The sequence below is a fragment of the Arachis stenosperma genome, chromosome 2 (genome assembly GCF_014773155.1).
Source record: "Arachis stenosperma cultivar V10309 chromosome 2, arast.V10309.gnm1.PFL2, whole genome shotgun sequence".
NCBI lineage: Eukaryota > Viridiplantae > Streptophyta > Magnoliopsida > Fabales > Fabaceae > Arachis > Arachis stenosperma.
Window position 1 is genome coordinate 9,295,137 of NC_080378.1, and position 70,235 is coordinate 9,365,371.

Here is a 70,235-nt window from a genome sequence, read left to right on the forward strand (position 1 = left end):
TCGCTTTATATATGTAATAATTTATTTATCAATACACTCTTAAATGGAAGTCAAATTTACTCCATCTTCGGCCTGTCAAATTTTGAGATGATAAGCATCGTGTGGGACCATATTCGCTCTTAGTCTTCCTTTCGCTTCAAAAATTATTATGTGATGTTGTGGGTGGGTTTGGGAGAGAGATAGATGATCCACTTGTGGCCCTTTATGCTCTCTTACTCTAAATAATATATTATATATGTCACCATCTATTGCATAATGCACACCTTAACTAGTGAGTAATTAAATTCAGAGGCTACCACGACATATGCTCAATACATGCACCACCGTCCACCGCCATTATTTGTAAATTCAGAATCAGGACGCTGCACGCCCCCTCTGCTCCCAACTCACTACACAGACTCCTCAATATATAATATGAATTAGATATTCCGATACTAAATTCCTATTAGAATTACGACTATATTAATTTTATAGTATTAGCCATTATTCAAATTATCTTTTAATCGAATTATAGTTTTATTTTTTAAGTTTAGCTTACATTATATTATTAATGGATTTAATAGTTAAATTAGTTTCTAAAAGACCGTCTATTTATTAAATTTGTCTTTGAAAAATTTTATCAATTAAATTAATCTTTTAAAAATTATAAATTAATCTTTTTTATCTTTCAGTCACTCAATTAATAGTTTTTCGTCAACAATTGATGACATAAAAAATTAACTCTCATTATACATGATGTCTAGAATATTTAATTAGACACTAAATAAATATATTTAAAAAAATTTATCAATTTAGTGTCGTAAGATTATATTAGGTTTATGATTTATATATATAATTAATTACACTAAATTGATTTTCATAAACATATTTGTTCAATGTTTAATTAGACATGATAGGTGTCATGTATGATATTAGTTAACATTTTATATTATCAATCGTTGACGAAAACTATTAATTGAATGACAGAAGGACAAAAATAATTAATTTATAATATTTGAATGACTAATTTGATTGATAAAATTTTTCAGAGACGAATTTAGAGAATGGCTCATCTTACGGGGACTAATTTGATCATTAACCCTATTATTGATCAACAAAACTTGAGAGTTGTAATTTGTTACTCAAAATGAGCTATAACTCAATTTTTATTATACATGATAAGTCGTAATATAACAATAAGATTAAAATTATTCATCAATTCTATATCTATAAAAGACACCTTTTATATTTCAATAAAAGACCGATAAGATAAATTTTATGATTTTTATATGTCTTATAAACTATTTTATATTTATATTGATAGAGTTTTTTTATCTTTTAAATACTTACTAACTTGAATCTTAAAGTGTCTTTTTTAAATATGGTTATGAATTATTTACTCTCATTTTGTGTGGGAGTATCATTAACTACTGTATAAATATTTATAAAAAAACAGTTGGCTTTTTATTTTTGAAAAAATCAATAATTAGATATTGAGCCCTCAATTTATTTTTTTAGACATTTTTTCCTTTTTTTTATTTCAAATTCAAAGAAGAAACAAGAAAACCTAGTAGATCTTCTTTCAATCACCGTCATCGTTCTCTCTTTCTCTCTCTCTTCGGTCACTCGTTCTCCCCTGCACCGTGTTTGTTCTGCTAGAATTTTTTTTCTTCTTTTACTCACCGCTGCTTGTTCTATGTTCCTCTCTATCCGTGATCTCGCTCTTTCTCTGATCCTCGTCACCACAAAACGCTTCAGCCGCTGCTGCCACAATACTCGGGTCCATCATTTCATTGGTTTTTGTCATTTCTCTGTCCCTCTTCTTCACCAGTGACTTTGATCTTTGTCCTTCTTTCTCCACCTCTGCCTTTGCGACCTACTCCTTTAATGTTCTATTTTATTTTTATTTGATTTATTTTCTTTTCTATGAAAATTTTAAAAAAATTTAAAAGTTTTTACTCTAGTATTTTGTGAGAATCATGATAGTTTGCACTACATTTGGCCATACCCTTCCACATAGAATACGACAACTAAAAGAAAGTTATAAATTTGATTGGCATGTAACATGGTTAGATTAGATTTATCCATATATATAGAATGTGCACAACTTAATAATCTATATTTGTGTTCATTGGTCATCAATCTTAAATTTTGTGCATAAAATACAGTATAGAGTGAAATAAATACATGAGTGATTTCTTTGGTATGGGTGAGAGCATTGATTTATGCCTTTCTCACTACTTTCTAAGTCTTCCCTTCTCTTAATAGCTTCCTCATCTTTGTAGAATTGATAATCTTGATACTTAGAAAACCCTAGGAGTCACAATATTGAATCTATTAGCATAAAATTGTGACGTATATAGTTTAAATTTCTGAACGTTAACTTTCTAGTTTAATGCATTGATTATTTGATTTACTTGATTGCACTATTACAAGTTGTTTATAATTTTAACCATTTAAGTATTATCTGTTCTTGTTGTTTTAGCTAACTTTTATTATTTTCTTTCAAAGTTAAATTATTGAGTTATTTTTTATTAGTTTATACATTGATTTATCTTTTCTCTACATATTACAATTATATATTACTAATTTATCAATGACATTTGATATCACTACCACATATGCTATGTTTTCTAGGCGTATTACAGTCTTGTTATCTGAACACACAAGGCATTGGGTACCCCACAAATACCAATGGGGTTCTTAAAAGAAACTTTTAGAACTTAACATGATAGAATATAGAAAAATCAACTCCATAGTTGCTTATATAGAACAAACGTAAAAATAATTTGGCAAGTTGTACATCACTAAAGGAATTGGTCTTAATTTTGTTTTGCCAAGCAATTAATCTTGTTAATTTTTAAATGCAACACAAACAAAAAGTTACAATAGTATAGACAAGATTATGTGGCAGAACTAAAATTCTATGAAAAATAAAGAATTACAACAAAAATACAATATTCATATGAGTTCCAATTAGAAAAGGGAGGAGAGAGAAAATAAATATGTATTCAATATCACGTTTCTGAAATTTAAACATTCCTGAAGTTTAAACTGACAAGTTTCACAGAAGATATCATGGGATAAAATCAATCAAATCCCTTCAAGAGTGCATCTTCATCAAAACTACACAAGCCAACATAATTTTTCTTGATTGCTCCATTATTGTATACTAATACAGTGGGCAAATTTTGATTCGGATAATTGGGAATGCAGTGATTTTTTATATTATCTTGACAAATTTTGTTGCAGGATATCTTGTAGCCAATTCTTCAATGCACTGCATCAAAACCCCACATTTAGTAATGCTATCAAAAATAAAGTACAACGGACTTTCGCAATTAGCACAAGAAGCATAACAATAAAATTAAACAAATTTGGATCACCTAAGTAATTTATAGATATTGTATGGGAACGTGTGTATTCAGAAATATTTTCTAGAATTTGAACTTAGAAATGTCATGTAGCATATCCATCTTTGTAAAGGATGACAACCACCCAAACACCAGAGGGAGCCTATCAAACCTCTCGAACGAAACCATCCAAACCTCAAAACTTTAGCTGCTTCCTTCATCTCAGTCAATCTCTTCTTTCTATTAAAGCACAATGTCTAATAAGGTGGTTATTGATAATAATGAGCCCAAGATTCTTGTGATTATGGCAGGGGATGAAAATCCTTCCTACTTAGCTGAACCAATTGTTTATTTGAATCGTTGCACTTGTGATTGTGAAGCTAATCCAACAACACCTTCATCAAGTTTACTCAATGAAAAAATACTCACCAATTAATTAGAAATAGCTTCACAAAGATTTTTGTTATAGTGCTTCTTCTTTCCCTTTCATATTCGAGTAATTTTTAGGTTTCCTGAATATATCAAGCAATTAAGAGTATTTATGTAATAAGTACAATGATTTATATCATAAGATATAGAATAAAAACAAGACCTTATCTATTTACACCTAATTTAACATTCATTCCCATGCCAAACTCCTAATCCAAATCTTAAAGAACTAACCAACAAGATATTAATATAAATAGACTATTCCATATCTCCATCAAGGATATTGAACTCTCGAGTTTATGAATTTTCTAAATTGAGTCTGTGAGTTATATTTCACAATTCAATTTTATCTAAGCTTCATGACTTCAAATGAACTCTAAAGTTTGATATTCTTATACGAGATTATTTGTTATGAATCTTAAATTTATCGAACTAAAGCAAAAGAAACCATAATTCAAAAGAAAACAACTAGAAATGAATTTTTACTAATTATAAGAAACATTACTAACTAATATCCAATTAACTCAATGATATCTATAGTAGAAAACGGATAATAGTCAAAACAATTGTTAATTCAGTTCTCGAAATATGAAATACCCCAAAATTAATTCTCTATCATATCTATCAGAATCAATTTGAGGTCTTTGAGGAGCAAATTAAGTAATCTTTCTTGAACATTTTGACTATTAATCCAAAAAAGAAAAGAAAAATTTTAAAATGAAGTATTGATAATTGAACCTAGAGATAGGACCTGGTTGCCAAGCTGGCATGGCCAAGAAGGCATTAGCAGGGTTGATGGAAGTAGGGTTAGAGGTTGTAGCAACAAAAAGAGTCACCATTGCTGAGTGATGGTGGTGCTTCACTTGAATTGAATTTGATGATGATGATGATGAAGAAGAAGAAGAAGAAGAAGGAGAAGAAGGTGAAGGGAATAATAAAATGGAACCTTAAAAGAGTTGGTAGCAGAGGCAGAGGTGGAGAGAGAAGGATAGAGATTGGAGTCGCATGTGAAGAAAAGGAACAGAGAGACGACATGAAACAATAAAGTGGTGGATCTGAGTGTAGCGGCGGTGTTGCTGTGTCAAGGATAAGAGAACAAGCACGGTATGGGGAAGAATGAGTGATCGAGAAGGAAGAGGAAGAGAGAACGACAACTGTGATTGAAAGAGAGTCTGCTAGATTTTCCTCTCCCTTCTTTGAATCTAGAATCAAAAGAAAAAAAATGTCTAAAAAACATAAATTGATGGGTCAATATCTAATTAATGATTTTTCTTAAAAAAAAACAAAATTCTTTTTATAAATATTTATATGGTAGTTAATGATACTCTCGTATAAAAGTAGGAGTAAAAAATCCATAGCCTCCAAATATATTTTCATTTGGATTGACTCCCATCACAACCATTAAAAAGTTTTCAGAGAAAAACTCTTTAAACGGTGTTATAATTCGGAGTTATCATTTAACTTTGACTACATGCTCCATAAAAAATATATACTTCAGACGATGAACCATGACATCGATAAACTATACCTCGAAAAAATATGTTACCAACTCTGAAACTGACATATTTTGATTTATCTATGTAAACTTTATCATACTAATATTGTATAAGAAGGTGTTAATTAATCAAGTTTTACAGGTACAACTCATCATCATGAGTCATAAAAATACAAAAATAATTTTATGGAAAAAAATTGTTGGAAAAATGCTACCACTAGAAAGGGTAGAAGAAAAAAGAAATAATCTAAGTTACAACAAGAAAACTGTTCGAGACTTCGGGTCCCAGACGGGTCGGAGATACTTTGAGTGTGTGATGATGGGAACCAGCATGGATCTGGGTCATTGGCGCGTGAGGGCTGGGGCTTCACGACCTCCCGAGCTGGTGATTGGATGAGGGGGAGTCACCTACAAAAAGGACTCCGACGTCCAAGTCAAACCGTACCAGGTGGCAGTAAAAGTGAGAAAATCATGACGTACCTTGGGGGAGGGGTAGGGCTCTCTCCTTATATACTCTGTGTCTAGGACGGGTCCCACAAGACTGACCTGCCTTCCAGAAAATTTTTCCTCCCAGCTGTCATATGGCTGGCTGGGAGAGAGGAGGTGTCCAGATATTCCTCGCGGTTTGAGCGTCACGTGCTCGTTGAGTCGACCGCTCGGACCGGGACATTATGCCAGCTGGGCCGGGTCGGAACAAAAACATAGAAGTAAAAACTAAGTTCGTCCTATATATGAGCCTATGTAAATTGTAAGTGGATTCATAAGAATCATATGATTTACTAAAATATTTTGCTTCATGAAGCGGAAGGGTCATTAGTTAAACCGAAATGCTAGAAACATTTATAGGGTCAAAAAGAAAGAGTTGGCTAATGCTAATACAAATAGGGAGAATTAGCAGTAAGGACTACTAATAAATATTAATTAAAAAAGAAAGAGAAAATATGTTAAAATTTTTAATAAGGTACTACAATAAATTTTATTTAAGGAGAAGGATTATATTATTTTCATTAAGTGATAATTTTTTTATCTATATTTTACCCTTTCGAAATTAAAATTCTCAAATTTACAGTAGCACTGCTTATCATAGTTGGTAATAATGTCAAGATGAAAAAATTAAATTGTGGCTTAAAAATCGTCGAAGGTTATACGCTGCCAAGGAAAGAAACGTAAAACGTTAGGGTTGAGTATTATCCGACGCTGAGATAAAAAATGAGTGCAGAATCATAATTCTCACGCAATCGAAGACTGTTAGAGATAAATAAACGCTACTGAATATCACGGTTAGAAATTCTTAAGAAAATTGTAGGGATGCAGGTCAGTTTGGTTTAGGGTTGAGGGAAAATGATGATGGGATTATAATGATGATGGAGACTATGTATATAAGCTTTCCCCAATGAAAATAGAAAAGGAGATGATATCATTAAAGGATATTATTATCATTCGATAAATTTCTTTTGGTTCTTATTCTTGAATAAATTTTGTTAGGTTCTTTATAATAATTTTAGTTTAATTGGTCAATTTTATCCGTATAAGACAAAAATAAAGAAAAAGTGTTGGTCACTTATTTTTTTTAATTAAAAGCTATTAAACATGGTGTTCTAGACAAATAATGATATATGAAGTAACAATTAAACGAGAATCCGATGTTACAAGACAACGTACGAACATCATGACAGCTATACTATCAAGTCATGAAATCGGCAAATCATACCATTAAGAGCATGTCATAAAGTCAGTAAATACACAAAGAAACGGTAATCCCAAGATAAAGGGATAAAAGGAGAAGGAACTCGACACGTAAACTCGGAACCAAAAAAAACATTTGAATCACATTCCTAATTTAAGTATTAGAGTATCTTGCAGGTTGCCCCCGGCCTAATTCTACTTTTACCAAAGTTATGATCTTCGATCTTCTCAACTCACTAGTTCGTGATCTCTACACTTTGGATGAACATTTGGCACCGTTTATGGGAATTCTACTTTGCTGAGAATCATGGCTAAACACAAAATCTATTCAGTGATTACCCGGATACTCCTTTTAAGGAACAACATTAAGAAGATGGGCACGATATGGATGTCACCCATACTCATGAGGAACATCAGGTTCCTCCCGGATATGAGAATCGGGAGATACCCAACCCAGAGATTCATAATGCGGGAACCCATCACTTTGCAGGGTTAGGGGATGATTACCATCATGCTATGCAGGAAATGCGTCATTGGGTAGAAAAGTTGGAATGTCATCGCTTGGAATTGGAATGTCAGTTGGCAGAGCGATCACAATCACGACAATCCCCCTCCCGAAGTTGTACGATCAGGGGACATAATGATCATAGTTGTGAAAGGGAAATCCCAGAGCAACAGCAAGATAATAATCGACGGCATTCACGCTCATCACAACAACATAGGAGGTCGCCTCAACGCAATATCGAACCTCGTGAGCCTAATAGGTGGGCAAAGGATGAACCTCGATCCGCACAGTTTAAAAGCGACGGACTCTGTAAAAGAGTCTAAGTCCAAAAAGGCATAAGAAATCCCGGGAACATGTGATTATAGGTCATACCTCATTCGCTTCCCATGTCCTTCAAGTTCACTTGCCAAAGTATTTTGATAAGCTAACAGACTTGAAGTATGACGAGAAGTTAGACCCTCAAGAGCACATTGATGCTTTTAAAGCAAGGATGAATCTAGAAGGTGTAGGAGATGCGATTCGATGTAAAACTTTTCTGGTAACCTTGTCAGGCCCAGGTATGGCATGGTTTAACACACTCTCCTCCAGATCTATTTTTTCATTTGCTGACATCAAAACTAAGTTCTTAGCAGATTTTACCATAAGAAGAACCCAAACTAGACATCTGATTTCATTGCTTGGTGTTGAGCAAAGATCTAGAGAAAGCATCCGAGATTACTTGGACCGCTTTAATAAAGCTCTATTGGAAGTAAATACACGAACTCTTGAAGTCATGTGTTTGTGTTTGATTGTTGGATTGTTAGGAGGAGATTTCAGAAGGCACCTAACTCTATATGCAAGATGAGGATGTTTTGAAGGTGGTCTCAACAAACAGGAATAACCTAGCTCCATTGCCAAACAAGGTCAAAGGGTCGAGACAATCTTCGTCTCCAAAATCCTCTATTCCTTGAGTCGGGAAATTCTCCACATATACACCCCCTAATGGCATCCTTATCAGAAGTGTATCAACAAGTACCTCACAGGAGAATTCTCCCAAAAGCAAGACAAATATGGCCAAGGTCTTCATTGAATAAGTCACAATATTGTGACTATCATAAGTCCTATGGTCATAAAATAGAAGATTGTATTGATATGAAAGATGTACTAGAACAAGAAATCCAAGATGAAAAGCTTTCCGAGTTTGTTCACCATGTCAGGCTGCCTAGACGGCAAACTGATGATGAAGATCAGGAAATAAAGAACCCAAGGAATACAACGACTATAGAAGCCCCGAAGAAAACTACCCAAGTCATGGTAAATGGGTTGTGGGTAAAAATAGATTATCAAAATCCAAATCCAAGAATATAATGAAAAATGATTTTAAAATTTCAAGCTCAGAAGTTTTGAAGATAACCAGCATCCTAACTGTGCAATTCACGGCAGAAGATTTCCAGTATACCACATTTGAAGATGATGAGCCTTTGATGATCACTGTGAAGTTAGGAAATAGAATCGTGAAAAGAATTATGGTTGATATAGGAGCATATTCAAATTTGCTTTTCAGAAACACTTTTGACGCATTGGATTTAAAGGATCGGCACTTGAAACCACATCTTCCTGGAGTGGTGGGGTTAGGAGATCACTACATCAAGCTCGATGGTGCTAGTGATCTCCTGTTCACTATAGGAGAAGGTGCTGAGGTGCGAGCAGTACAAGATGAGTTTATTGTTTTGAAGGATTCAACAACTTATAATGTTATTCTCGAAAGAAAGACTTTGAACGACCTCTGTGCCTTCATATCAACTAAATTCTCTGTCATAAATTTCATAACCTCTGAATCTCGGGAAGCTACTATCCGAGGAGATTGGTTGTTAGCTTTGAAATGCAACAAGGCCAGTTTGACTCTGAGAGATAAGGCCAACTGTTCTACTAGAGTGTTTTTAGTTGACTTGGATTCTCCGATTCAAGAGAACTGAGACTAGAACCAAATGGAAACCTCAAAAATTTTCAAATTGGCGATATACCAGAAAAATACACCATGATCAACAAGGACTTGCCTTATCCCCTAAAGTCGAAACTTCAGAATTTTTTGAGGTAACGTGGATTTATTTACCTGGGAACCTTCTGACATGCCAAGAATTGGTCCCACATTCATATCCAATCAACTAGTCGTTGATCTTGCTTTTAAGCCAATTGTGCAGCGACGACGGAAGATGTCTCTCAATTGAGCTGCCGAGGTCAGAAGGCAAGTTCAAGGACTATTGGATGTTGGTTTCATCAAAGATTTGACGTATTTGACGTGGCTATCAAATGTTCTGATGGTGAAAAAATCTAATGGGAAATGGCATATGTGTGTAGATTACACGGATTTAAATAAAGCTTGCCCAAAGGATTGTTTTCCCTTACCCAACATCCATGATCGACTCGGCCTCAGGATATCGTATTTCGAGTTTCCTAGATGTCTATAGTGGATATAATCAAATCCCCATGCATAGTTCTGTTGAAGAGAAAAAAAACTTTTATTACCCCTAAAGGAATCTATTGTTACATTGTAATGCTTTTCGGTTTGAAAAATGCAAGAGCCACTTATCAAAGATTGATGACTACAGTCTTCAAGCAACAAATCGAAAGGAAGCTGGAAGTTTATATTGACGACATATTGATAAAGGCTAAACAAGATTCCGACTAGATTATTGATCTACAAGAGATTTTCAAATGCCTCCGACTTCATCAGATGAGGTTGAACCCGACGAAATGTGCATTCAAGGTTTCGGGAGATAAGTTCTTAGGCTTTATGGTTACTCAAAGAGGAGTAGAAGCTAATCCTGAGAAGTGTCAAGCTATCATAGACATGTCGAATCCTCAGAACATTAAAGAGGTACAAAGGCTCACAGGTCAGTTAGCCGCTTTGTTAAGATTTTTAGGAGCTTCCGCTGAAATGGCAAAGCTATTTTTTAATTTAATGAGAAAGGGTGTGAATTTTTCATGGAAAGAAGAGTGTGAGGTAGCTTTTCATCATTTTAAACATTTGCTATCATCCCCTCCTATCCTAGCAAAACCAAAACTCGAGAAACTTTTATATTTATATTTGTCTGTAACTAAAGAAACTTTGGCTTCAGTTTTAGTTTTGGAAAACGAAAGTAAGCACCAACGACCTATGTATTTTATCAATAAGGTACGCCAAGGTCCTAAACTAAGATATTCAAAATTAGAAATGTTGGTTTTTGCTCTAGTCACTTCAGCACATCGGTTATGTCAATATTTTCAAAGATATTCAATTGTAGTGTGAATCGACCAACCGATTAAAAAGATACTGTAAAAGCCCAACTTGGCAGGTCAGATAGTAAGCTGGTCTATAGATTGTCTCAATTTGATAAATATGAACCACATTCAGCTATTCAAGCTCAAGCAATAGTTGACTTTTTGGACGAGATGACCCATCTGGTTTATGATGTACCAAAGCGTGAAATTCATGTTGATAGGACTTCCAATATGAAAAATGGGGGTGCCGGCTTTATCTTGACTAAGGGTGATGACATGGTAATCGAAGCATCTATCAAATTTGATTTTTCCATTTCCAATCATCTGGCTGAGTATAAGCATTGCTTGCAGTGTTAACGCTAGCTCGAGATGTCGGTGTAACAGCAATTGCTATATTTAGTGATTCACAACTCGTAACGTCCCAATTTAATGGCGAGTACCAGACAAGAGATCCGTTGTTGCAACAGTACTTGAAGAAAGTGTAGCAGGAGGTACAGACCTTTGATTCCTTTCCTATTAAGCATGTGCCAAGGGAATAGAACACATGCGCTGATGTGTTATCAAAGTTAACAAGTACTAAACCTAGAGGCGAAAATCATAGCATAATACAAGAAGTTCTCATGGAGCCTTTTGTTAACAAATCTGATTTACGATTTCTCATTCCAGCGATGTTAGCACTTAGATGGACCCCATTTGTATGTATTTAGAACATGGTGTTCTACCCAATGATACTAAATAAGCAAAGAAGTTGTGATTCAAAGCAACTAAATACAAGGAAAACATTGAGTACCATTGGATTTAGCGGTGTACATTAGCATCAGCTTTACCGGCGGATTTATCGACGGTTTTGACGTGGAATTCATTTGATCAAATCGTTATCGGCAGATTTTTGTTTCCGATGGTAAATTCACTAGTAATACTTGGAGAAAAAACAGGGAAAATACGCGCCAAATTTATCGTCAGATTTACCATCGGAGCAATCTGCCAGTAAACCCATTTTAGTGAAATGTTGTGTTTTGGTGACCTGCGACGAGTTACCGTCATATTTATCCACTAGTAAATCCGACGGTAATGAGCCATAAAATTTAAAGCGCAAAATTCACTCTCTTTCTCTAACCTATCTTCTCCCTTTCCCTCTCTAGCCACCTCCTTTCCCTGTCGCGCTGTTAACCACACCGGCGCCTGCCCCTCCTGTCGCTGCCTTCCTCCTCTCCTTGCACTGACCTCGGTGATTTCTCCATTATAGCCACTGTTTCAAACCCTAGCCTCCATTACAGCCGTTGTTCTTCCCATCACCAACGTCTTGCTGTGCTTCGCGTCGCCAGCTTCGTCATCTGTCGCCAGGTCCAGCTTCATCATCTGCCGCTAGGTCCAGCTTCGTCGTCGTCCGCCAGGTCCAAGTTATTTAATTTTTTCATGCTTAATTTTTGTTTTGTTTTTAACCTGTTTTGCATAAAAAATGTGAGTTGGTTAACTTAGTTTGTCATGTGTTCAGAATGATTTAGCTAAAAATAATTAGTTAATTTTGTATGTGTTTGTGAGCTCTGATATCTTATGATGCTATGTATGTAATGTAATTGACTAATTGCATTGTTATCTATTTATGATGAGACTTGAATTTGTCAATTTGTTAAATAGGAAACTTAAATTTGTTGAATAGAAAGTTTGCTAATTATTGATTTAGTTATGCTGTTGATTGCTGATTACAGTGATGTCAATTAAACTGAATTAATTTTCTTATTGAAAAAGGTTGTGTCCTGTTCTTATTTCCACTCTTAAAAACTAACATTTCAAGCTACTTATGACTTTTATGTCTATTTTTATTCTTAGTTTTTCTTGAGAGATAACTAACAATTCAGATTGTTCATTTAAACAAGAAAAGCACATTCGATTGTTAAGGTGATTCTTATGGCTAAGAACTCGTCCTGAAAGCTGCAATTAATCTCTTGCGAAATGATCATAAAGGAATAACTTAGATTAAAGAATTTTAGCATATATAAAAGTCTAAGACTTTATTGTAGAAAATTATGTAAGGTAAATATGGCTTGTTATTCTGGCATGAAGTTAGTTTTCCATTATAGCTTTTTATGTGTGAAATCATATGTTGATATGATAGTGTTATTAACATGCTTGCTTACCATCTGATTATATTAGGAGATTGGACTTTGAAAACAAAGTTATTTTCATGTCAATAAAGATAATTTGGGAGAGTCTACCATGATAAAGTGATCAGAATTAAAAACTCTTTATGCTTTTAGAAAATGAATTGGTTATGAGATTTTCTTTAAAGTATTTTTCTTTATGATTTCTCTTAGTGCTATAAATTAATTATAAGGTGACACTCCATTATTATATTAAGAACTTGTTTTGTCATAAAAATTGCCAAATTGTTACAATTACATACGAAATGATGTTTTAACTCATAGAGACTTTGTTTTTTAAAGTTAAAAAGAGACAGAGAAAAAACATAAAATTCAGCACTTCAAGCAGCAACATGTCTAAGGCACATTCCCATTGCAGAAAGTAGAAAAATTAGGATGCCTTTTGGTTTTCGAAATATATTTTATGATTTTATGTTAGATGTCTCCATTGTTTAAGGTTGTTGTGTTGTTATCTAGAAAATAGGAATAGGTAGCTAAGTTTTGGGGACTTACATGTCACATCTTATGTGCTTGATTTTTTTAACTTGACTCTAGTTAAGAATAAATAGTTCAATATATTTCATACTTAAACTTTTGCATATTGCTTTTGCATTGGATTTTTGTATGTCACATCTTATTGTTTTGGATTTGAATCATGCAAGCTTCATGTTTAGTGCAATTTAAGTCTTATGAAATTAATTGAGTGTTGATTGATGCTGTGGATTGATATTGGTTAGATTTGTGGGAACCGTAAAGGTGGATATATGTCCAATTCTAGGGAAGGTTATGTCTAATTTCTCTAGGAAGTTTTGTTAAATGATTCCTGTAGTTAGTGTATGTAGATTAATGTTAATAACATATTCTCTTTTCAGACACGACGACAGGTAGCAGAGGTAGATCGAGTGGGTCTCGTGGTCGTGGTAAAGGGAGAGTTTCCACCGAATCCCTAGGGACTATTCAATCATCGCTCTCTACCTTGACTACCCTATCGACCCCTGTGAAGTCACAGATAGGTTCAGCAGACTAGCAGTTCATCATGATCCCAAATCCGAACCAATTGCCTCTTTCTGCTACGCCCCCTATAGATCCAATGATAGTGCCCGCGGTGGGTGATTCCTCTAGTGCCCCCCAGCAGGATGCCCCTCCACCACTGCACGTCATCTAGCTGAGGATTTGGCCCGATGGCATGTCATCGAGATATGGAATATAATCTCATGATCAGGAAGATCTACGACTACCGGATAGCTAAACGACTTCAGCAGATGATGAACGTGTGACCACCTAATGACCTGGATTCGTCCATCCATTAAGAAGGAATTGGAGGCCAATTTTAGAAATGATGAGGGATTCAAGCGTCATCATCTGACAAACGTCGGTAACAGGGCTTTGCCGAGGTCGTCGAAGTATACGGGTGGATCGATGACCTTCATGAAGAGGAAGGGCAGATTGGTAAGTAGTTTGGTAATGTTTAAGTTTTTAATGGTTACTTGAATTAGTTATTTTTTATTTATTTTATTGGTTGATATAAATATTTGTAGTCTAAGTCGTTGGATTATGAGGCGACGATAGCAAATACCTTCAAGTATACCCATTCCTTGAAGGCCAACAAGGAGAGATTTATTGAAGAGTGGTCTGCAGCCCATTATATGAGTTTAAATTAATTCTAAGTTTCAATTATTTTTTAAAGTCAATTAACTATTATCCTAATTACAACGTGTGTGACATAGGAGGATTACACGTAGAGGTTGGAGGTCGCGACCCAGCAATCTCAGCGGCCTAGTGGGAACCACGAAGCCAGCTCCAAGACCTCAATGGTAGATCCTGATAGGTTTTGGCGCGAGACTACCTTTGAACCCCACAAGAATCGCCATTTCGGATTGGGGTCATTCTTAGCCAGTGGCCTCCGCTCCTCCGCCTTGGTGGCTTCCTCTGTGACCAGCCCTGCCGATCCCCAGGAAATTATCAACTTGAGGGAAGAGGTACAGAAGCTGACATAGGAGCTTCACCAACAAGCAGAGCAGTCTAAGCAGAGATACAACGACATTCTTGCACGCGTGGGAGGAGTCATTGCCATCAGCTCAGACCCAACAAAAAAATTAGAGCAGCTAGATTATTTTCAAGAGCAGATGGAGGTGTACAACTAGTAGATGCGCACTGGAGCCAGCGACGACGTTGCTGGTTCCAGCGGCAACGCTGCTGGTGGGTCACCGACATCAGCACCTACTACACCGCCTTAGTAGGGGGACCCCGATGATGACAACGACAATCACCGGGATCTGTAGGGTTTAGAGATTTCTTTTTTGTCTACTTCATTGTATTCTACTTCTATGACATTTTATTATATTCAGACTATTTATTTTTAATAAAATAATTGGTTGATATCTGCTAAGTTTAGATTTCTGCTAACAATTTTGTTAACAAGAGTACTAATTAGGCTACTAATTGCGGCTTAACTATGCCAAAAAAATCCATAGGATTTACCGGCGGATAAACTTAGTGACTAAACACATGATATGGCGCCACAGTTACCATCGAATTAATCCCACAATAATCATCAACTTTGTCTTGACAAATTCATTGAAAAAACAGACAGAAAATTTGCTAGTAAACAATTTCCAGTGTCATTTATACCGTCAACTCTAGGACAACGGTAAATTTGACGATAAACTTATTATCAGCGGGTTTATTTGATGAATCTGACGTTAAATTCGGCGGTACTTAGCATTTTTTTGTAGTGACCATTATTGAAATGTTTAAGTCCTCAACAAACAAAGTATGTCTTATATAAAATTTATGAGGGTTATTGCGGACATCATGTATGGGGAAAGTTTTTAACCCAAAAGATCATCAGGGTAGGAAATTATTGGCCCACCATTATTGCAGATGCTATGGAGTATGTAAAGAAGTGTGCAAAGTGCCAACTCTATGGGAATGTTCTTCTCGCCCCACCCCATGAGCTTGTATCCGCCGTATCAACAAGACCATTCACAAAGTGGGGCATGGACTTGCTAGGATTATTCCCGCAAGGAGCTGGTCAGGTAAAATACTTAATAGTGGCCATAGACTACTTCACGAAATAGATTGAACTATGCCACTAGCAAATATTACTTTAGCGCATTGTCAGAAGTTCGTATAGAGAGAAGTCCTCACAAAGTTTGGGATCCCTGAGGTAATACTTATGGATAATGGAACAGAGTTTACAAATTCTAAGTTTCGAGAGTTTTTGAATGGTCTCGAAATCCGTCAAATCTTTGCCTCAGTTGAACACCCTCATGCAAATGGACAAGCAGAAGTCGCAAACAAAGTAATTCTACAAGGATTAAAAAAGCGCTTAGATGATTCACTGGGATCTTGGGCTGACAAATTATGGTTGATACTTTGGTCATACCAAACTATGACTCAATCCTCCACTAAAGAAATGCCATTTAGGCTAACTTATGGTGAACAAGCAGTAATCCCAGTAGAGGTTGCCAAACCTAGTCCAAGAATGCTCCTAGGAAGATCAGAAAATCATGAAAACATGGACCTAGTTGACGAGGTCAAGGTTGTAGCTAACTTAGCTGAACAAGCTTTAAAACAAACCGTGGCAAAGAGGTACAATAGAAAAGTCAAACCTAGAAGCTTCCAACCAGGGGACTTAATGTTGAAATAGGCTGATGTCGGAACCTCAGTATCACAAGGAAAGCTAGCTCTAGCATGGAAGGGACCTTTCATAATCATGGAAAACCTAGACAAGGGGGCATATAAGCTAGAGACCTTAGATGGTACCGAGATACCAAGAAGCTGAAATGCAGTCCACTTGAAAAGGTATTATTCTTAGGATTATCTCATATTAGAAATAAAGGCACTTTTTCCTAGATATGTAAGTTTTTAATGAGGCCTTACTCTCTTGAAAATTATAAATTTTATATTTCATTTCAATAATAAACATCTTTGTCTATTCATAACCAAAGCTTATATTGTCTTCTTAATATATACAGATGTTTATACTATCTCAACGACATAGCATATTCTTAAATTGAAATAAAGCGTGTACAATGAAGGGCAGTGAAAATTAAACATACCAATCGACAGTAACAGGGTTAAAGTGCAATTATCAAATCCAAACAGAAGCAATGAAATTAACTAAGATTAGTTTAAATAATTAAAAAGTTATATCCCGACTACTGGAAAAATACTTGTCCAAAACAGTATCACCAAAGTAAATAGTCAAAATGCAAGGTTAAAGGCACACTTAGAAAACGTTATAAGGGTACCATCGGATTAGAAAATATTGCAAAAATATTACAAGATAGAGGCAGCTTTTTCATCCACCACTTTCTTGAAAGCATCAACTTTGGAGACGTCCAAGTCGGGAGCTACCGGTTTGATCTGGTCAAGGATGTTACGTTCAGCATTGAAAACTCCATCCACATAGCACGTTCAGCTTTTTTGACTAAAAGTTCGAGTTTCTCAATCTTCACTATGAGCTCAGAAACCTCCTTCTTCAGATTCCCTGCCTTCAAGTCAGATGAAGCCTTTGCTTCCTTGAAACCTTTTACCTCATTCTCAAGAGTAGTTTACTTCTTTTGAAGGTTAGTGACTGAGTTGTTCAAGTTCTGAATCTAAGCATTAACGTCAACAATTTCCCTATACTTCAATATAAAATCTAAATGAAGATGTGAAATCTCGACCTCGGCATCCCGAACGTATGTGGCCGAATGGAGAAGCATTTTTTGAACTCGGGGTAAGGTGTCCTCCAAAGGCATATTAGCAAGACCCAGTTTTGTATACTCATTTAGAAAGTGTCGGTCTACAAAGTCAGGGGCTCGGAACCCCCTATCTAACACATCACCAAACGATGTTGAAGTTAAAATATCAGCATCATCTTTTCCTGTGTTCTTCAGTTTTTTCTTTCTTGGAGAGTTGATGGGAGAATCTTCTTCTAAGATATGAACCTTAGGACCTTGCCCTTCTCCACTTCCTTCGGTTCTCCGAGGTGGTGGCAGGTGGCTAATTGTAGCAGAAGAAGAAATCGGTCACTACTCACATTAATCGGCAAGATAGGTTAAGATTCTAACCTTTTCTTCAGAGCAGCGATGGCAATAAAACCTCCAGCCATATCAACTGAAATAAAGACATAAGGCTTTAATGAGAAAATGAAATCATACATATAAAAGGAAAAGAGAAAGAGGAAAACCTTACTAATAGCATTTCGAGTAGCCAGCTTATTTACTATAATGTCTCTCAAGGTGAGAGGACGTTCATTCCATATAGCATATTGATGCTTAGAAGCACTGACACCGCTAATACGGATTTTTGGAGATGACATGTTAAAATTCCAATACAAGTTGAACCTTTTTCCACCGTCCAAGGTCAAGAAAAAAGGGGTTGTACCTTCAACTCTTTTAATTTTAAAATTTTTTTCTTTGAATCCATGGTAAGACTCCTAAAAAAGATTAAAAATTCTTCTATTTGGAATACCTCGGAAGGAGATGAACCCACTGCCTTATGATCTAAAGGGCATCATCAAAGTGAAAAAGTATAAGAAGACTCTAGGGGAAGGTTCGATTTCTAAGAACGAGCACAAAAATTCAAAACAACGAACGATGACCCAACTATTCAGATGAAGTTAAGAGGGAGCGCATCCAATATGAGTTAAGATGTTCACTTAAAAATCGAAAAAAGGAAGTCAGACTCCAACTCAAAAAAATAGAGTCTCATACATCTATAACCAGTCAGGGGCATTGTCGGCGTGCTCATTGATATGGCACAAACGATCCGCTGGTCTGAGAACCAAAAAATATACAAGTTGCTCAAGTCGAAATTAAAGATAATTTTGGCCTCTCGCAAGTTATCAATCTCCTTTTGAGTGATGGTAAAAACGGTATCCTTCACCTCCTCAGAGACCCAAGAGTAAACATCCACTTCGAGCTCGCTGTTTATAAGAGGAACTGGGGTAGGTCAGGGCCTCGTGCAACTAACGGCGCCACCGCGTTCACGAGCTGCAATAACTTTTTTCCTCAGCATCTTGGAAAAAACCTATAGGGGTACCACCACTATATTACAAAGGGTTAGAGGAAATCAAAAATTCACCATAGTTTTGAAAAATCTAGAAAGGTGTTGGAAGACCCAAGAATGAGACAAAAAAAAATGAAAATCATTGCTATCAAGTTAGGGAAACCTAAGATTATGGTACCCCTATTATGTTAACCTAATCAAAGGTTGCAAACATAAAAACCAAAATTGCGAAAGAAATGCATGGAGCAGTAATTGTAATCGTAGAAGAAATTGCATGAGACAGTGAAGAAAAGCAAAGTGTGAAACACAAAAATAAGCGTATACTAACAAATTAGTTTGAAAAGAGGGAAGGAGGCAAAGAGGAAAAAAAACATTAGAACCTTATTGAAGTTTGCTGAAGTTGACAGAGTGTTTCACTTAGAAAACAGTTGCACAAAGCTAGCTTTTCTTCTTTGGAATGGTAGCAGAAGGAAGGAAGAGGAAAGAGAACGAAAGGGAGAAGGCTCCTTGGAGAGCGGAAGTGTTTTGGAAAGTAAAGTTAAAGTGAAGATTGTTTAATTAGAAATTAATGTAGCATTGATTGATAGAGAAAGAATTCATAAATAACCTGACAGTTCGTAAACCGAGGAAAGTTACAGCTGCGCAAAGAAGGCTGAAAGAAACTAAACAGTTTTCTTACGGTTTCTTTAGAATTTTGGCGCTTACAAATTAAAGGCATCACTTAAGTTCGACCTCATAAACTCGGGTACTCTTGACAAAATTATAAAGTCAAGAGACTCGAGTTGAAGCACTGTTCTAGACAAATGGTGATATATGAAATAACAATTAAATGAGAATCTAACGTTATAACATAACGTTAAGAACAACATAACAGCTACACTACCAAGTCATGAAAATACCAAATCATGGCATTAAGAGCATGTCATGAAGGTAGTAAATGCCCAAAGAAACAATACTCCCGAGATAAAGGAATAAAAAGAGAAGAAACTCAACAGATAAATTCATAACAAAAAAAATAACATTTAAAATACATTGCTAACTTAAATATTGTATTGTCTTATAGATTGTCTCCCAACTCTGCTTTTACTAAAATCGGGATCTCCAATCTTCTCAACTCACGAATTTGTGATCTCTACACTTAAGACGAACACATTATAATTGTAATGGGCTTAAGCAACTAACTTGCAATTGCATGCAATGTTTAATGCATTTGATCTACTAATAATTAGAGTACTCATTACTTACGTACTTCGGATATACTTGTTTTTTAGGTTGTTTACTTCCGTTATACTTAATACACAAAAAAGAGGTAATATTTCTATTTAGTCATCACAAGAAAGCAACAACTTAACAACAGTTTTAAACATCCGCCGATAACATCATCATTAAGTTAGTTGTAGCAATTTTGAGTGGTGGGGGTTTAACTGATAGAATAGAACAGTTTTTTGTTGATGCAGATTAGGACAACTTCATCATTGGCATCATCCGCTTGAAGTCCAAAGCCAAGCTATTTCTAATCCTTGGCAATTTTTCCTTAAACAAATTTAGATTAGTCCGATAAATTCACCATTCGCTTAAATAAGAGTTAGAAATTTAAATTTATTTTGTATTTATAGTAATCTTTTAGTCAAGAATAAATTTTTAACTAAAATTTTGATCTATAACAGATTAATTTTTAATTATCGAACTGAAAGATGCAATGACAAATAATAAAACCCCCCTCAATTTTGTCGTGTACACCATGCAGATTCCCAGGTTCTAAGCGAATCAATCAAACATGGTCGAGTGGACCATTAAAAGTTCATAACTAAGTTTATCCGATTAGTAAAAAATTATTTTAAGTTTTCAACCGAAGTCTCTATCATAAGAAATATTCCTCTATCAGTTTATTAAATATATAATGACATTAAATACTAATAATAGCCTCGTCTTCCACAAAAAAAAAATACCATAAGAAAAAAGAAAAAGAAAGTAGCGGAGCTATATCTAAACTAGGTACCAAACTACCCATGAATGTTGCTAAATACATGATTATTCGTTATTATTAAGAGATATCATTATTCGTTAAAGAAAGAAAAAGAAAAACCAGCAAATTTGTCTAAAGTAGAAGGAACAACCTTGTCCGGATCCGAACTAATAAGCATGGGTGGGGTGGGATGATGTCATCATCATCATAACAAAACACCGACCCTTTATTGGGAATTGAAGGTGGGGAGAGGGTGGCCTCACTTTCTTCTTGTGTTAGCTTGAAACACCTATGATACTACTATATAAAAGATTAGACACTAAATTAATTATTTATATATAATATATTTTAAAATATAAAATATATATTAAAAAAATATAAAATAAAACATATAAATATTTTTTTATTTTTTATTGTATCAGTTATCAAAATTAATTACTAATATAGAATATATATTAAAATATAAAATACATATTAAAAATAAATTAAATTATATGTTTTATATATAAATAAATAATTATTAATTTTAGTATCATAATAATATTTTTAATATTTTATTTAATAATTTATTATTGACTAATAGATTAATATATATAAAATAAGATTTAAATTTTTTATATTTACTTAAATAAATTAATAAACTAACTATCTCCGAGTTAGTTATAACAGATTATATAAATATGGACCCTGGAGCTAAACGAAATCCAGGGGAACCATAACTCAGAGAGAAATAAAAATCATTCATTCAGATATTTGAATGGGATCGGCCCACGAGAGGCCCCACGCACACATAATTATAACAATTCCTCTAAAATCGAAGACCTCCTGGGCCCCTGCACATCAAAAGGGGGATTTCATACCTTAAAGTGATGGGCCCACTATCACACTAATTTTCTTAAATGAAGTGACCCTTAATCATATTGGGCCTATACCATTGTTATGCATTGCAAATTGTTCACCGGGGGCCGGGGCTGGGCGCGTTCCATGTGAGAGTCAGATCCAGTGGCAGGGTTTTGGGCCCCACAAAGATATTTGGGTTTGTGGATGATGGGGCCTCATCAAGATATCTTAGTACATACGTACTTTGCTTCTAAATTCTAATCTAATCTAACAATACAATAATACCAAAAAAAACTTAATTAGGATGATTGAGTGACTAGTTTATTAGTATGTTTAAATAAATATTGAAATTTAAATTTTATTTTGTACACATAAAAAATTATTGACAAACGATAAATTTTTAAATAGGATTTTAATCTACGATTAGTGATGGACACAAAAATATTTAGTAATAAAGACAAAAATAATACCAACAAAAATTAAAAATAGATATTTAAAATTCAAAATATATTAATTAAGTTTTCAATAATTTAATTAGCATGCTAAAAATATGTTAATTTAAAAATATTTTAATATAGTTATTATTAATACTAGTGCCTTGTTAGATATTCTATGCCTATCAAATCATATTCTATTGATTTTATATAATACAAAAAAGAATTATAGTTCAATAATTAAAAAATATATATTAAAAAATATAATTGGATGGACCAATTTTAATTTTTCCTAAGTTTTATAATTGTGTGAGAAAGATTAACAAAAAAAATTGAAAAAAAAAATTCAAAATTAATAGGTACGTATAATTCTGTTTATATATATATAATGTCTCTTTATTTTTCTATTAAATAATTATTTAATAATTTTTTTCTATTTAATTGTAAAATTAAAACCCTATTATATTTATGGTAGATGTTTGTTTGACAAAAAAAATTATTATATATAAGGCCAAAACTAAATTAAATAAAATAATGAAAATAAATAAATAATATATAATATTATCTCAATTAACTTTCTTAAAAAATATTAAATACTAGTAATATTCTTTATATTTAAAAATTTAAGTTTGGTTTTACATAATTAACTAATTGAATTATTATTATTATTATTATTATTATTATTATTATTATTATTATTATTATTATTATTTTCTAATTTAAGTAAATTTAATTTTTCTAGTTTCAGTAAATTAAATTTATATATAATATTTTTCATTGTATTGATATCTAAGAACATAAATTTTTATTATACATAAATAAAAAATTTAAATATGGAACAAATATAATGATACAATAAACATTATATATTTCTATGTATACTTATTATTATTGTTTTTATAATTCAATGGGACAAATGCCCCCACAATTTTGTATGCGAGTCCGTTCCTATCTATAATGAATTAATTTTAATGTAACGAACTCCTCCCTGTCCATAATGAATTAATTTTTAATCTATTAAACTAGGTTACTAGGAGATACAATAAAAATAAAAAAAATACCAAAAAAGAAATCTAATCTAATAATCTAATAATAATATAGGAAGCGGTTCTGGTATGTCATTTGCTTTAGTGAAATATCATATTCCATTCTTTTAAAACCAATCAGATTTAATTTAAAATATATAAAGGGTTTAGATTGAAGAAAGAGCTTTGTTGTGAACATGAAACCAAGAAGTGCATGAAAGGCATGCAACCGATTCATTCCTTCTGCAGTGTATGAACATTAAACATGTCGGGTGTGTCCAACTTGGTGTCAAACTAGCCATTCTCTTTATGTGAATATGGCTTAAATGCCAAATGTTGAGCCGAGCTGAGCTGTTTTTGGATATTTTTTTTACAAATATTTTGTTTGTTCACTAAGAATTTCTCTCTCTCTCTCTCTCTCTCTCTCTCTCTCTCTCTCTCTCTCCAGCTCTATTACCCTCTTTCTCTAACTCTCTGTCTCTGCTTTAACGGAAATCGTCTCAATGTAGTTCTCTGCGCCCATGTCTCCGCCCTCCCTCAGCCTCCATACTGTCCCTTTCTCACTAGCAACCCCCACTGCCTACGAGTCTCCCTCTGCTCACCCTCTCCTGTCGGCTCCCTTGGCTTCTCTCCGTTGAGGGCTAGTCGTGCCTCACTCCGTCATGGGTTCATTGTGCATCCATGTCTCTCCATCGTCATACTCCTCCTCCCATCTCTACCTCCTTCAAGGTGCATCTGTTAATTTAACATATTTGATTTGTTTTGTGTAGAAAGCAGTTTTTTTATAATAATGTAATTTTAGATTGAGGATTTGTATTTTTTTTAACACTAATTTAGTGATTTGTGTATCTTTTACATTGATTTAGTGGGTTTATTAGAATATTGGATAAAGAATAATCATTGTAGAGCTGAAGGTGAGTTTTTTGCCTTACTAATATTTTTTAATCAATGAACAGAAAGCAAGTTATAATCAAATTATTTTAATCTACATTCATGATTGCTCAGGAAGCATGCAAAGCAGGATTTTGTCTTCTCTAGGCAATGATTTCATGGACAAGATGGAACATATAGTAAGATTAAGGTTATTGTGATCATGTGCTTATGCTCTCATTATACCCAAGAGTTAATTTATTTACCTTTGATGCAAGTTTTGAATTTTGATGTTATTATGTCTTTCCACTATAACTTATAATTGTTTCTTGAGCATGATTTTTTTGGGGCAGGAGATTATATTCGTTTTTCAATTCTTTTTATTTATATTCTATACGTTATTCTATTATCTATTGAATTTCCTTTATTCTTGCAGAATTTACCTTTTCTTAAATTAATTGACATTGTTGTGGCCTTAAAAATCTGTGGTTTGGTTGAATTCATTAATTTTTTTTTAATTCTGATGTATTCTTATTACGCATTTTTGGTTGAAATGAGTAAGCTATTAATTACAGATGAAAAAGAAAATCTAGAAATGTAAAGCTTGAAATATCTCCATTGAGTTTGGCTGAATAATCGTATGTTGTCTTTACATTTGCAGGGTACGATTGTAAGCATCCAAATGATTGAACATAGGAAGCAGCGCTTGCTGAGTTTATAGCCTTGGATATACATCTTAATTCTTAAGATCAAAGTTATGAAAATGAAAATGATTAAAAAAATATGCATTGAAGAGTCATGATTAGTAATATTTAGAGGTTTGATAAGATAGTTTATGAAGAATACTTGATTGACTATGTAAACTGTGAATTAGTCTTTTTCACTTTTCATTTTATCTGAGTTGGTTAATGTACATGACATTGCAGTAGTTATTTATATAAGAATAGTTTCAATGAATATATTTAACCAGTTTTTGCTTTAACCTCTTAGTTGGGAATGTTGTTGCAGTTTTTATTTCAGATTGTAGTTAAGAATCATATACAAATAAATATAGTTGCAAATGTTAAACATGAAGCCAAAATATGTTGGTATCTACAAGTATAGTGGAACTACTTGCCAGATTCATAAAAGGTTTAGTTTCACTTTTCATTGGGCATTCATTACTTGTGAAACTTGTTGAAAAAATTATATGCAATTTTTGCGGCATTGTGTCACTTGCGAATTATGTTGCGAATTTTATATATGCAAAAAATTCACAATATTTGTTCGTGTCTTGTTATTTGAAAAGATTCATATTAGACAAATTCTATACTAATATTTATAAACAAAAGATTAGATTCTGCAATGTTACATTAAATTAGGTAAAACCGGAATATAACGGATCATGACAAGCAAAATCAGGGAAAGTTCCATCTTCACCTCTAAGAAATTATAGTCAAGAAAACACAAGAAGAACAAAGTCAATTTCAATGATAAGTTTACTGGATCGGCACTTGGAAACGTCATGAGGGGCGGTCTCTGGTTGCAGGTCTGGTGCCTAGACCGTCCATCATGGGTTACTAGAACTGGCACCGTTGTCACAATGATGTCGGAGCTGGTCAAGGTCGAATATACGTTCGTGGAGTGCATCGTTGGTGTCAAGAACGTCATTAAGCCTCATCGGGAGAGTTAAACAACATCTCCATCACCTCCTCCGGCCGTACTAAACCACTGTCATGTACATCATTTCCCAGGTCACCACCATCATCTAAATATCCTGTTCCAGAGGCTGCCTCGTCCATGCCAATGTCCAGTGACGTTTCCTGCATGGACGGACGTACACTGATTATTTAGGGGACCATAATTCAAGTGACCAAACAATTTCTTATAATTGATGTTGTCCTCATCAAGAAATGCAAATTATATTATAATCTATGATCCTTATGAAATATAAAATTAATATTTCAATTCAAATTAAGATATTCAACATTTAGAATGATAATGCTAGCATTTTAGCATCAATAAAACAAAATCATAATTAAATATTTAAATAACAAAAAAATAACTTAACAAAACAACATATAATTACATACACACATAACAAATACTATTAAATTCACTAACTGATCAAACACAGAAAAAAAAATATATAAACACCATCAAGCCAGACTAACAGAAAATTAAATTTATTTTATTTAACTCAACAAAAAACTAAAAGTAACAGTTACTGTTGCTTCATTTGCAACAATAAAAGTGCCTCGTTCAGTACATCAATGCATCAGAAAATCAACAAAAATTCCCATAATCAGCAACAATTCCCATAAATTCTATTTCTGAATCAACATACACATCGGCAACAAAAATAAAATTGAATCCATATTTGGTAGCCACTCAACAACCACCACACAATTGATGCATCTTCCAACGAACAGATACTGTAACGGCTTCATAGATCCTTGAAGTCACTGGGCAAGGTCACCAAATTTGGCATACAAACAAAATCTACAGCCTTTATCTCAAATTGGAATATTGATAATTCTAGCTTGTCATAATTATCAACTACCTAAGTATCTAACAGAGGAAAATGTTCAATATCAAGTTGTAGGGACCTAAGACTATTATAACCAGAGAATCTTAAAAATTAATTACAAAACGAGATGAAAATGAAGAAGCATCAGCCTACCGGAGAGATGACGAGAGATGAACGGCGAACACATAGTGACCTCGCAGTGAGATTAAGCAAACAAAATGACTCCAAGTCACAACAAACAACATTCAAAATCCGGCTAACAAAAATCTTGAACAAAATTAAGCAATTAACCAAACCAAATGATTCCTAGTCACAAAATATAACATAGAATATAACATCACAAAGGTCATGAACATTGTAACGAAGACACCAATAGTTACTAGAATATGAAATCAGAAATTTCAGAACTAGTAATCCCGTAAATGAAAGTCGCAATACTCTTTCTAGAATACACAATTAAAAAAATTGCAAAATGGAGAAAACGACAAAACCTACCTCACGCCGGAGAGCGAAGCACGAACAGAGGAGACAGTGGCAGGGGGCACGGTGGCGGTGACAGACGCACGATGAACAAAGTGAGAGCACGCTTGAACAGAGGAGATGACCTCACGCTCTTGCGACGGCGCCGGACTTCCACACACGATGGGGCTGCAGGGTTGAGGTGGCTACGGTGGTGGACGTGACTAACGGCGGTAGGGCTGGGTCACCGGGTGGCTAGGGATTCAGTACTTCATTCCTTTCAATTTCAGATAGAAGAGGGATGGGAGTGTGAATGTCCATTACTCAACACAAGTCTCAAGGCCTAAGCCCTCTTTCACCATTCTATTTTAGTCACGGCCTATTAGCCATTTTAAACTGGATAATTATGACATTTCAAGTGCTTTGCCAGGGTTATTTTTGTCTATTCAGTGTTCACTACAAGACAAATTTTTCTTTGGCTACCTATTCGTACACGGCATACCGTATTCCTCTTTTTTTATTGCCATACATGATAACTTTCCAATAATATAATATGAAAGTAGTGCATTGCCTGGTGCGCTGATTCCATGTTGCTTGAAGTTGGGACGTAACGCCTTCATATTTTTTCTTATTTAATGAATTGTTTAACCGTTTGTTTCGATTTCTTTATTTTTTATTGGATAATAGATTAGTTTGGACGCCATTTTTCAACAAAAAAAAAGTTAAATAATATTTTTTAAAATATTTTTTTATAAAAATAAAAGTGATTTTATATTTAAATATTATGTAAAAAAAAAATTTATTTATCAATTATGTTAAAATAAAATAAGATAAAATATTTTTTATTAATTTATTATATAAAAAATATCTTTTAAAAAAAGATGCAAATTGTAACTTTTAAAAAAGATGTTTTTAATTTTTTTAATATTTTTATTTTTATTATTAAAAATTTATCAAATATACTAAAAAAATTTATTGAAAAAATATCTTTTTTAAAAATTTTTCTTAGATAATATATTCATGCCTTTCTCACTCATATAACATAATATCTAATGCTATAAGTCAGTTTCATCAATAAACTCAGTAGCATTAACATCTTTCACAATGCTTAAGTTAAATAAAGAGTAGAATGTCGTATATATCTAATAATAACAATGAAATCCTTGGTGAGCTTCAAAATATCATGAGAGAATGAGCTATTTAAGTCTTATTACATAACTTACCAATATAAAATAAGTTTAACCGAATATCTGGAACATGTTTCACACGATTTCAAAATCAATTTAATACTGTTGGAAATTTCTAGATAAATCCGTCCAACATTGCAGATTTTGCAATACCTTGATGAGCCATTTTTACATTACCAAAATCGTCAGGAGTATAAAATGTAAATAAATTCTTTCTATATGTAACATGAATAGAAGTACCACTGTCAATCATCTAACTAGTGCTATTATCAACAAAATTAACAGATTCAAATTCTTCAACTAGAAAAAATAATCATGAGTTATATTGACTTTGTCTTCATTGCTACTATTATCTTTATTTATGCTCTTGTCTTGACTTGCCTTGACTTTCTCCTTTTTTAACTGCCAACAAAATTTCTTCACATGTTCTTTTTGACCAAAATGATGAGACTCAATATTTTTATACATTTTTCAAAATTTATTTTTACTATAATGTCTACTTTTAGGATCTCCTTTTATTTCTCTCCTAGACTAAAAAACTAGAACATATGAATATTTAGATGATGCATCTTGTGACTTTCTTTTCATCTCTTCATTCAAAACACTACTCTTGACAATATCCATAAGGGTTATATCAATAGGAGCAAAATTAGACAATAAAATTCTAAAAATCTTCTATAAATCTGGTAAAAAGTCAAGAAAGTAACAATCTTTGAACCTCTTAATCAAACTTGATACTTATAAAAGATAACTGATTCATGATTTCTTAAAAGTTATTCAAGTAATCTGTCATTGATATCTCATCTATATGTTTCAAGGCCAATAATTATTAATAAAAAATATTTTGTTATTTCCAGTTTTCGAGCATACAATTGTTCAAGTTTAATCCAAAGGATTCGAACATGTATCTCTCTAATAATATGGTTCAATACATTATCGTCAATTCACTGCCTAATATATCCACAAACTTGTTTATACAGCAAAATCTGCTTATTATCAGATTTATTATTATACTTCCCGACATCAAAAACTGGTTGATAAAAAGTATTGACATAAAACAAATCTTCCATTTTTGAGTTTCACAAATCATAATTAGAACCATTAGGAGTGATCATCCTACTAATATTAGTATTAGCTTCCATTGTTCACAGAATCACATGCTCAAAAAATTATCAACAAGCCTGATGCTAGGAAAGAGCCAGTAATAAAGACAACACAAATAACCAATATAATAACAATATAAAAGCACTCGTAACATAATATGATAACAATTATGAGCAAGTAAATATATAAAATAAAGCAACAACAAGAATACGTCGAGATTTTAACATAGAAACCCTCCTCAGTGTAAGAGGTAAAGTTCACAAGTCGTCCAAACCAATGAAATAGCTCCACTATAATCAAATATGAGATACAAGAGAGTTTCAAATAAAGTACAAATCATATATACAACCAGGCAAAACACCAAACCACCAAAACTTACAAATAAGTAACAAGAAGGTGAAAAATACCCAAAATTAGAGCTGTAGTGCGAAGCCAATTTCTCTTACAATAGACTTCTAATCAACATCTTCAACATTTAGAATGAATAACAAGAGGAGGTGAACTTGCAGTCTAAATTTTAGAGTTTAAATTAATCCAATGATGAATAAATAAGAAAATACTATTCAAAGATTGCTGCTCTGCATAAAACTAAAAATTCTGTTTGTTCTCTTCTCTCTCACACTATGGCTGCACTCTCTTTTTCAATGGTTTTAGAATTTTAATTAGGTTAGTAACAAAAAGTATAAAAAAATATTCTAAAAGAAATTGAGTTTAGACGTTACGTAAGAGAAAAACAAACTCAACATAATAGAATGAAAGAAGGAGTTTGACGAAATTAGAATTTTTAAAATCAGAGATAAAAAATTAGAAGTAAAAGAATGAAAAATGAAAGTAATTAAAGAAAAAAAGTAATCTGATTATTAATTTGGTCATCTAATTTTATTTCTAATCATTTTAAAAAGTTTTGATTCATTATTTATTTTCGAAATTTTATATAAGAACAAGAATCAGACTCTTTGTAGTATTTTATATGTATTTTTCTTTTGAGATAGCTTATTTTATTTTTTGTATGTTATTCTTCAATTTGATAGATTAAAGATTAATTTGTCATGAATCTAAACTTCATTTAAAAATTTATTATTGGTTTATACGTTATTTCATATACAGAAGAAACTTTAGTCATATTTTATTTTTCGTATGTTATTCTTCAATTTGATAAATTAAAAATTAATGTATCATGAATCTAAATTTCATTTAAAAATTTATGGACCAGTACATAACTTCATATTAAGAACAAAATTTAAATTCTTAATACTTGTTGAGAGTCACTCACTACCACTACCAGTAACCTAGCCACTCCTGCTAGGATTTGAACCTAGGATGGCTTAATTTGAGGCAAACACTTTTGTCACTACATCACATGCCTTAGCCACACAACTCACTTTGGTTTGAAATAGATCAGATTTAATTTTTTTTAAAAAAATGGGGTCAGATTTAATTTTTTTTTTTGGTCTTGGTCAGATTTAATTTAAGTAAAAAAAAAGTATACAACAGCTAACTGGTAATTTACCCATGTTTTTAGTTGCCAGACAAATGAAGTGATAGGATGATGAATATGGCCCAATAATAGAAAGTGGCCCAAGCCTCATAATCCAAAAAATTGAAAGAAGGGAGGAGATGAAGTAAGAAAAGGTGAGAGTGAGAGAGAAGCTCAATACAAAACGACATACATAATCACTAATCAGAGTCTCTATTCTCTTAGCAACACAGCACAGCACAGCACAGCACTTTTCGTTCCCAACTTCTCATAGCCAGAAGCAAAAAACCTGACCTCACCCCAAATCCCTTCTTCACTCTCTTTTCTCCTTCTCTTCTCTCTCTCCCTCACACATTGTTGTTGCCTTCTCTGTTCACTCTTTGATTGATGACCGCCGTCGAATCCCAACCCTCCCTCACCGCCATGGCCCCCACCATCCTCTCCTCCGCAGCTCCCAACCAGATTCGCTTCTTGCTCACCTCCTTGAACGAAGTCAACTTTGACTCCGTTCTCCATCAACTCTCTCAGGTACTCACTCTTCCATTCCCGATTCAATTTCCCGCTTTCATCTCTCTTCCTTTTCGTGTTCGCACTTTATTTCTAGGTTTTGCTTTGTTCGTAAACTTAAATTCGAATTTTGCTTACTTCCTTTTCTTGGGTCTCTCTCTCTCTAAAGTTTCATGTTTAAATCTCTAGCTATGCTTCAACTTTTTGTGTTCATGATGCGTTGTTGTTTGTGAAGTTTCTTGCTTTTTGATGTGGGGTTGCCAAACAATTATGATTTCGTTTATGGGACTGGGTTAAAATATTGGGTCTATTGCAACTAAATATGCTCTATAAAATTTGTGATGCTGGATCATTTTGGGTTTCTGTTGGTCTGTTTTCTGCATAAATCTTTTTGACATGTTTGCAACATTATAAATGATCACTGTGTTTTTCCTCCATTGCTCGCGTTATTAGCATGCCTAGCTGAAATGCTATTTAACATATGCTATCTTCCTGTGGCACGGATCAGTCATCTAGGGTCTCTTTCACTACTGCCTTTAGTTTTGGTGATTTGGAGAATGAAATGGTTGATTGATGAGCTTACCTGGTAGAAGAGATGATAGGTGTAGCCTTGAGTTAGGTTGCAATGATGAAGTTCCATTGTTTCATGTTCCTTCTGATAGTTGAAACTTGTAAATGTGACATATTTCATGTGTTCTAGTGTGCGCCCTCAATCTTATCTAAAGATGTTCTGCTATTATTCTCTTCACTTTCTTGTGAAAATATTAAGGGAAAACTATGACCTCGGCTGGCCTGAGTAGATTTGTTTCAGGATGTTATATTTTATACTACTTTACATTTTACAATTTACAATTTACATTCATATTTGAGTTTTATCTGCATTGTTTATCAGACATATTGATTTGATTTTTGACGCTCACTTTCTTGCACTCACAGTTTGCTGAGTTTGGAACCATTGGATGCATTTTGCTGCTTCAGACATGCTTTGATCACTTTAATTATGTCAGGAGAGATTTGAAAGATGTGAAGTATGAGCCAATTCTTGGGGCAGTCATAAAGCACCTCCTGGACAAACCAAACTTTAGCACGGTGTTTTCGGAGTCAATGAAGAATATAGACATCAACGAAAACTTTCTAGCAAATTTTTGTAATGGACTACAGTTGTCTTTACTGGAAAAAATTACCATCAGTCTTGCATTATCTGATTCTGAAAATCCTGAAACCAGGTTATCTGGTAAGTAGCATGTTATTTTCTAACTTCGGTTATTGCTTAATGGTTTCCTACATGTATTTCACTTTTCAAATACTGTTGTCTTTTCAAGATGTTAGATTCATGGCCATTTTCTTGTGAACAAAATTTGCCTTGTTTTTTTTATTATTATTATCCTCCTCCTCCTCATCATCATCATTGTCATCATTTTAGGCAAGAAATTTTGCATGGCTCAGATTGAGGAATTGCATGCCAATCCTGGTGCTTTGAGTTGCCATGAACAAATTCACAATATTATCATGTTCCTCAAGCAATCAGAGGGTCTCTCCAAGCATGTAGATTCCTTTATGCAGATATTAGCATTGGTGCAGTTCAAGGACACCCCACCTTTTGTTCTGAATCCGCTGCTACCCGATGAGATGCACGAGGCTGATTTTTTGAGGTGATCACCTCATTAATAATTCTTATGTTATAGATGATTCTAGTCTCTAGAAGACAATTCGGGTGTATAGTCATGTTAATTACAGTAGCTGTCTGTATTCTATTTAATATACTTTGACTACCTGCCAATCATTTTCATCACTTATCAATATCAATGATAAGGCTGGGTTCGAAACTATTTGGAATATTATTTTATGTTCTGCATTATTTATTTAAGCATTTGATTCTGATGTTGCCAACTTGCCATATCTGCTATTGTCTTATAAGTTGCTTGTCTACTGACATCCATTTTCTTCTGCAGGAATATGGAGTTGTTCCATGATTCTGTAGAAAATGATTTTGATGCTATTTTGGCAGACATACAGAAGGAAATGAACATGGGAGATATTGTGAAGGAACTAGGCTATGGGTGCACAGTTGACGTCTCTCAGTGCAAGGAGATCTTGTCACTTTTCTTACCTTTAACTGACAGTGCCCTCTCTAAATTACTTGGTGCTATTGCTCGTACCCATGCAGGGCTGGAGGACAACCAGTGTACATTCTTAACTTTTGGTGCAGCCCTTGGATACAATAACTTGTCTGAGTTGCCACTGCCGAACTCTTGGAACATTGATGTGTTGATAGATACAATCAAGCAGCTTGTGAGTTCTCGTCAATTCACTTAAAAGTTCCATGATTTTCTGAATTTTTAATTCTGTTCTTCAAATTTGAATACACGATTACAGTCCTTACCTTCTCTCTGGTTTCTGATACAGGCACCTCAAACCAACTGGGTACGGGTTATTGAAAATCTTGATCATGAAGGATTTTTCCTTCCTAGTGAAGAAGCATTCTGTTTTCTGATGTCTGTGTATAGACATGCCTGTAAGGTATGGCATCAGAACTACACAGACTTCCCCCTGGTGTTTAATTGATTAACATGCAAATCTTCAGCTCAAAATTCTGACATTTTTGAAATTGAACCTAGCAGGAGCCGTTTCCTCTCCATGCCATCTGTGGATCTGTGTGGAAGAATACTGAGGGTCAGCTATCTTTCCTAAAATATGCTGCATCAGCACCACCGGAAGTGTTTACCTTCGCGCACTCTACAAGGCTGCTGGTCTGATTGCTCTGCCTACACGATTACTGTTTCTTGTTCACATCATCTCCATTTTTGAAATGTGAAATCATGTTGCAGGCATATAATGATGCGATTAATGGCCTCAAGCTTCAAAATGGACATGCTAATCATGCATGGCTGTGTCTTGACCTTCTGGATGTTCTCTGCCAGCTAGCTGAGAAGGGTCATGCCAGTTATGTTCGGTTGATACTTGATTATCCCCTGAAACACTGTCCTGAAGTCTTGCTTCTAGGGATGGCACACATTAATGTACAATTTTCCTGAATTCATAGTCATTTCTGCTGTTTATCCTTTTATTCTGTACCTCTTATTATGAAGTTTGCATATGTTGCTCTTGCAGACTGCTTACAACCTCTTCCAACATGAAGTATCTCTAGTTGTTTTCCCCATGATACTAAAGAGTGCTGGAGGTAGTGGAATGATTCAACATCTATGGCATGCTAATCCTAATCTGGTCTTACGAGGGGTTATTGATTCCCAAAACAATGACCTGGACAGTGTTACAAGAATTGTTGACATCTGCCAGGAGCTAAAGGTATTTCTCATGTGAAACGTGGGTTTTTTGGATTGCTATTCAGTCTTAACAAGATTGCTTTCATTTATGATGGATTTTCTTGTTTTTGTATAAAAAATTGTTTATAATAACCAATCCTTGCTTTTGTTGAGCATCTCTTAATTATATTTGCAGTTTGGCTTCAAACCACTAACCTTTGAAAAGCAAGCTGGAGCTTTTGTTGTTATTTGCCATTCTTAACAGTAGATTATAGTTTTATCTGTTTATTATATACAGATTCTATCATCGGTACTGGAAGTCATTCCCTCCTATTATAGTATAAGATTAGCAGCTGTTGCTTCAAGAAAAGAATTCCTTGACCTTGAGAAGTGGCTGAGTAACAACTTATCTATGTACAAGGATGTCTTCTTTGAGGTAATTTTCCTTCCCTCATTCGTTGTCTTTAATAACTAGTACAGTAAAATGTATGCATTCATTTGGTCTTGTTCTTTTTAATTTGAACTCCTGCTGAATTTATTCTAACAGAAAGGAAAGTAGTTAACACTTATCTTATTTCACAGGAGTGCCTCAAATTCGTAAAAGATATCCATTTTGGTAGATCACAGAGCTTATCTGGTAAATCTTTTCATCAGTCTGGTGCTGTTCTGAATCTTTATGCTGAGACTACTCCTACCTTCTTGAAGGTTCTGTACTTCAATCATTTGGTTTCTCTGCTTGTCCCTTCCTTTACCTGCTTTTATGGGATTTGTGTCTAATGATGTTTAATTACAGGTTCTGAAATCTCATACCGACTTTGTTAACTCTAGTCAACTTTCTGAGGAGCTGGAGAGGTTGCAGGTATCTATGATAGATTCAAACCCAAGACTGCAAAATGGTGCGCCTGCAGATTCATCTACCTCTGATGGATATTCGGATGACATTGAACATGAAGCAAACTCGTACTTCCATCAGATGTTTTCTGATCTGTTAACCATCAATGCAATGGTGCAAATGCTTGCCCGGTTCAAGGAATCTTCTGTGAAGAGGTGACATTTTTTAAAGTTTTTATATGCTTGTTATGAATCATGTATGAAGAATGAACAAATGACTATCCATTCTCTTAAATGCTGTTTATTACCCATTCATGCAAATATTATCTGGTCTATGATTAGCTTCTAATGTGCTGGCAATATTGATGTTAATTATCAGGGAGAAATCAATTTTTGATTGCATGATTGGAAACTTGTTTGAGGAGTATAAATTTTTTCCGAAATATCCTGAAAGGCAACTCAAAATTGCTGCAGTTCTCTTTGGTAAGTTTTTCTTTTAGCATTACGGATGTTGAATGTAACTCATTTCTATTGGCTAGTGCCAAAATGATTGTTACTATCTTGATGTGTTGTGTTCTGCTAGGAAACTTAAGACCTGGGTTAGTAAATTGCATTGCTTGGTAAATTATATGTCTTTTGATCAACTATGAAATAGTATTTGTTTTTTAAATATTTAATTGGATTTGTCACATATGTCTTGAGCACTTGAGCTTGAAAGCCTTGAACAATAATTAAATGAATTTGAGCTCCAGCCAAGGTTATTTATTTATTTACTTTTTAAACTTGCTTTCAAGCCTATTTGGATATTTCCCCATAATTCTAGCTAATCTAAGCTTCTCGATTTTGAGGTAGGGAAATGTTTAACTTGTCACCTTTTTTTTACCATTATTATTTTTTTTTTCAAAATAAAATAACGAAGAAATAAATTATGCTTTTATATTTATTCTGATACTTGTGATGAGAAATAGTATAATTCAATGAATTGTGCCAACTAGAGCTTGATAACAGATTTGGAATTGACCTAAGTGGGTCTTTTGCCAAGCTAAGAGGCTCACCTGTGTAATATAATTTGATTGCAGCAGCCATTTACACCACCATTTAGTTGTTTTTTGTTTTCTTCTGTTTTTTGTTTTGTTTTGTTTTGTTTTTGTTTTTTTTTTTAAAAAAATAGATACTATGCAACAATTTCATTCTGTGACTTAGGTTTGTCTAAAATTTATTAGTGGCAATGCCTGGCTTATACTTCCTCTAAGAATTTGTATTTCTATCTTGTTGGGCTATAATGTTTTGTTGTCTGTAGTACTTGACTCTACTCAGTTGTAAAATCTATTGCTATGTTAGAAATCTAAATGTGAAAAACAATTAAGAGGTTTTTTTTTCACCATATTGGTGTACATTGCTAAACTAGGTGTTTTGAGTATTTGATTGCTTCAGGTTTCACTTTGCTCAGTTGTTGAAATACATGTTATTTTTTGATTTTCTAGTTCTGTATTTATGTTACATTGTTTCTTAATACATGCCAGGTTCCATCATAAAGCATCATCTTGTGACTCATCTGTCTCTGGGGATTGCTCTTCGATATGTTCTTGATTCGTTACGCAAGCCTGCAGATTCAAAGGTTTGTGGTGTTTACTAGTGGATTTGCTCAAGTCTACGTATGATGTTTTATTTGATATTCCATCCATATATTGCAGATGTTTACGTTTGGAAGTCTGGCTTTGGAGCAGTTTGTGGACCGCCTTATTGAGTGGCCTCAGTATTGCAATCACATTCTGCAAATTTCCCATTTGCGCAGCACACATTCAGAAATTGTCACTTTCATTGAACAGGCTCTTGCCAGGATTTCTGCTGGTCATGCAGATGTGGACGGGGTGAACCATGCTTCACTTATTAGTAACCATAATTCTGCACAAACTATGTTAGGGCATGTGGAGGTAAAAGTAATCTAATTTCTTCCTTCTATGTTAGGGTATTGGACAATGAAGCTAAAATGGATTTGCATGCAAAGTTATGAGCACTGATGTCTTATTTCTGTGAATGTGTTTGTTTTCTTATTATACTTCCCTGTTGGTAGATTGACCTTTTTCTTTATTTTCTCACTATCATACTGAGGTGACGTGTCTTTCTTGTGTCCTTGCAGCAGCTCAATGGCTCTGGTGTCATCCAGCCTGGGCAGCAACATATATCACTGCAGCTTCAACAGAGGCGTGATATTCCCTTGGATGATCGTCACAAAGCCTCTGTTGGTTCATCCACTGATGTAAAACCGATCTTATCATCTGTAGGGCAATCTTCAGCAGTTACTCCTGCTGATACTTCTAGTAGTAATAAGGTACTATACTTGTCTCTTGTTTCAGAATTCCGGGCATGATGTGAATGTTACTGTTATGTATATGTGTGTGGTTGTTTGTTTTTCTTGGTATTTTTTCTTTGTTGTTACTGCTAGTTTATTTTGTATCTCACTGCAGCTACATAGCACTGGCAGCGCATCGTCGATGTTATCTTCTCCTGGTTTTGTTCGTCCTTCGCGAGGAGCTACTTCAACCAGTATATTTCTGTCCCTTCACTCCCTTGTGAATGATTCTGGTTGATTGGCAATAGATATTGTGCATCTTTCTTCTTTCATTTTCTGAAGATTCACTTTGCTTCTTGGAACTGTCCATTATGTAGGGTTTGGATCAGCCTTGAACATTGAAACTTTGGTTGCAGCTGCTGAGAAAAGAGAAACTCCCATCGAGGTGATCTAGCCATTTACAAGTTGATCACGTTGGTTGCTTTCATGAGATGTGGTCTTATGTGTTCAGCTGTTTAGATTCCTAGTCATTTTACTTATGTTCTACTCATATCCCATTCTAATGTATATAAATGTTAATTTTGTCTTTGTTTGGTTCAATGTAATCCTCTTTTTCTTAATGCATTTAACAGGCTCCAGGGTCAGAGGTTCAGGACAAGATATCATTTATAATTAATAATATATCTACTGCAAATATCGAAGCTAAAGCAAAAGAATTCACTGAAATCTTGAAAGAGCAGTACTATCCATGGTTTGCACAGTATATGGTTATGAAAAGGTTAGTATACTTCATAAAGCATATGATGGGATGCCTAAAAGAGTTGTATCTATTCTGATCAATGTGTATGGATATATTCCACAGAAATGAGTGTAATTGTTATTTTCAATATGATTAATTGCATTGCTGGAGTTTGAGTGGACAGTTGGGCACTGCGGTAATAAAATTGAAATATGGGTTTAAATGTATTTTAGAAGGTCAAAATTTGTTTTAGGTCAATTTTGAGTTCTCATTTTACCGGAGAGCTATCCAGAGTGCCACTAGGGAATAAAATTACCTTTGATATGTAACCGTGCAATATAAAATATTTTATTAATAATGTTGATTTCTTAGATATTTTGAGTCTACTCAATTTGAACCGAATTAAACTGAACTAATAGTGCACAATTGATCTGCCAATCCTGGAAACCACGAGTCTGAATTAAGATGAGTCCACTTCAAGATTTCCTTTTTCATCACTCTCCGGTTCTTAAGTTTTATGTAAGAACTGTAGGATAAATGATTTCATTCAGAGATGAATTTTCTAGTGGTGTTTTGGTAAAAATCTTCTTATTGTTCTTGTATGTGGCTACATGCCTAACAGTATGGATACAGTAGTCCTCTTGTATTTGTACTTTTGTTCACTTGATCTTATGCCAAACTATCAATTGATACTTTGAATACTGACAGAGCGAGCATTGAGCCAAATTTCCATGACTTGTACCTGAAATTCCTAGATAAAGTCAATTCAAAGGCTTTGAACAAAGAGATTGTGCAGGCAACCTATGAAAATTGCAAGGTTTGTGAATTGTCGTTCCCTGATTGTTTGAAGTGAATATATGTTGAAATTTGAATTAACATCCCGTGTTTGTGTACTCTCAGGTTCTTTTAGGATCTGAGCTCATAAAGTCTAGTTCAGAAGAACGCTCTTTGCTTAAAAATCTGGGAAGCTGGCTTGGAAAGTTAACAATTGGGCGGAATCAGGTTTTGAGGGCTCGTGAAATAGACCCGAAATCTTTGATTATAGAGGTAATTATCATTTTGTGTATACTCCAAGGGCTGATGGTGTTTCAGCTGCTTGTTTGCTGATTTGGTTATCAATATGTTGCGATGTAGGCATATGAGAAGGGGCTGATGATAGCTGTTATCCCATTTACTTCAAAGGTATAGTTTATGATTGTAATAAACTGTTGCGATGGTTTTCTTCCATCTTGTGCTATATCATGATTCAGTAAATGCTGTAGGTCCTTGAACCATGCCAAAGCAGTCTTGCATATCAACCCCCTAATCCTTGGACGATGGGCATTCTGGGATTGCTTGCTGAGATTTATTCAATGCCAAACTTGAAAATGAACCTCAAATTTGACATAGAGGTCATAGTTATTTTATTTCCTTTTCTGGATATTATGGTCATAGTTGCCGCTCTCTTGTACCGATTTATTCATATCCTTGTGCTATACAGGTGTTGTTCAAAAATCTTAGTGTGGATATGAAGGATGTTACGCCAACTTCTCTCCTGAAGGATCGGAAAAGAGAAATTGAAGGGAATCCTGATTTCTCCAATAAAGATGTTGGGGCGTCTCAAGCACAAATGATGTCTGATATAAAATCTAGCCTTATACAGCCAGTAAATCAAGTGGAGTTACCACTTGAAGTTACCAATCCATCTAATACTGGGGCACATCCTCATTTACTCTCTCAGGTTTGTTTTTACATGCTTTTGGGGTTGAATACCTATTTCTTTCCCCCCTCCCAATCTATAAATTGTTTCCCTGAGTGTCTGTTAATGAATTAGTACGCTAGTCCACTTCATATTTCCACTGGAGCCTTGATGGAGGATGAAAAGGTAACACCTCTAGGCTTGTCTGATCAACTTCCATCTGCTCAAGGACTATTACAAGCAACTCCTACGCCTGTACCTTTTTCCCTTAGCCAGGTGTGGAATGTAAAAGTTTTCTGTTATTTCTTCGATTTTTTTTTTCGGCTTAAGGGATGCTGATTTCAACCAAGTTTATTAACTGTCTTTTGCTTATAGCTCCCATCACAGATACCTAATATTGCAACTCATCTTATTATCAATCAGAAGCTTAGTGGTTTTGGGTTGCAAATGCATTTTCAGAGGTATGTCGCTCTCAATAATTTCCATTGCTTGTTTGAATTTGTATGGCATACTAAGTTTGTTCTGTTATAACAGGGCTGTACCTATTGCAATGGAGAGAGCTATCAAAGAGATAGTATCTAGTATTGTGCAGCGTAGTGTTTCCATAGCTACACAAACAACAAAGGAGCTTGTTTTAAAGGTTGATATTATAACTTTCCCAGATTTTATTCTTACCTGAGGATTCCTAATTTGCTCATTGTCAGCGAATGTTCATATATTTTATAACGTTCATAATTTCTTTTCTAAAATTTTGTTACTATCTATTTAGTGGGAGAAGTGGTGATTGTTGTGAAATTTGATAGCTAAAAGTCATGAAGTAGTATTGTCATCCTTGTTCCTTACAATCATGTATATTGAAACTGATGTGAAGCTCTTGGTATAACAAAACTGAAAGTATGAGACAGGAAAAGCAGTTGCTCAGTTTGTCTTTCTTTATTTGTGTATTTGTTTATTTTGCAGGATTATGCCATGGAATCAGACGAGACACGCATAGTAAATGCTGCACACCTGATGGTTGCCAGTCTGGCTGGGAGCTTAGCTCATGTTACATGCAAAGTATAGCTCTGAAATCCAACATTCAGTTTTATGCTGTTTGATTGTAGAACATCTAAGCAATGTATTATTATTTAGTATATGTTTCTGTTTAGTCTGCAGTTTGTCTTATTTCTCTCTCTTCTAGGAACCTTTAAGGGCATCAATATCAAGTCAACTAAGAATTTCACTTCAGAATTTAAATATTGCAAATGAAATTTTGGAGCAAGCTGTGCAACTTGTCACCAATGATAATCTTGATCTTGGTTGTGCAGTCATTGAGCAGGCTGCTACCGATAAGGTTAGATCTACTGAAAGTTTGTGATAGTTGTCTTGTGGTTATGGTTAGTGTGGCAATGCTGTGGTCTGGAGAAGGTTATTATTTGTCTTGCTTATTCGTAGCTCTAACACTTTATTTAGAGGCATTTACATGTTAAGGACTTAAGGTTGATGTGGTTTTAACACATACTAATGGACTAATGATATGCATGAACAAATTTTATCACTAATGTGTCAAGCTTTTTGTTCTGTAGTAGAGACTATTTGGACTGCCTTACCTTATTCTTTTCTATATGTACTTATATAATTAGTTTTAGAAATCTACTAGCCAGGGTGAAACAAAAAGTTTTGCTTAATGCCAATAAGATTTCTTGTTTGAATGTGTAAAGAATTGTGTTAGTGACTTGGGTATCATGTGATGCCCAAAGCAACATGGAGTAGTATGGGATGCTCAACGTTGTATTTACCTTGATAGCTAGCTTTTAAGGTGTGGTTCCCTACTTTCTTTGGATATGTAACATTTTTCAAACTAAAATAATCATAAGGGTGATAAACTGTGAAGAATAAGAGATTTGCAGTTCTTATGAACTGTGTAGATAATGTTTCTCCCATTGTATTCCATCTGCTTTGGGTACTATCTGGGGTTTTCTTTTCTATAATGCTGATAATATTTGTTAAGTATTTGCAACTTCTAATTTGTAGATTTTTTCCAGTGTATGTTTATAGATTTGATTAAAACGTTTGATGTTAGTAATAGGCATTACTAGCAGCAACCACCAAGATTGGACTCATGTTCCTTTTTGAAATTTCATTGAATCTCAGAGATAATAGTACAGGAATTTTTTCTTCAGAAGTATCATCTGTTTAACTCAACATTTATATCTGTTTACTCTTTTGTAGGCAATAACCACCATTGATACAGAAATTAATCAACAACTTTCTATGAGAAGGAAGCATCGAGAAGGTATGAGTTCCACATTTTTTGATACAAACTTGTACACACAAAGTTCTATGGGTGTTGTGCCAGAGCCTCTTCGACCCAAGCCTGGTCAGTTGTCCCTCTCGCAGCAGCGCGTCTATGAGGTATTTAAATGGTTCTTTTCATTGTTACTTCTAATTATTTTGGAAACACTGCATGGTAAAATTGCTGCTTATGTATGTTAGGACTTCGTTCGGCTTCCCTGGCAAAATCAGTCAAGTCAGAGCTCACATTCTATGTCATCTGGTCTTTCGGTTCAATCTGGAAATGCTGGTCTCGCTGGCACTAATGGTTCTGTATCAGGACAAATTAACCCTGGTTACTCTGTAAGCTCCAGCTATGAAGGAGGGGTGTCACGACCAGTAGAAGATATGTCGGAATCTAATTTGGCTCAACACTTCAGGTACTGCTCTTTTATTCACTATTTTATCGTTTTATTTCTGTGACATTCTGTTATTCTTTATTGTATTCACTGTCTGCATTTAACGCCTCAGTGCTTCCTCAATTCACATTAGAGCTGCTGACAGTGTTTCCCAGCACAGTTTGGAGAAAGAATCAGTTGCCTCATTTCCTTCAACTGCTTCCACACCTGAGTTGCACACTGTTGATACTTCTGATGCTATGAAAGTGAGAATTATTCACAAGCATTATAACTTCATATGCTTCATATGTGTCGCAATGATGTCTAACTGTGCGTCTGTACTATTTTGCAAGGAATCTGGAGCTTCACAGCCACTAGTTTCATCAAGTGCCGTAGAGCGCCTTGGAAGTAGTTTCTTGGAGCCCACTATTTCTACAAGGGAAGCCTTGGATAAATACCAAATGGTTGCACAAAAGGTAGTTCTCAACCTTTCTGGTTTCTTGATATTTTCTCTGTATATCCTATTACTGGTCAAATTATATTCAAAACAGGATCCTTCATAGCATGAATCGTTGATTTAGTTCATTTGTTTCGAGTATTATCAATCCGTTTGTTTAGGACACTTATTTGAGTCTTCATTTTGTTGATTTTTTTAGTTGGAGGCTTTGGTTAATAATGATGCCAAGGAAGCAGAAATACAGGTATGTCATGGTTCAGTTTAGGTTCTTTTCTATAGTATACAGCTCTTCTGTTATCCAAATTAGTATATTTATCTTTACTGCTGTTCTCATTTTCATACTTTGATAATTTCTTTCTCCTCATCTAAATATCTGTTTTGGGTATTGTGATTAGGGGGTCATATCCGAGGTTCCTGAGATCATACTCAGATGTGTTAGTCGAGATGAGGCAGCTTTAGCTGTAGCGCAGAAGGTACACTTTCTTCTGCAGGAAATTTAATGATCACTGAATTTTTGTCGTAACTTGGTTACTTTAGTAGATCCTTTTCTTGTTGCTTCTGGGTTTTTTTTTGCCCTGTACCTTGTACTCAGGTTCAGTTAGGACGCAGGTTGGTTTACTAGGTATCTTGTAAAAATTCACAGTCATTACTTTTGTAACTAGGTATTCAAGGGCCTTTATGACAATGTATCCAACAACACTCATGTTGGTGCTCATCTTGCAATCCTGACTGCCATTCGTGATGTTTGCAAGCTTGCCGTTAAGGAGCTTACCAGCTGGGTATGTTTTTCACTTACTTGAATGAAGTTATGTCATTATTACAATTTTTTTTGGCATTAGTTCCTTTTTTCCTTATGTAATTTACTCTATCTACCTATAGCATTGCTGAATGTTGCATATTCTGATGTTGAATTCCCTTTATTATTATTATTAATGATTTGTGTGTCTTCCATCTACTAAGATAATTCTGATGATGTTAGAGTTTTTCCAAGTGCAAAAACCACTAATGTTATGTACCTGTTTGAGACACTGATATGTTATTTTGTAATGTAAATTATCAATAAAATTGATCAAAGAGCTTGCCATTAGCCAAATTTACATCTAAAATAGATGTGGTTAACTACTAACTAATCCTCCATGAGTGACATTTAAATACAAGTTATGTTGGTGTTCTGTTTATAACTAGTGTGTTCTTGAATACTTGTTACAGGTAATTTACTCAGAAGAAGAAAGGAAATTCAACAAAGATATTACTGTAGGCCTGATCCGCAGTGAACTGCTAAATCTTACCGAGTACAATGTTCATATGGCAAAGCTCATTGATGGGGGAAGAAACAGTATGTCAAAAGAATGTACCTTCTAATCGTTTTCCCTTTTTATATTGTTATACTCATGCAACTCCACTGGATTAATGTGCAGAGGCTGCTACGGAGTTTTCTATTTCTCTTCTTCAAATGCTGGTTGTTGAGGAATCGAAAGTTATTTCAGAACTTCACAATCTTGTTGATGCTTTGGCAAAGGTTTGTATCTGTCCACGAGTGTCTTCATTTTTTACTCTGCCCCGTCTTTACCAAATATCTTTTATTTCAGCTTGCTTCAAAGCCTGGATCCCCTGAATCGTTGCAACAGCTGATTGAGATGATCAAGAACCCTTCTGTTAATCCTGCTGGTCTATCTGTTAGTGTTCCTGCAAAGGAGGATAAGGCAAGACAATCAAGGGACAATAAGGTCATACATAGGATACTAGGTTCAGCTGTTATTGTTGTTTTACACTCAGTTTTTGTTCTGCTCCAACTCTGACTGAATCTATTTGTTAAAAACAGGGTCCTGGGATGCTGGCACCAAACCGGGAAGAAGTAAACATTGTAGAGTCTGTTGAACCAGATCCTGCTGGATTCCGTGAGCAGGTATCTTTACTGAGAGATTGCTAGATAAATTCATACTTTGTTTTGTGGCTATTTGCATACATTGTCAGATACTGACTGTAATTCTGTATTTATTGCCTATGGTATATTTTAATTATGTCTAGAGTGTTTCAACTTCTCGTTAAGTGGGAATTGGGAATACAATACATTATTGGAAACTTCCAATTATTACTTATTATCCACATTTGTTGTAGGTTTCCATGTTGTTTACAGAATGGTATCGGATATGTGAACTCCCTCCTCCGAATGATACAGCTTCTACTCACTTCATCTTACAATTACATCAAAATGGTCTCCTTAAGGGGGATGATGTAACAGATCGCTTCTTCCGGCTATTGATGGTAGTGTATCTTCTCTAAGATACAGGTCACACTTTCCTATTAATGGCCAGGGTTATCAATAAAACTTTTCTTTCCTCCCTTTTTTCCTCCAGGAACTAGTTGTTACACATTGCTTAAACAGTGAGGTGATTAATTCTGGGGCATTGCAATCTTCTCAACAGCTGCCAGCAATGTCATTTATTGCAATTGATATTTATGCCAAGCTTGTCTTCTCAATATTGAAGGTCCACTGTGCCATTTTATTTTCTTTTGGTTCGGGTATTTCTTTAGCTTTTCTCTAATTTGTTATTTGTTTGAACAGGGATCAAACAAGTCCTTTCTTCTTTCTAAGGTCTGTAGGCAAACTTCATTTCTCTCCTCTGTTGGCTTTATGAATTCTGTAATGATATTCTAATATGTGTTACTCTCTGACAGATTCTTGCAGTGACTATTCGGTTGATTCTAAAAGATGCAGAAGAGAAGAAGGCCTCTTTTAATCCAAGACCGTATTTCAGATTGTTCATTAATTTGCTTCTAGATCTTGGTTCACTTGAACCTGTTACTGATGGTGCAAATCTCCAGGTATTTGTCACTTTAAACGTTTCCTATTAGTTTCTATGTTGAAGTTGTTTTTATTTGTGTTTGGTCTTCTGCATTTGCCATAACCTGTTACTGAAGTTATTGAGAAAGCTATGGGTAGGCAACCAGCTCTCATCAAATGATTTGTTACATTGAGTTGATTCATTACACATTTCATTTAGATGATTTATCAAATAATAGTGGTTTGGATGGATTTGTGCATTCAAATCACAATACTACTATTTAAAACTGTTTTATGGGAGAGATTCAAATGAAATGATATCTAGATTGGTAAACTGAATAAAATTAAGCTCATTAATTTGTTTATTAGATAAAGGGACAATAAGTAAACATTTTGCTCGAACATAACGAACAAAAACGTCTTTTGTTAATATAAAAAATTATTAACAGTAAAAGGAGTTATGTATGGGTGGTAGGTTTGTATATATTAAACTGTTTATGATGGTTGATATTCACGTAGTTAAAAATCTTCAGCAAAGGTTTGTATATATTAAACTGTTTATGAAGGTTATTTGTTTAGAAATTGTGGGTTTTTTAACTCTTTTATATTCTTCATTCCCAATGATACTGTCCAAGAAATGAAGACACTTGTGTGCTTGACTAATATTTTTCATATTTTGCAGATTTTGATTGCTTTTGCCAATACTTTTCATGCTTTGCAGCCCCTCAAGGTTCCTGCTTTCAGGTGAGCCTAAGAATGCTGTTTTCCTGACTTGTTTGACGATATAATTGTAGTAATGGAATAGTATCTATTCATATGCTTGTAACTCCACATGATCTGTTGTGGTGGAATGGCTATTTTTCTGGGTTGAGACTTCCTGTTTGTAGAAAACCGATGATATTTATTTGTGTTAATTTTTTCTTCTGGTTCATTTTATTGAATCTTCCACCAATAGAAGACACACCAGTATCTCTTAAAGGTTGTGTACACCAAAAATGAATTTATTTTCCTGATAACATCTTTCCCACCTGTTGTTAAATTGCTTTACAATTATTTACTGGGTTTGTGGAAATGTTTTTTCAGTTTTGCTTGGCTTGAGTTGATAAGTCACAGGAGCTTTATGCCAAAAATGCTGACTGGTAATGGTCAAAAAGGTTGGCCTTATATCCAAAGGTTGCTTGTTGATCTCTTCCAATTTATGGAGCCTTTTCTGAGACATGCTGAACTCGGAGATCCGGTTTGTTTTCATATTCATCACTATTTTTTACCTTATATAGACGGAGACTAGCAATGTTTCTGACATGCTGACTGGTTCTGGTCAGGTCCGTTTTCTCTATAAAGGCACTCTTAGGGTGCTATTGGTGCTACTTCATGACTTCCCTGAGTTCCTATGTGACTTTCACTTTACCTTCTGTGATGTTATTCCGCCAAGTTGCATACAGATGCGGAATATTGTTCTGAGTGCTTTTCCGCGGAGTATGAGGTTGCCAGATCCATCCACCCCCAATTTGAAGGTCTTATAATCTCAGATATATATATATGTTATTATTATTATTTTTTCCCTGGAACGTTTTGGTGACCTGCTTCTTTGCAGATTGATTTGCTTCAAGAAATTACTCAATCCCCAAGGATTCTTTCGGAGGTTGATGCTGCTATTAAAGCAAAGCAGATTAAGGCTGATGTGGATGAATACCTTAAGGTTTGTTACCATATAATTTGGAAATGATCATGAAAATTAATTATTTTATACACATTAAATTTTTCCAAATTTTAGATAATGAATGTTAAAATTAATTATTTATTAGTTCTATGGAGACCCGGGTCTTCTACGGAAACTTTTATCCCTATGATCTTTTTATAAAAGTAGTTTGATTCTATAAATCTTTTGTGCCATAATTTATAATATTAGGACAAATCGACACAAAAAGATTTATATTCCCGTAATGTTATTACGGTAAAAAACATTAGTTTGTGAATTGTTTTTTTTTTTTTTTGGAGGGCTTTACTTGCATTTATTTATTTTATAACTCTTCAATCTTTTTTCTGCAGACAAGACAGCAAAATTCTCCATTTTTGTCTGAGCTGAAGGACAAGATGCTCCTTTCACCTAATGAAGCTGCTTCTGCCGGGACACGTTACAATGTGCCATTGATCAACTCACTTGTGTTGCATGTTGGAATGCAGGTATTGTAAATTTGAAACTTGCACATTTATATATACCTCTGCATTTGAGTCGATAATCACGAAATAGTTATTATGGTCTTCCAGGCAATCCAACAACTCCAGGGACGATCTCCCCATGCTCAATCTGCGTCACCTGGTTTCCCCTTGGCTGTATTTTCTGTTGGTGCTGCATTGGATATTTTTCAGACACTAATTGTGGAATTGGACACTGAAGGGCGCTATCTTTTCTTAAATGCCGTTGCCAACCAACTACGCTACCCTAACACACACACCCACTACTTCTCCTTCATCCTTCTGTACTTGTTTGCGGAATCAAACCAGGTTCGTGTTTCTCACCGCAATGCTGTTTTTTTTTTCTAGATATAACATGAGTTTTATTAACTTGGACCTTTATATTCCGCCGCAGGAAATCATCCAAGAACAAATTACTAGAGTATTGTTAGAACGGCTGATCGTTAATCGTCCTCATCCTTGGGGACTGCTCATTACTTTCATTGAGCTGATCAAGGTATTATGTTCGATTTTGTGGTTGTTTTTTATTCAAGCATGTCATTAGTAGCTTGCAACCAACGCTAAACTGTTTTCGTATTTTTACCAGAACCCGAGGTATAACTTCTGGAACCGGTCCTTCATAAGATGCGCACCAGAGATTGAGAAACTTTTTGAGTCTGTCTCTAGGTCTTGCGGCGGTCCAAAACCAGTGGATGAGAGTATGGTCTCCGGTTGGGTTTAACTCCATAAATTGGAGTAGATTAGATTAGATGGCTTTGCTGCTGCTTAGTTGTGTGTAGGCTAATCATTTTTTGCAATTAAGTACATGTTGATATTGGTGTCGATCAAAATATACAAATTGTACTCTGTAGATTCCTGGTATTTTAAATGATCATGTTGAAAAATTTTCAGCTTTCTGACAGGAGTTTTACATGTTACAAACTTATATATGCTTGCATCATCTTATATATGCTTGCATCATCTTAAATTAGACTGTAATTACATCAAAACATTCCGCAATTGAGCACATTTTATGTGACAAAAAATCGTAAAACCAATTTATTACAGACAAGGCTCACATAACTGCACTGAATTGTGTTTTAAGATCATATGATAGAAAATGGAGACTGCACTGAATTGTGTTTAAGATCATATAATGAACTAAGTTGAACGATTTACAGTGAACTGAGCAACAGAGTTGCATTTATAAAGGTAGGAAGATGCAATATTCTGAATCTAACAAAGCCCCCATGACCTCTCTGTTTGGGTTCTTTTCTGATTCTCTGATAATTGAAGCTGTTGAAACTTCTTCATTGTCGACCGTCTCAGATTCAACTTCTGCTTCTCTGCCTTTTCCCTCACCGAGCATATTTTCTTTTGTGTTTTTGCGGAAGCCACCAATTGTTTTTTCTCCAGCTTGTTCTGCAATTACAATATATGATTAATCAAAATAAGACTCCAGAAGAAATCATTATAAACAAAGGCTTTTGCTTATTTGCTATGTTCCTTTAACCTCACTAACCCTAAACATATGACATGGGTAAAGGTACCTGAATCTTATCCATGTGGTCCATGGCCTTCCTAGTTTGCTGTAATTCCCAGTTGTTGATTGCCTCTTCCTTGCGCCTCAAGGTTTGCATAATCTGAGCATGCTTGGCCTTGTTGCGCGCACGTCTTTCGAGCTGATGTTTGTTGGCGAGGCCATATTCACGGCGAGTCAAGAGCCTTGCGCGCTCGTTGTCAGATTTAAAGGGTGGTGGGTGGTATATGCAAGATGAGAGGTGGGTCTGGTTGACGGGACTCTCTTCTCTGATGGATGGCAATGCTATGTTGTGAAGTTCATTCTCGGGAGCAGACAGAAAGTCCTTGCATATTACTGAGATTCTCATCATATCATCATCTTCTTCTTCTTCATCTTCTTTTGTTCGATCTCCTACTGTGTACAACTCACTATTGGCCTTGCAGAACTTATTGGCGTGTTCTAACCATTCGTCAATGTCAGAGAAGTAATTATTCATATTGGAGCATTCATTATTGTAGCAGCTCCTCTCACTCTCATCACATTCCGAAGCCAACTACATAAACTCATTGGATTCAATTCGTGTTAATAATTCAGTTAATTATATTCTTGCGATCTTTCATCTTTGAATTCAAGAACGATCTCGTAACTAAAAAGAACCAATAGAGGATAATAACAATAATAAGGAATTGGTTTCTTGAAGGAAGAAAAGAACAAACCTGTTTTCTTGGGGAGGAGAATTCAGTGGCGTAGAGAGAGTGAGAAGAGTGTTTGAAGTGGCGGTGACCGATGAGTGGAGCGGTGTTGCGGGTGGCGGTAGTGGTGGTGATGGTGGAAGCGTAGCTGCAAAAGGGAGAGGGAGTTTGTGGGTCCCCCAACAATGGAGTTGTAGCATGAATGTTCAACGCTGATCCTTGGCGTCTTCTCGATGATGGCTGCAAAATATTAATGCCTCTGTTACCACCCATCCTCCTCTCGAATCTTCTGAAGGTTCTTGCTACTGCCAAAGAAGATGACGTATAACACGAACGTGAATGTGAAGGTGAAGAAGAAGATGATGATGATGCATATTCTTGCATGGTTGACGTTGACATGCTAATGCTAGTTTCTTCTTGTTTCGTTGGCTTCAATTCCTTTCCTTACTCTTCTTGCATCTCTCTCTCTCTCTCTCTCTCAACCAAACCAAATTAAAGAAAGTGAGTATTAGTGAGGAAGGCGTAATTGTTTGATTTACCCTTGCATGATGTGTAGGCCACATCTTGTATTATTATACATTTTTTTGGTCTTTTCACATCATTTATTCAGATAAAGGGAACCCTCAAATAATCAAATAGTAGAGGTCGTTATTTATAGATTCCAACTGATACGATATATTGTGTTGATATTACTCAATGTGCATGGAGATTCTAAATGAAAGGCAGTATGCATACAAGTTTTGATTATATATTAGTGCATGCTGTGCTTCCTATCATAATGGTTATACAATGTTGATAATTATTAAAAAGTATTGCTAAAATTAAAATAATATATTTTTTAATTTAAAAAATAAAAGTAAAAAATATTATCTTAATTTTGTAATATTTTTAAATAAAAAATATTAAAAGATTATTAGAATTTATTATTTTTTATTATCATTTTTAGTCATAATAAACCTAATTTCTTTAGCCTAGTAATCTAATAATATACTTTAACTCATATTTAATTCTGATAATACTCTAGTATTGTTTTTTAAATATTATCAAAGTTATATATTTATGGTAACTATCATAATGATAACCAGTAATCACGGCACACTCCACCTTATATATATGGTGGATACTACCATGAAGATTTTACTATTGTCTTTATATGAAGATGCTTCTTTTTTATTATTAGATGATGAAATGTATGGTTTGATTTTGATGTGTTACAAAAGTGTTATTTTTTTTAAAGTGTGGCTAAACAAACAAAGTACACTTTTAACACAAGAATCTTCATAAAAAGATGTTTTTAGCATCTTCATTTGAGTAGTTGCCTATATATATATCACCCTAAACAATAAGATAAATACGGGTGTAGAACTTTATGTAGAGACGTTTGCTTAAGTTCCATTTCATCAAAAACAGTTTGCTTAATTACATACATATCTCCAGGTTCTGCCTTTACTTCTTTTGTTCATCTCTGAGTGCTGACAAACCATGTATTATTCAGAAAATTTAAAAGCCGATATCAATAATAATAATAACAACAAAAGCATGTAAAAGAAATTTATTTATGAACATAAAAACGCCTCATTCCATAGCAAAATCTAACGTGCATTGCAGTTGAATGGTGCAACTAACTCAAAAAGAGCCTAAAGAGGAGAAAAAGGAACGCGACTTCCTCAGAAGGACAAACGGCATGTACTTTAGTTTTGTGTCTTTGAGGGAATAGAATCACCATAACTAACTAATAACTGACTAAAACTAACTCAGGCAGGTTAAATAGTTTGTCTCCCTTTTAAAAACTAACACACACACAGCTCTTGATGCTCCATGGCCCCTCCCATATATATTTCATTCAAGATCAGATTAGTCTTTTCCATTGATCAATCTTTGATCTTTGACCTTTCTACACACCTTGTTGAAGTTGAACAGAGGCATCGGGTTGATTATCCAATGGCATGTATTGGGCCATAATTGCTCTTATCTCAGAATCCATATATCTCTGCACAAAATTGTTTTTATTTTAGTACATAGAACTGAGTCTGATGACGTTGGAATTTTCATCAAAGGATCATCATAATCATACCTGGATTCTGTACTTGTAAAATGCATATCCCACTAAACCAACAATAGCTATGACCAGAAAAATAACCCAAATGATAAAGCCTCCACTGTTCACTGAAGCCGTATATTTGCCTGCAGTTAATTAAACAAAGTGAAAGGATTACACAATCTCAAAAAATCTCCACAACTGTGAAAGGAGATTAGAGTTAGAGAAACTTAAAAAGGCCTCACCTATACACATATCATTGTCTCGCATGTAGTACAAACCGCTATTGCATTTGCATTCATAACTTCCCCAGGTGTTCTTGCAATTGCACTCTGGGCACTGGCAGGCCAATTTCTCTTTGCACTCATCGATATCTGCACCAAAATGGGAAATCCTATATCAGGATTTGAAGCACTATTAACTATTATTCATAACACATTCAAATTGAAACACTCTGCAGAACAGCTCAGCAAAATGTATGTTAGGATAGCAGCAAGCATACCTTCACAGGAGTGGACTCCATCACCCCTGAATCCAGGAGGGCACTTGCAACCTTTTGTGTGGTCATCCTGCATAATCAATTATGACATTTAGAATATAATTAACTAAGCAATGAAACAATATAATTAACTATCATACTTAGTACTTACAATGCAAGCAGAGTAAACCCTCCCTTCTTGGGCTCCCTTCCAACAACCTCCATTGTTCACTGCACACCTCAAGCGTGCCGTTGCTGTTAAGAAATTCGCAAACAAGGTTGCTTAAACTACTTTCGACTCTTTCTTGATTAGACTATAGTTTGGGACGAAAGTAACTCTAAGGACTAAAAATTACCTTCACAATGAGTATATCCGTCACCAACAAATTTCACATTTTGCACAACAGGGCATTCACAAACTCTTCCTCTGAATGTGTCCTATACTTGGTGGGAAAAAAAAGATGCTGATTAAAACAAGAAGAGAAAATCCCCTATATATGTATTTAAAGCTATAGTGATTACCCTGCATGCAGTAATGTTAGCAGATTTGTCCTGCCAACAACCACCATTGTTTACGAGGCACTCATTTGTTTCCATGTCTGCAAACAAAGATTAAACCAAAGGTGCTTATTTCCAAGAGGAGGAGGTTTGATTTGATAAGCAGGTTGATAAATAAAAGAAGATAGTAAAGGAAAAAGGACCTGGAGTTAAGCAAATCGATGGCTCAGTGGTTTCTTTGAAAGCAGAACAGATGGCCTTGAGTACTGCTTCTCTTGACAACTTGCCTAAAACAAAGTTAAGAACCAAAGATGATACTCATACATAGAGAAAATTTTGAATATGCATTAACAATTTCCATCATATATACCTCTATACTGTCTGTTGTTTATGATGAGAGTAGGCAGGATAGTAACATCACCGCGAGTGCCTTTCCCAATCTGATGTGAAATTTGCATCACCAAATCAAATTAACAAAGCTATGGTATATATATACATGTCTGCATACTATTTGAGGCACCAACCTGTGCATCCTGTTCCTTCTTAAGAACTGGGTTCTCAGCATCCGCATTAGGATCTCCAACACAATCTCTTATCTTCTTCACATCAACACCTGTTTAGTTATGAAATGAGGCAGGATGAAAGGCAATGGAAAAAACAAGAGACAGAGTATCATACACTTACCAAGAGATGCAATCACTTGATCCGAGCATTCCTGAGTGTACCTATTCTCTCGCATAGGGCAGCGAATGGCGAAGTCGGTGACATAGTCCCACCATTGCCAAGGCTTCTTGCTCTCATTAGCTACTTTAAAGAAACAAGCCTGGCGGAGGTTTTGAATGACGACATCTCGGCCGTCGTAGCCTCGGGAAAAGTCCTGGTCAGGGTCAGGGGCGCAGTACCTGCCATTGTTGATGCACTGAGCCTTACACTGTTTGCTGAGGATGAATGCCTGAGGGCAGTACCATGTGATGAAGTGAGGTGTGAATTGAGTGAAGCCTTTCTGCTCAAGTAACTGCGCTGCACCTTTGAAGCTTGAAACGAAGCTGAGTTGAGCGTCACACTTCGCTCCGCACTCGTCGTTGCTGTTTGTCCAAAACTCATACTCAACTCTGTCGTCTGGATGCGGAAGAGCCTCCCTCCAATCAAGATTCACGTTCACCATATCGCCGCTCGCCAGAGCCGCCTTGATGCTGTCCCCGAGCCCCTTGCTCACCAGCGCCGACGGGATGTTAATCTTCTCGATGTAGTCGTCATCGTTTGCTCCGGTCCCTTCCTCCGGCGTGTCCATCGTTATCAACGGCTCTATCCGGTCATCCGCCACCAGAATCGCCGCTGCTCCGCCCTTCTGTGCGTTCCATGCCTTTAACGTGAAGTAGCACTCTGCCACAAGCATTATCTAAATCTTATTTCTCATTCGCAATAATGCAATATACTAATTCCAACAAAATAAATGAATACCTCCACGATCAACAAGAAGGAAGGTCGGGAATCCACCAGGCCTAGAAGCGAAGAGAGAGGCGTCGGCGCCTTCGAATCGGTTGCATCCGTTCTGATTGGCCTTTGGATAAACCACAGCACCGATCATGGCACCTCCGTACTTCGGTACACCGAAGTTTCCAATTGCGCATTCGTAGATACCTCTGAGTGATCTGGGAGACGTGATCTTCAGATTGTTCTTCTCCACCACGAACCTTGCCACCACGTGATGCTGCCATAGCAGAGCCAGAATCCAAACACACCACACAACAGTTACCTTTATTCTCATTGTTAATTACAAGTGATATTTTTGGGTTCAGTAATACTCCAATCGGTTAATGAAAATGGAAATGGAATGGAACAAGGTTGTTATTTGTGGTTAGTGATGCTGATGCTTAGGAGATCGAAAGAAATGGACAATGGGGGGTGGACGTGGAGTGTAATACTCAAATCTGTTATGGGAATCTGACTCTGCATGCATTCTTGCTTGTGCCGTGTTTGTTACATTCAATTCAACGCTACTACCAAAAATACGGGTACTTGCATTTAACACCCTTCAATCTTTTGTTTTATACATATTACTCCCTAAATTTTATAAATAAAATGTACAGATTGATAAAATCAGGCAACAGCATCATAAACGTCGAAGCTTTAAAATACAGCAAAATACGTCTCCTATTCTTCTCACGGCCACACCTTCCATAGAAGCCTTATACTATTTATTTTGATTGGTTTCTCAATTTTATAATTAACTATCTTCCTTAGTCTTTCACTTCATTACATGACATGTTAACCATAATGCTAATGCTAATGGATAAATAGAAGAGCAATAGTATATTTCGCAATTCGTAATCAACATATACAATGACACTTTGGATTAATTTTACCATGAATCAATAATGTTTGGACTAATTCTATTAAGAATCAATAATATTAGTACACTTTTTTTTAGAAGGTAGGGTTTGCATTTTTGCTCATGGATAAGAGAAAATCAAAGTCATGAACATTAAACTCTTTGTGACATTGATTTGATTGCACAGAAATGGAAAGCCTTAGGTTCCAATGTTAATGTTTGAGAAAACACAATTTCAAAAAAAAATATATTAGGAAAAAATACGCATTCTAGTAAGTAGCATTATTGACAATATCACTAATAAATAAGACATGTAAGGAAGGACAACAATGCCATCTGAAACTAAAACTAAAGATGATCTTAATTTCATTCAGTAGTCAGTAGCAAATGGTATGTTTGATTTAACGGTGCTGCCTAACTGTTGCTCATGTTACCAAATGAAATATTCTTCTACGTACAAAACCACGTTTATATATGCACGTCTTTGTCTCTCAGTCTTTCTATATGATACAACTCTCCCTCTCTGTCTCTCTTAAGCAACACTTCCATCACTATACAGGTTAAAAACATCATTCTCGCTTATCTTCCTCAATATCTTCTCGATCTGGGACAATAGAACCTTTCACGTCCCCACTCATCTTTGCTACGCCGCTTGTCAGAGAGATACCCTCCTCGTCAAAGTCATCTCCTTCCATGTATGCATATCTACAAAGTACAAATGACATGATTATATTAATGATCCAGGGAACTGAACCTCATCGGTTAACAAGGCAAGTCAAGCAATTATGCAACATCAAGATTCTCATTTAAACAAATTCTAAAAGGTAATATAGCACTAGTATGAGTCATCACTATTCTACAATGTCAAGGAAAGGACATGATGAGAAGATTACCTAGTGGGGTTACGAGAAGGAGCCCAAAGGATGCATATAACGAGCAATAGAGCATAAGAAAGCAAAGACCAGAAAGCTGGAATGACCCAAGCTATTTGCCACAGCTCGCTCAGAGGATCAGTTGCATTGTAGTATAGCTGATTCAAGTTCAATCAGTATCAAAGCAGAAACTATATAATAGAGTAAAAAGAGTAAACACTATAGAGTACCTCAAAGCCAATCCATGCAATAGAGAGCAAGACAGAGACGGCAAGCGTATTTGTGAATTTTCTGTAGAGGTCCAGCTTAGCCAAGTTTCTCCTCATCTACAACCATTCAATCCAAACCAAACCAAATCTCAAAATGGAATAATCAATCATGGATTACTACCAATTAACAATACAGTAGTCGGCCAACTTCAACCAAAATTTTTAAAATTATTGTTTAAACCCTCAATCATAAAATTTTAATCCTAAATCCTAAATTATAAACCTAAATACTAACATTAACTAAAAGTTAGTTACCTATAACCATAAGCAATTAATTACCTGCAGCTTCTCGAGGGTGCTGGACAAAGAAGAGAAGATCCAGAGAATGAAGCAGGAATCGAGGCAAACAACAGGGAGCACAAGAAGAAGCTTAGCATTGCCGGAAAAGTCGTTAATGTTGCCCAAATGCTCGACAAGGAGGAGGGCCTCGGAGGCCACAAAGTAGAGTACAGCAAGAAGCATCATCCTGGACTTGGAGCTCATCCCACTGCCTCCAATGGTGGGCCTCACCACACCATATCCCATGGACACAACCAGCAGCAGAAGCCGCGACACCGTCTTCTTCACCGTGCTCAAGCTTACGGCCCACACCGTAATCCCCATGGGCCTGCTCCCGGTGGCATTCAAATTGGCATACTCGAAGTACCAAACCGCCATCTCGCACATCCCCAAAGCAATCACCGCCGTGATATGATAATGCAAATGGATGATATCCTTCCACAGCTGCACGAATCTCGCGAACCAAACCATCCCCATCACAAGATACGCCAGCGACATTAACCCGTAGAATCGCATCAGAGGGATCATTTTGCCCGGTAAATAACCGTTAGGGTTCCGCCACACGGTTCTGCCGGAGATGATGGTGCCTTGCAGCTCCGGATCGCAGAACATGAAGTAGAGGTAGTACATTCCCGTGGCGTTGACGGTAACGGTTTGTGTCTCCATGGCGGTATGCTCCTCGGTGCCCTGGAAGAAGGTCTTGATGCGCCTCGGGAACTCCGGGTTGTCGGGATTCTTCTCGATGATGACCTCGCCGAGGTTGCAGAGGTGGCTATCGGAAAGCTCCTTGGTGCAGCAGATAAGCTCCGATTTGAGGTGGGACCCGCCGATGCGGAGGCGATCCTTCACTTCCAGGACGATGGCCTCCACCAGGCCCGTGTTCTGCTGCATGTCGCCGTGCTTCGCGGCGGAGAATTTGGGGCGCGTGAAGACCACGCTCTCGAACTTTATGAAGGATTGGGAGGCGGAGGAGGAGGCGAAGAGGGCCTCGCTGCCGCCGTGGAAGAAAAAAGCATTGGAGCGGTGGATGAAGGGCTCCTTCGAGTACTCGTGGATGGAGCCATTCACATTCGATTGCTGTGCGATCAGAATAATCAGAATCAGAATCGGAATTAGATTTCCATAGCAACGGTTATGGTGGGTGCGACTCACAAACTGAAAACCCATCATCAATCAGCTCTATACTCTTTGATGAGATTCAATTGATGGATTCAATTATGCCTCCTCCACGGCCACCACCACCACGACGGCGTAACTGAGGTTAGTACAAGCAAGTGGGTATGAAGCGTTACTAACTTAATTTAATTCAATTTGTTGATGATGTTTAATTAATGAAGGACAAGTCACAAATCACTCACGAGTAACAAGTGAGGGCTAACTGCTAAGATAAGAAATAGTTTAGGGATTTAGTTAAGGTGCAATATAGAGAAATGTTTGTAGGTAAAACCAGAGATCTAGAACCTTACTAGTTACTACTCTTCTACACTCGGTCGCTAATAACAAGAGAAGAGGCAGAATGAAAAAACTTTGCTGTATGCGTAGTTCATGTCTTCATGATCATCTTTTTTTTTTTTGGACATGGCAAGCTAATGATCATTTCCCTATAATCTTTTCCTTTTGGTCTGAAAAGGATATGTTTTATGGATGATGCTTGCTATTTGGGGCTAAGCCTGAACTCTATTGTATATGGCATATTCAACTTTTTTGGGCTTTACTACATAGATTTTACTACAAGAGCAAAAATAAAAATGTAAACTTTTCCATGACCCAAAAATAAATAAAAATTTCAACCTTTTCGGTGTCTATACAGCAGGAGGAAAAAGGCCTTGAGAGCATTTTCAAGGTGAGTTCATTTATTTCTTTTGATTATCATAGTGATTAGTGAGGTTACATTGTCAATTGTTTCTAGTAGAGACTTCACTTGTTTTATCCATTGTTTACTTAATTCGCTAATCTTCATATGTCTGAATTATGATTCTGAATTACTTGAATCACTTTTCTATATGTTTCAAGTTAGCCTTGTGTTTCTGATTAATAATTATGTTAATAAAAAAAATTCAGAAACTGAAATGGCTTTGATTTATAATTGGAATCAACCAACTTGCTCTAAAAGTCAGCTTCGTTATATTTTTTTTGGGTGACTTAAACTAAACACAAGAAAAACAAAGAAACTATTTAAATAAAAGAACAATCCTTTAAGACTACTTTTAAATTTTTTTAAAGAAAAAGAAGCTTCATGTGATGAAATTGTAACCTCATCGCTATCTTTGCCATAGTGTCTACTATTATAATTGCATCTTTCATAATCAAACAAAAGTTAACACGCCAATTTCAATATATGATATTCTTTATTTTGAGTACCAATGGATCAATAAATCCAAAACTATCTTAGTGATTAGTAACGAGATTAAACACTTCCACACAATCTGTCTCAAAAATAACATCTCGTTGATTCACATCCCAGACTAAGAGATATCATCTCTAAATAGCAAACAATTTCCCTTGAAAAAAACTATTACTTCCAATCATTCCTAAATACCCCATTTGCCAACTCCCATTACAATCTCTAATAACGCAAACAAAAACAACATTATCACCCGAACCAGGATAACTAGCATCACAATTAATCTTGAAAGTACCAATGGATGGGAAATTCCAAAAACTACTTAGAATAGATGGAAGAGACATGCATTGTAATTCAAAAATATTCCTAAGTTTCTTTTCTAAAGCTAATGCCAGACAAATCACTTTTTCCGGAGACCAAGTCTCATGAGGATTAAAGATGTCATTATTCCTTACTCGTCATATCCACCAAAGTCCCGAAAAGAACCTGAACGGATGCTCTCTGCTATGATACAAGAACCAGTTCTTCAAATCCAAAAGATGACAAGAAATATCCAACCTATACCATACAAGTTGATCTTTTGGACAATCCCAAATACAAAATCGATTCGAAAGACATCTTGGGCACCTATCCGATGACGACATCCCTCTTCTGAAGCAAAAATTTGCAATAGGAAGAGTCTCCTTAAGACACAACCAAGCCAAAAATTTGTGCTTTTTCGGAACAAGCTGGCGCCAAAGGCAAAGCCAATTCTCCCGCTCCTCCCAACTAAACAACTGCTTACACAACCACAAGTAACCATTGCGTGAGTCTTAGGCTTTAGCAACAGATCCAAACCAATACCAACTCACTTCCGAACCTACTTGCACATCTGGATTATAAGAAAGAATATTACCTTTCAGATTTTGAGATAAAGGAAAATAAAAAATATTTAAATGCCACCTACCAACCGACCAGATATCCTGTATCCAGAGGCTCGAATCAGAAATGTAAAAATAATTTATCTCATTAGATAACTGCCATTCTCTTCTTCAGCTAAAAAACCAAAAATTTTGGTTCAAATCCTCAATAAACCAAGCAAACCCATCTTTCAACATTTTTCATGCCTTGCAAAGACTCCTCCAAATGAGAGAGCGCTTGTTCTTATGACAACCAAAATAATCATATAGAAATGATCGGTATTTGACATCTAACAATTGGACCCATAACTTATTTGGCTGCTGGAAAAAAAGTCCAAACTAGCTTTCTAAGAAGAGCAATATTCACACAATAAAAATTTTTAATCCTCAGACCTCCATATTTTTTTGGAGTAATCAGTACCTTCCAACTAACAAATTTCAATCTGCTTCTATTAATTTGTTCTTTTCAAAAAAGTATCTCGTTATAGACTCCAATCTACTAATGTTTTCTTCGGAAAAAATAAAGACCTCCATCTGATACGTGGAAATAGCGGCTGCAACGGAATTAACCAAATAGAGTGTACCGGCTTGATTAAGTAAACTCCCTTTCTAATTTGCTAGTTTTCCCTAAATCTTATCTAAGATATCATGAAAAATTAAACTGGTCACCCTAAAATAGCTAAGGATAACCCAAAGCTTCGTTATATTATTAATTATTAAAGTCTTTCTTATAATTTAATTAATTTAACTTTATAATTTTTAATTATATTCAGATATATTGAATTTTAAATGTACCAAATCAATAAACTAACAAAAAATTTAAAATAAAAAGAATAGTTTAAAACATTTAGTCTATTATTTTTATTACTAATTTTACAACTAAAATATGTCATATATCACTGTCTTATTGTAATTAAAATAAAATTTTTTCCTCCAAAATTAAAGAGTTCTCTCCTCCTCTCTCTCACTTTCTCTATTTCTCATTCTTTCACCCATTTTATCTTTCTTATATATTATTATCAATTATTAATTACAAATTTGACAATCAAAATATGAAACATAACATTATCTAATTGTAATTAAAATTAAATTAAAATCGAAACTGAACTTGAAATATTAAAATTGAAATATAACTATATTATATTACTAATTTAACAACTAAAATATGTGATGAAATGAAATATTTTTTTCTAAAATTAATAAATTTTCTTCTTCCATCTTCTTATTTCCCCTTCTCTATTTCTCTCTATCATTTTCACTTTATATATAACTTATTATTTATATTTTATGTTCTTACCAATCCCGGCCGAGGTATAGGTCGCTCCCTTGATAAGGTCGGCGGACTCCTGAGATACGATCCAACACCTCGTCCACAAGAAAGAAGCACGGGGAGTGGGTACCTGCAAAGGCACTCCGACGCTCAAGTCAATAAGAGAATATGTGTGAAGGCTTTTTTATGAAAAATTGATTACCTTCTCCTCTCCTAGCTTTTCCTTTTATACCTGTTTATTACCGAACGTTGGACTTAGGCCGTAACGTTTGGAGAGGTGATTTATTGCTCGTCCGACGTTATTGAGCGAGAATGAATGCTGATTGTAACCGAAGATCGGTTGTGATAGCGAATACGTTACCGAGCTTATAACTCGTAACCGACCATACAGCTCATATCACAGCCCCCAAGCTTGGCCTGACTTAGAGGAGACAGGTTGAGCTTTTAATTGGCGAGTTATAGCTCGGTGTGTGGAGCCCCCAGGTCAACGTGTCTCGTTTTACCACTTACTCTTGGAATACGTAGAGATGGGCAGTAATTTTCTGATTGCTCATTGGCTGTTGTGAAGTGTAATTATTACTGCTTGGTTCAACTTCCAATGAGGCTTTGTGACCGTTTAACGTGGCTTTTGAGTTAATGGCCAGGATGTTATTATTGAACTGAAGAGTTGAATTAAAATTAGTGGCTAGGGAAGCTCTTGGTATACTTACGGTTTTTGAGTGGGAGGCAGAAACTGTTATAGCAGAAATGAGTACTAGAGGTCAGTAAAAACTGCTTCTTCTTCTTCCTGTCTAATACTTTTGCTTTCTGTCTTGTTCTTTGAAAATGAGTGACAAGAAGAAAAAATTGTTTCTTGGTTTTGAAAATGATGAAAATTATGGTTGGGTTGATCAGGATGTACATATACGGGCATCCTTATTTTCCGATATGGAGAGTGTAAATAGGGTAAACTTGGGAAGGGTAGTGAGAACTGGTTTTCGGGTGGAGATGCTGCCATGCAGTCGATCTGATCGGGTTTTCCATAGAAAAACAGATTTTGAATATTTTTACATGTATAGTTGCGTAATGGAGGAATTGCGGGTTAAGCTTTCCTTTTCTAATTTCGAGTGTGATGTGATGAGACAAATGAACTGCGCTCCGTCTCAAATACACCCGAATGGGTGGGCTTTCATCAGATGCTTCCAGGCTCTGATGGATTTCCTTGAGATAGAAGCGGAGTTAGAGTTGTTTTTTTGTTTGTTCCAAGCCAAGGGGGTCTGGAAGGGTTTGTGGATAAATTTAAACAGTACTCCAGGGTTTTCAATTTTCAAACTTTACAAATCCTCTTTCAAAGATTTCAAAGAGATGTTTCTGAAAGTGAAATCAATAGATGAAGAGTTTCCTTTCTATCTAGACGAGAATTTGGGGGAAAAATTTCCCATGTATTGGTGCTGCCAACCGCAGCACATACTGGGTCCGGAACTCATTGATTCCCGAAATGAGTGTATCATCTCATTTCTAATGGAGATGATTGATAGGGGAGGTTTAATATCTGTGTCTGACCTACTTTTGTGGGAGGAAAATAAATCGGCTGTTGTAGAGTATTTTGGTAAGATATTTGGATTATGAGGGTTGTTTCGAAATTTTATCTGCTTAATATATATACTGAACAATTTGCCGTTGTGTTGTAGCTGGAAATTTCCCTGGGGTTACTGCTTCGAGCTTGAGATCACGTTTTAAGGCGAAGAATTTTGATGGTTCCTCATCAAATGCTGATAAGGTGGATGGTGGCACCGAGGTTAACCAGCCTCAGCCAAAGAAGAAGGGGATTGTTTTCAAAAAGAGGAAGTCGGAGTCTGGTACTGTCGAGGAGGTGTTGGCTAAAGACAACAGTATTCCTCTTGAGGATTTATCAAGTTTTACTATAAATCAAGAGAAGCTCCATGTTTTCGAGGAAGAAGGGGAGTGTGGTTCAGTATGGAGTAAGAAATTCCCTTTTAATGTCGTAGCTGATGAGGTTGTGCAAACTGTGTCGGATATAAATCGGGTGGGAGAGGTTGGAGATGTGGCAGTAGATCAGTTTCTGCAGGTTTGTTATCAAATATGTTTGTGATATTTCGTTCTTCTTCCCCCCCCCCCCTTTTTTTTTTACATTATTTTTGGGTTTCAGGTGTTAGGTTTCCGGCTCGCCAGTATTGGGCGTAGTCAAGAGAAGAAACATAGGAAGCTGGCTTGTGAATATAGCAAAATTACTGAACTGAAAGATCAGTTAGCGGTAAAAGAATCCAACTTGACTGACCTGAAAAAGAAGCTATCTGACGCTGAAACTGATTTGAAGGTTGAAAAAGAATGTCGTGAAAACATTTCTGGTTTATTGAAAAAGAAAGAAAGTGATCTACTAGGCTTTACTGACCGAGTTATTGATTTGTCGGCAAAAATTAAAGAGCTTGAAAATAGCAAACAGGGTGACATTTTGGATGCGTTTGCTGAAGGGTTTCAGAGGGCTGTGAACCAAGCAAAGCACCTTGCTCCTGATGTGGATTTTTCTGCTATGGATCCCGGAAAGATAGTTCGGGATGGAAAACTTGTGGATGACGAAGAAACTGCTGAGGAGGGTGATGAGAATCTGGCTGACTGACTTTTATTTATTTTCTGTTAAAAGACACTTAAACGTGCTTTCTGTAGTCTGTGTGATTAGGTGTTTTCGGTTTCCTAATCATTTATTTTGTAGCCTTTTTCTGGCTTAATAACTGATATGTCCGTTTGCGCATCCGTAGGAAAATGATGCGACTTTTTGCGTTGATGGGGATTTTGTTAATAACTGTTAGTTCGTTTCAAACTTCAAAGAGAAATAGATGATTACTGGAATTGTGTAAAAGATTTACACTTTACTAATAATACCTGTACAGGGTTATTCAGGTGAACCAGCCTCATTAAAACCTCTATGAGTAAAAACCTTTCGGAAAAAATCCTCAAAGTAGGAAAAAGAGTACTGGTTTGTTTACTAACTGTAATATCGCTTCAAAGAGTTGACGTTCCACGTGCTCGGAATTTTTGTGCCGTCTAGTTGTTCCAACTTATAGGCTCCTCGTCCGAGCACTTCATATGCTCGGTAGGGACCGTCCCAGGTTGCGACGAGCTTTCCATGGGTAGAAGGTCGGCGGGCTTGCTCGGTTTTCCTTAAGATTAAATCGCCGACGTTGAATGTTCTCGGCTGAACCTTTCGTGAATATCGTCGGCTTAGCTATTGTTGTAGTGCTCGGTGCCGGATGGCTGATATTTCTCGAATTTCTTCAATTAGGTCGAGCTCTGCCTGCCGAGCTTCATCATGATGCTCAGTTTGGGTTCTGAGGGAACTTTGTGATATCTCCATGGGGATCATTGCTTCGGATCCATAGACTAAGCGGAATGGTGTTTCTTTTGTCGTTGAATGGACTGTAGTGTTGTATGCCCATAGCACTTCTGGCACAAGCTCAGCCCATAATCCCTTTGCATCGTCAAGTTTCTTTCGTAATGCCTGAAGGACGACTTTATTAGCGGCCTCTGCTAGACCATTAGATTGTGGGTGTTCCATCGACGAAAAATGCTGCTTTACTTTTAGGTTCTGCAAAAATTCCTTGAAATTATGGTCAGTGAACTGCCGACCATTGTCGGTTACAATGTGGTGTGGCACACCGAATCTACAAATTATGTTTTTCCAAACAAAGCTTATCATTTGGGACGATGTGATTTTTGCCAAAGGTTGTGCTTCAATCCATTTTGAAAAATAATCTATTGCAACCACTAAATATTTCACCTGTCTTGGGACCGTGGGGAATGGCCCAAGAATGTTCATTCTCCATCTGTTGAACGGCTAGCTTACCTTTGCCTGATGAAGATGTTCTGCCGGCATGTTAATCATTGGTGAGTTTTTCTGACATTTGTCACAGGATTTGACCTTTTGTCTACTATCGTCCCATATCGTCGGCCAATAAAAGCCTGCCCGGAGTACCTTTTGTGCTAAGGTCCGAGCACCACAATGTATTCCGCAGATGCCCTCATGGGCTTCTGACAAGACAATATCAGCTTCTTCCCTGTCCAAACATCTTAGCAAAGGTCGAGAATATCCTCGCCTATAAAGAGTGTTATTCATCAATGTAAAAAAGGAGGCTTGTCGTCTAAATTTATTCTTTTCCTGGATTTCCTCTGGAATAGTACCATTATGAAGATATTGTATGTAAGGTTGTTGCCAACCTCCTTGGTTAATTATGCTTAGGATGTTAGGTATATCAATGCTCGGTCTGTTTAAAGTTAATTGTAAAAGCGTTGAAGTTTGTGTTTGTGTTGTGGCCAATTTTGACAAAATATCGGCTCTGTTGTTCTGTTCTCTAGGTATATGGATGATCTCAACATTTGAAAAATCATGTAATAGCTTTTGGACAATATCGAGGTATTTCAATAATATCTGATCTTTTGTTTGAAAACCATTGTTTACTTGCTGCACAACTAGTAATGAATCACAGTGAATTTTTAGAATTTTGACATGTAAATCTTTAGCTAACCTGAGCCCGGCAATGAGGGCTTCATATTCGGCCTGGTTGTTGCTTGCTTTGAACGAGAATTTGAGAGAGTGCTCGACTACTGTGCCCTCCGAGCTTTCGAGTAGTATGCCTGCACCTGCCCCCTGAGGATTCGAAGCCCCATCAACAAATAAGGTCCACCTTTGGTCTTTATTGTCGGGGTCTGAGGATGTAAGTTCGGCTACGAAGTCTGCTAAATATTGAGATTTGATCGACCCTCTGGGCTGATACTGAATGTCAAACTCGGACATCTCTATGGACCACTTAACTAACCGTCCTGCTAACTCAGGTTTAGAAAGTATCTGCCGAAGTGGGTGTGATGTCCGAACGATGATCGTGTGACTCTGAAAGTAAGGTCGGAGTCGCCTGGCGGAGAAGATTAGTGCGAAGATCAGCTTCTCGAGCACTGGGTAGCGTAGCTCGGCATTCTGTAGTGACTTGCTCACGAAGTATACTGGCTGTTGTTCCTTGTTGCTTTCTGTAATAAGAACAGAACTAATAGTCACATCAGTTACAGATAAGTATAGATATAATGGTTCGCCGAGCTTTGGCTTTTGCAAAATAGGTGGTTTAGATAGAAACTGTTTTAAGTTTGAGAATGCCTCTTCACATTGTTGATTCCAAGAAAAGTGTTTTGTTGTTTTCTTTAAGCATTGAAAAAAGTTAAAGGATTTGGCTGCCAAACACGGCAAGAATCTGGACAATGCAGCCAGGCGGCCTGTTAGCCGTTGAACTTCTTTTACTGTAGTGGGACTGTGCATGTCAAGAATAGCTTTGCATTTCTCTGGATTAGCCTCTATTCCTCGGCTTGTCAGAATAAACCCGAGGAATTTTCCTCCTCGAACGCCAAAAGCGCATTTCTCAGGATTTAACCTCATATTGTATTTTCTGACTTGGGCAAATATTTCATCAAGGTCGTCAATATGTGCGTGGCCGACCTTTGTTTTGACGACCATGTCGTCCACATAGACTTCGAGGTTCCTGCCTATCTGTTGCTCAAAGATTTTATTCATTAATCTTTGATATGTTGCACCTGCATTCTTTAAACCAAAGGGCATGACATTATAGCAATAATTACCATATTCAGTTATGAAAGCTGTTTTTTCCTGGTCTGATGGATGCATAAAGATCTGGTTGTAACCAGAATATGCATCCATGAAACTCAGTGTACCGTAACCGCATGAGTTATCTACTAAGTTGTCTATGCAGGGTAGGGGATAAGCGTCTTTGGGACATGCTTTATTTAAATCAGTGAAATCGACGCACATGCGCCATTTACCATTGTGTTTTTTTACCATCACGATGTTAGCCAACCATGTCGTGAATCGGAGTTCTCGTATGAACTGAGCATTGATGAGCTTATTGACCTCTGTCATTGATGCTTCTCTCTTTTCAGCTCTGAGGTTCCGCTTTTTCTGAGAAACTGGTCGGGCTGTTGGGTTGACTGCTAATCTGTGTGTTATAACTGATGGGCTAATTCCTGGCATATCGCCTGAGGTCCAAGCGAATAGGTCGGTGTTCTGACGTAAGAATGTGGTCAGCTTTTCCCTTGCGTCTTTGTCCATTGACGCTCCGATAAAGGTGAATTTCGTTTGATCGTTAGTCAAGGTGACCCTTATTAGATCTTCATTTGGTATGGGGCGTTCTTGAAAGTCGGCTCTTGGGTCCAGCTCGGCTAAGGCTGGCTGCTCTGATTGTATAGAATTGACACGAACTTCGGCAGTTTTCCTTATAGGCTTTAGGCTTATATTGTAGCAGCGCCGAGCTTCATGTAAATCGCTGTGGATGGTTGCGATGATGTTGTCCTGCACAGGAAACTTGACACAAAGGTGAAATGTTGAGACTATTGCAGTGAATTTATTCAGAAATGGCCTTCCTAATATAGCATTATAAGGACTGAAACAATCAACCACCAGATATTGGATGTCTTGTGTTTTAGACAAAGGGTGTTCTCCGAGGGTGGTTTGTAACCATACCGATCCCATCACAGGGAATCGTTCCCCCGAGAAACCAACTAATTCTCCCGAGTATTGCTGTAAAATGTTAGTGCTCAGTTTCATCTTTTGAAATGTGCTAAAGAAAAGGATATCAGCGCTACTCCCTGGATCAAGTAGTACTTTTTTTACTATAAGGTCGGCCAGTTGGATAGAAATAACCACCGGATCATCATAATTGGTGTAAGCAGCATTGAGGTCGGCGTGTCCGAAGGTCAACTCGGGGACGTCCCGCATCGAGGTGGGGTTACGAGAAGTATTCTCGACTGCTAACATGGCCCTGTAGGTTCTTTTTCTAGCCGAGCTTGTATGGCCACCACCAGCATAACCCCCTGAAATGCAATTGATCACCCCTCGAGGGTGAGTAGGAGCTTTATCCTTGTCTTTTGGTGATGGACCTGGTGGTAGTTGTTCGGAGCTCGATGTTGCTCTCTTTTGCATATGTCCTGCAATAAACTTGTCAAGATGCCCTTGCCGTGCCAAGCGCTCCAATAAATCTTTGGCAATGACACACTCGTCGGTTGTGTGGCCATGCTTCTGGTGAAAACTGCAATATCGGATTTTGTCCACGTTTTTTGCTTCTGGATAGGTTCCTGCTTTTCGAGGGGGTTTGATCAATTTAGAGTTCAGTATCTCCTTGATTATGTCATCCCGCTTTGTATTAAACTGGGTGTAAGATTCATATCGCGGGACGGGCTTGAAGCTCTTCTTGTTGTCACGTGGCTTTTCATCATCCTTTACGGCCGTCTTGTCTGTCTTTCTTGCCTGGCGGAGTTCTTCAATATCAATCTGTCCCTTGGCTTTCTCTCGAAACTCGGCCAAGGTTTTTGGTTTGGCTACGGCGATGGTCTCCTGGAACTTTCCTGGACGTAGGCCGCTCTTAATGGCATGCAAGTGGACTTCAGGATGAAGGTCAGGGATTTGCATGGCCACTTTTGTGAATCGAGTTATATAATCTTTCAAGCTCTCTTGTGGTCCCTGCTTAATAGTCGTCAGATAGTCTGAGTCGTGGAGGTATATTGCGGATGCTGCAAAATGATCTTCAAATTGACTGGCTAGCTCCTGAAAGCGGGATATCGAATCTGCAGGCAAAGAACAAAACCAGTCAAGTGCAGGACCATCTAAAAAAGATGGAAAACATCGACAGAGAATTGGATCGGATGCACCGTTAACAATCATAATAGATCGGAACTTCTTGACGTGTTGCTTTGGGTCGCCCAATCCATCATATGGCACTAAGGTTGTCGGAAGGGTGAATTGTCTGGGGAGTTGAAAGTTCATTATATCTGCTGTAAATGGTCCTGCCGAGTTGTCGGATTGTTCTTCCTCATTATCAGGCTGAGCTTCTTCGTTCCGTCGGTTTTCTTCATCATTGCTTTGCGGTGTCTCAGAAACATGAGTTCGTTCGTTGTTTGCATGATCATTGTTGTGATGTTCTAAGCGAGCTTGTTCCAGCTGCGCGATTTGGTTTTGCATTCTCTGATTGTCCTCCGCCATTCGCTGATTTGCTTGTTGAAGCTCGGTTACCATCCTTAGAAGCTCGGATGGAGTGGGTGGGGGGACATCAGCCATAGAGGTACGTGGAGATTTCGGGGCTTAGTTCAAATGACGTTTCGAACCTTCGGGCCCCACGGTGGGCGCCAAATGTTCTTACCAATCCCGGCCGAGGTATAGGTCGCTCCCTTGATAAGGTCGGCGGACTCCTGAGATACGATCCAACATTTTATATTACTAATTTGACAAACCAAAATGTGTCATGAGATATTCTTTTATTACAACTAAAATAAAATATTCTCCTCTAAAATTGACAAAGTCCTCTCCTTTTTCTTCTTTATCTTTCTCTCTCATTCTCTACCCCTCTTTACCTTTCTATTCTATAAATAATAAAATTAATAAAATAATATAATTTAAATAAATTCATAAAATTATAAAAAATATATTAAATTTATAATTAAATATAATTAAAAATATATATCGTCATATTATTTACATAAAAAATGTATTATTATTTTATACACACTTTTTTAATTTTTTATTTAGTTTTAAATTTTTACCACTTATCTTTTTATCTTTTAAATATTTATTACATATAAATTTAGAGAGAATATTAATGTTGTGATTAATAATTAGAA

General features: G+C 35.9%; 4 protein-coding genes across 5 annotated transcripts; 2 read left to right on the plus strand and 2 right to left on the minus strand.

Moving 5' to 3' along the window:
- Window positions 1–16,006: 16,006 nt before the first annotated feature.
- Window positions 16,007–16,480, plus strand: LOC130962503 (uncharacterized). Its single transcript, XM_057888707.1, has one exon. It carries the CDS (start codon window positions 16,007–16,009, stop codon window positions 16,478–16,480), a length of 474 nt encoding a protein of 157 aa, XP_057744690.1.
- Window positions 16,481–30,943: 14,463 nt separating this feature from the next.
- LOC130961473 (uncharacterized) lies at window positions 30,944–48,983 on the plus strand. Of its 2 annotated transcripts, none has more exons than XM_057887397.1 (51): window positions 30,944–31,227; window positions 32,143–32,440; window positions 32,630–32,858; window positions 33,159–33,498; window positions 33,613–33,726; window positions 33,828–33,956; window positions 34,035–34,226; window positions 34,318–34,512; window positions 34,768–34,905; window positions 35,052–35,174; window positions 35,263–35,516; window positions 35,680–35,783; window positions 36,824–36,918; window positions 36,995–37,234; window positions 37,441–37,632; window positions 37,769–37,847; window positions 37,971–38,038; window positions 38,226–38,371; window positions 39,041–39,149; window positions 39,233–39,379; window positions 39,467–39,514; window positions 39,595–39,723; window positions 39,813–40,052; window positions 40,146–40,286; window positions 40,386–40,471; window positions 40,545–40,650; window positions 40,971–41,066; window positions 41,191–41,343; window positions 42,222–42,404; window positions 42,486–42,703; window positions 42,795–42,927; window positions 43,015–43,137; window positions 43,318–43,362; window positions 43,514–43,591; window positions 43,781–43,897; window positions 44,328–44,454; window positions 44,537–44,637; window positions 44,708–44,845; window positions 44,941–45,024; window positions 45,237–45,383; window positions 45,476–45,607; window positions 45,685–45,714; window positions 45,798–45,944; window positions 46,586–46,647; window positions 46,987–47,140; window positions 47,226–47,417; window positions 47,498–47,602; window positions 47,953–48,087; window positions 48,172–48,408; window positions 48,494–48,595; window positions 48,686–48,983. In XM_057887397.1, the coding sequence occupies exons 1-51, from the start codon at window positions 31,087–31,089 to the stop codon at window positions 48,818–48,820; spliced, it is 7,257 nt and encodes a 2,418-aa protein (XP_057743380.1). In that variant the 5' UTR covers window positions 30,944–31,086; the 3' UTR covers window positions 48,821–48,983. The 2 variants fall into 2 exon arrangements, with proteins under 2 accessions (XP_057743380.1, XP_057743381.1); XM_057887398.1 differs by having other exon boundaries at window positions 37,444–37,632.
- Window positions 48,984–52,070: 3,087 nt separating this feature from the next.
- LOC130962342 (vacuolar-sorting receptor 1-like) lies at window positions 52,071–55,074 on the minus strand. The gene is made up of 12 exons (XM_057888562.1): window positions 54,768–55,074; window positions 53,991–54,689; window positions 53,831–53,919; window positions 53,677–53,746; window positions 53,510–53,593; window positions 53,331–53,407; window positions 53,165–53,246; window positions 52,981–53,063; window positions 52,833–52,899; window positions 52,576–52,704; window positions 52,367–52,476; window positions 52,071–52,282 (listed from the first exon to the last, which is right to left on the minus strand). Exons 1-12 carry the CDS (start codon window positions 55,072–55,074, stop codon window positions 52,187–52,189), a joined length of 1,893 nt encoding a protein of 630 aa, XP_057744545.1. The 3' UTR covers window positions 52,071–52,186.
- Window positions 55,075–55,977: 903 nt separating this feature from the next.
- LOC130961541 (uncharacterized) lies at window positions 55,978–58,663 on the minus strand. The gene is made up of 4 exons (XM_057887480.1): window positions 57,059–58,663; window positions 56,741–56,836; window positions 56,532–56,668; window positions 55,978–56,343 (listed from the first exon to the last, which is right to left on the minus strand). Exons 1-4 carry the CDS (start codon window positions 58,226–58,228, stop codon window positions 56,208–56,210), a joined length of 1,539 nt encoding a protein of 512 aa, XP_057743463.1. The 5' UTR covers window positions 58,229–58,663; the 3' UTR covers window positions 55,978–56,207.
- Between the last annotated feature and the right edge of the window lie 11,572 nt (window positions 58,664–70,235).

Coding starts and splice junctions, on each gene's coding strand:
- LOC130962503 (XM_057888707.1), top strand. CDS start 16,007: ATGGATAATGGAACAGAGTTTACAAATTCTAAGTTTCGAGAGTTTTTG.
- LOC130961473 (XM_057887397.1), top strand. CDS start 31,087: ATGACCGCCGTCGAATCCCAACCCTCCCTCACCGCCATGGCCCCCACC. Junction 47,141..47,225: donor ATGCTGAACTCGGAGATCCG/GTTTGTTTTCAT, acceptor GGTTCTGGTCAG/GTCCGTTTTCTCTATAAAGG. Junction 47,603..47,952: donor ATGTGGATGAATACCTTAAG/GTTTGTTACCAT, acceptor TTTTTTCTGCAG/ACAAGACAGCAAAATTCTCC.
- LOC130962342 (XM_057888562.1), bottom strand. CDS start 55,074: ATGAGAATAAAGGTAACTGTTGTGTGGTGTGTTTGGATTCTGGCTCTG. Junction 53,064..53,164: donor CGGATATACTCATTGTGAAG/GTAATTTTTAGT, acceptor ATTTCTTAACAG/CAACGGCACGCTTGAGGTGT. Junction 52,900..52,980: donor GGGTTTACTCTGCTTGCATT/GTAAGTACTAAG, acceptor TTGATTATGCAG/GATGACCACACAAAAGGTTG.
- LOC130961541 (XM_057887480.1), bottom strand. CDS start 58,228: ATGATGGGTTTTCAGTTTGTGAGTCGCACCCACCATAACCGTTGCTAT. Junction 56,837..57,058: donor GCACCCTCGAGAAGCTGCAG/GTAATTAATTGC, acceptor GAATGGTTGTAG/ATGAGGAGAAACTTGGCTAA. Junction 56,669..56,740: donor TTGCATGGATTGGCTTTGAG/GTACTCTATAGT, acceptor AACTTGAATCAG/CTATACTACAATGCAACTGA.